Genomic DNA, 71,645 nt, shown 5'->3' with positions numbered 1-71,645 from the left:
AAAATTAGTAATTACAGAACTATAGTCCTAATTAATACAGGTGAAAAAAATCCTTAACAAAATATAGAGCAAATTAAATCTAGAAAAAAGTAAAAATAATAGAATATGGGGCTTCCCTGGTAGTGCAGTTGTTGAGAGTCCGCCTGCCGATGCGGGGGACGTGGGTTCGTACTCCGGTCCGGGAAGATCCCACATGCCACGGAGCGGCTGGGCCTGTGGACCATGACCACTGGGCCTGCGCGTCCGGAGCCTGTGCTCCACAGCAGGAGAAACCACAGCAGTGAGAGGCCCACATATGGAAAAAAAAAGATAATAATAAAAAAATATGTATCATTAGATCTTGTCAGAGGAAAATACAGCTGACTGAATACTAGGGAAACAATCACCCCCACAGTGTGTTCTGTAGCCAGAGAGAGCTTGTTATGACCTGAATCAGGGCACCTCCATCAGCTCTAAACCGTCCGTGGCTCCCACCACCCTCAGAAGGCCCAGCTCCTCATTTGCCATTTCACAGCTGATTCCTGCCCACCTGCTCTCTCGTCCCAAAAGACATAGTGTAGACTTGTGGTTTCTAGAACATTCCCAGGTCAGTGCCACAACGAAGCATATGCACATGCTAGTTCTTGTGCCTGGCAACCCTTACCTCATCCTATTTGGTTCCAGAAATTAGAAGTGCGTCACACAATCCCCGTTTTCGATTAAGGACCATAGGCCAAGAATAACTCACCTCTGAGTACCTCTAAAGCCATGCACCGCAATGAAGAGTAGCCCCTGCTCGCCACAGCTAGAGAAAGCCCACGCGCAGCAACAAATACCCAGCACAGCCAAAAATAAATAATAAAGAGCTAAATAAATAAATAACAAAAAAAAAAAAACCAAAGAGAGACCCCGTTCCTCAGCCTGCCATTCCAGACCTGAATTCTCTCTCGCCACTCTGTCCCCAACAGGCAAAATGGAGATTCGCAATTCCACCCAGCTCAGCCTCACCTCCCTGCATTTTCACCTAATGGTTCAAGTGCCTGGGATACCCCTGCACAGATCATCAATTAACTGAGTTGGGAACTCTTCCATATAAATCCTGGCCTGGATTCAGGGCACTAGGCTGGGACTGACTGACCGGCCTCCACGGCCCCCAGACTCAAAGACAGAGTAAGGGGAAGTGAAGAGACCCAGGAAAATTTCGCTCTATATGGGGGCGCCGGGATGATGTGTCTGGAGGTCCAAAGGGCCTGAGGGGCCATCCACTCACCAGTGTCGGGTCCGTCTGTGCCTCTGCCGCTGCCATGAGACCCTTTCCAGGGACCTGGGCCTTGCAACACGGAGACCAGGGAGGGTCCCAACGGTTCAGCTGACGTCCCTAACCTGCCCCGCCCACCCTCAGCCCTGCCTCCATGCAGGGAGGGGAAGAAGCTTCTTCCCGAGACTTTCTGCTCCCGGCCCTCGAGCCCGCTTATGGCTCGGGAGCTGCGTGCGATCCCGAGGACAGACGCAGGCGCAGTCAATACGACCGTCACGAGAATTCCGCCGGAAGTCTCGCCCAACGTGGGATCCCAGTCCTGCACAGTCATTGGCCCGGAGCTACCGCCTCTTGCCGCAGAGCCTCCTGGGTAATATTGCTTCCGCAGCACCACCTGGTACCTCGAAGGGCGCCCTTCCGGGAATCTCTGCGAAGGATCAGAGGTGCCCGCGTGAGGGCTTCTGGGAAACGAAGTCGTCGGGCTCTAGAGGCGGAGCGAGGCGTCTTTGCTTCTTAAATAGCCACCACCCCATTTACGGGTCGTGTCTTCTGCAGCTAAGGAAAATGATTGGACGTGTTATTTCATACATGCCCAAGAGCTAAAATCCCCAAGGGACACACCAGACCATGATATCATGCCGATAGAAAGTGACTCCATTCAAAGATTCGACCTATGGCTTCCCTGGTGGCGCAGTGGTTGAGAGTCCACCTGCCGATGCAGGGGACACGGGTTCGTGCCCCGGTCTGGGAAGATCCCACATGCCGCGAAGCGACTAGGCCCGTGAGCTATGGCCGCTGAGCCTGCGCGTCCGGAGCCTGTGCTCCGTAACGGGAGAGGCCACAGCAGTGAAAGGCCCGCGTACAGCAAAAAAAAAAAAAAAAAAAAAAAGATTCGAGCTAATGTTATCTTGCTGCTCTTCAATTTCAGGGAGACTGAAGCTTGAGAGTCATTCTGTGAGCTCCAATACTGGTGAGGGACTAGAGGGAAAAGACTCCATAGAGGAGAAAAATGCAGCGATATTAGGCAGCCTTGAATAACGTGGGCAAGGTGTTGTCTGCTTTTCCGTCAGAAAACACCTCTGCCTCTATACTCACTGATTGAATTTGTATCCAACCCAGCTGTTATATCAAGATAGTATTTCTTACACCATTTTCCAAGGCATGTTCATTTCTTTTAGCAGTGTGACACCTAAGATGTATTTGAAAAGGAGAGATATCACCAAATTTCATTTCCTGCTACGACATTTCCTGCAGTGGTGGAATTGTGTAGAAAATGACCACCTAAACTCTGAGATAAACGTTCTGGTTTTCTGGATTTCGATCTGTTTGCTCTAATGGCAATAACATCTGCCAAAGGATTTGAAAGTATCTCTGAAAAACATTTGTGAAAGGCAAGTGACTCCCCACCAGTTTCAGTCTACTAGCAAGATTATACACAATTACTTCATTCTATACATTAAACTTTATCCAATAAAAATTCACTAAGAAGATGCCACGTGTTTTCATTATATAGTATCTTTATTACTGAGGATATGCACATGATTGTGGTTACACAGCTCCAAGTCCTCAGATCAGAACATGGCTTCACCTCCTAATCAGCCTCACACTACAGTAATCAAGATGACTCAAGGTTTTTGTCCAAGCCGGAAGGATGGATTTGTCATTAACTGAGATAGAAAGGGTAGTGGTGGTATTCATGGAGGAGGTTAGGAGGAAATATTAGAGTCTCACTTCTGAACGTATTTTGTTTTAGAGTCAGTCAAACAGCCAAGTGAAACAGACTTTAGGCATTTCAATGTAGGACTCTGATTTATTTATTTATTGTAAAACAAGTGAGAAGTTTTATTCTTTGATGGACTTTTTAATTTTATTGTATTTAAAAAATAAATTTATTTATTTATTTTTGGCTGCATTGGGTCTTTGCTGCTGCGCATGGGTCTTCTCTAGTTGTGGTGAGCAGGGGCTACTTTTCATTGCAGTGCACGGGCTTCTCATTGTGGTGGCTTCTCTTGTTGTGGAGCACAGGCTCTATGCACATGGGCTTCAGTAGTTGTGGCATGTGGGCTCAGTAGTTGTGGCTTGCAGGCTCTAGAGCACAGGCTCAGTAGTTGTGGTACCTGGGCTTAGTTGCTCCACGGCATGTGGGATCTTCCCGAACCAGGGATCAAACCCTTGTCGCCTGCATTGGCAGGTGGATTCTTAACCACTGCACTACCAGGGAAGCCCTTTGATGGACTTTTTTAGAATGATCATAGTTACGCAATCTAGACTCTGCAACAGAAGAAGAAATTCATGTTCAGAAATAACACCAAGTGGGACTTCCCTGGTGGCATAGTGGTTAAGCATCTGCCTCCCAATGCAGGGGACACGGGTTAGAGCCCTGATCTGGGAAGATCCCACATGCCATGGAGCAACTAAGCCTGTGTACCACAATTACCGAGCCTGCGTTCTAGAGCCCATGAGCCACAACTACTGAAGCACACATGCCACAACTACTGAAGCACATGTGCCTAGAGCCTGTGCTCCACAACAAGCGAAGCCACCGCAATGAGATGCCTGCACACTGCAATGAAGAGTAGCCCCCACTCGCTGCAACTAGAGAAAGCCCGTGCACAGCAACGAAGACCCAACACAGCCAAAATAAATAATAAGAAAGAAAGAAAGAACACCAAATAAAATGCCTCATATATGAATTCCTGCAGTTACAGGTAAGTCCAATGTTTTAGAAAAAGTAAACAAAGAAAGCAGTCTCTCTGGGAAATATTTAAGGACTGTCTGACCTGGAGTTACAAAAAGATACTCCCTTGTCTCAAGGTGGGACAAATATGTGGTACCATTTACATTCCAGATCTCCAAAAGGGATCAGGCTGAGGGAGATTCCAGTTGAGCCCACACCCTTACTTAGCTCTTTTCCTTGCCTTGTACTCTATCATTAAACTTCTCCTGTTAATTTCCCCTAAATAAGTCATATGTCATTGAACCCTATGTCAGGTTCTGCTTTTGCAAAACCCAACTTTAGGCAGAACACATTTGGTCAAAACCTAAAATATTAATCATGTTAAGTATGTCAGTGATATTAAGTTTCTTTTCCATGAGAATATGAGCAAAGGCCAGGTAACCTGCCTTAAATGTGTAACTGCAGAATCAGACTAAAACTGGCCCTATCCTGTTTGTAACAAGATACTCAGTTGTTTCGCAAAGACAACAGAATCAAACCACAAGTTACGTGGCCAAACCATGCACTAAGATTTCAACCACAAACAACACTCAGAACCATAGTTTCTCCCCCTGTCCCTGCATGTAATTCTCTTCTTTTAGAGTGACTTTGTCTGGTTTTGGTATCAGGGCAATTGTAGAATAAATTTGGGAGTGTTCCATCCTCTTCAATTTTTTGGAATAGTTTGAAAAGGACTTGTATTAGCTCTTCTTTATATGTTTGGTAGAATTCCCTTGTGAAGCCATCCAGTCCTGAAGTTTTATTTCCTGGGATTTTTTTAAATTAAAAAAAAAACAGAATATACATACTTTTCAAGTGCACATGGAACATTCTCTAGGATAGACCACATATTAGGACACATAACAAGCCTTAACAAACTTAAGAAGATAGAAATTATTTAAAGTGTCTTTTTTTTTTTACCACAATGGTATAAAGTTAGAAATCAACCACACAAAGAAAAATGAGGAAAAAAATGATTACACGGAGACTAAACAACAATGCTACTAAAAAAGCAGTGGGTCAACGATGAAATCAAACAGGAAATCAGAAAATACATTGAAACAAATGACAATGAAAACACAGCCTTACAAAATCTGAGATGTAGCAAAAGCAGTCCTAAGAGGGAAGTTCATAGTGATACAGGCCTTCCTCAACAAGCAAACAAACAAAATCTCAAAAGAAAACCCCAACTTAACCTACCACCTAAAAAAATTAGAAAAAGTAGAACAAGCAAAACCCAAAGTCAGCAGAAGGAGCGAAATTATAAATGTAAGAGAGGAAATAGAGATTAAAAAAAAACAAGAGAAAAGATCCATAAGACCATGAGATGGTTTTTTGAAAGGATAAACAAAATTGAAAACCTCTAGTCAGACTCACCAAGAAGAAAAGAGAGACGACCCAAATAAACAAAAGAAGAAATCAAAGAGAAGAAATAACCACTGATACCACAGAAAAACAAAAAAAGTAAGAAAATACTATGATATGTCAACAAATTGGAAAACTTAGAATAAATGCACAAGTTTCTAGAAAGACAGAGCCTGCCAAAATTAACAAGAAGAAAGATAATTTGAACAGACCAATCACTAGAAGTGAAATATAATCTGTAGTTAAAAAAAAAAAAATTCCCTGCAAACAGAAGTACAGGACCAGATGGCTTCACTGGGGAATTCTACCAAACATACACAGAAGAACCTATACTGATCGTTCTCAAACTCTTCTGAAAGAGTGAAGAGGGAGCCCTCCCAAAGTTACAAACACCCTGATACCAAAATCAGACAGACAATACCAAAAAAGAAAATCTCCCAGGGTAAAACCAATAATAGTCTGGAGTGAAAGAGACTTGCAATCTATGGCTCTACCATGGTCCCTCCACTTACAAGCAATATGAGCTGTGTGTCACCCCATCTACCTGGGCCCCATGTTCTCATCTACAAAATGCTCATTCATTTGCCCTGCCTACCTGGGAAGGTTTATTTTTAAATTAATTATTTAATTAATTATTTAATTTTGGCTGTGTTTGGTCTTTGTTGCTGCACGTGGGCTTTCTCTAGTTGCAGCGAGCAGGAGCAACTCTTTGTTGTGGTGCACAGGCTCCTCATTGCAGTGCTTTCTCATTGCAGAGCACAGGCTCTAGGCATGCAGATTTCAGTAGTTGTGGTGCATGGGCTTCAGTAGTTGTGGCTTGCAGACTCTACACCGCAGGCTCAGGAGTTGTGGCACAGAGGCTTAGTTGCTCCATGGCACATGGGATCTTCACGGACCAGGGATCAAACCCCTGGGAAGGTTTTTAAGTGTGATGATGTAAAAGCATTTTGCAAACTTCTAAGCATTCTACCAATTTAAATGACTTTGAAAAAGAAGAAAAAAGAATGAAAATCACAGGCCAATATATTTGATGAATATAGATACAAAAATTCTCAACAAAATGTTAGCAACAAAATCCAACAACACATAAAAAAGATCATACACCACGACCTAGTTGGATTCATCCCAGAGTCACAAGGACAGTTCAACATATACAAATCAACCAATGTGATACACCACATCAAAAAAAGAAAAGACAAAAACCACAGATCATCTCAATAGATGCAAAAAAAGCATTTGATAAAATTCAATGTCCATTCATGATAAAAAAAAAACTCTCACCAAACTGCGTATAGATGGAACATATCTCAACATAATAAAAACCATTTATGACAAACCCACAGTCAATATAATACTCAATGGTGAAAAGCTGAAAGCCTTCCCACTAAATTCTGGAACAAGAAAAGGATCCCACACTCACCACTTCTATCAACATTGTATTGGAAATCCTAGCTACAGCAATCAGACAAGAAAAAGGTAAAGAGGTAAAATGGTCATTATATGCAGATGACATGATACTCTATATAGAAAACCCTAAAGATTCCACACAAAAACGATTAGGACTAATTAATTAATTCAGCAAGGTAGCAGGATACAAGAGTAATATACAGAAACCTGTTGCATTTCTTTAAAATAACAATGAAGTATCAGAAAGTAAAAAAACAAAATCCTATTTAAAATCACATCAAAAATAAAATAAAATAAAATACCTAGGAATAAACCTGACCAAGGAGGTGAAAGACACTGATACTATAAAACATTAATAAAGGAAACTGAAGATGATTCAAAGAAATGGAAAGATATTCCATGCTCTTGGATTGGAAGAATTAATAGTGTTAAAATTGCCATACTAGCCAAAGCAGTCTACAGATTTAATGTGATCCCTATCAAATTACCCATGACATTTTTCACATAATTAGAACAAATAATCCTAAAATTTATATGGATCCACAAAAGACCCAGAATTGCAAAAGCAATCCTGAGTAAAAAGAACAAAGCTGGAGGCATAACCCACTGGACTTCAGACAATACTATAAAGCTACAGTAATCAACATAGTGTGGTACTGACACAAAAACAGACACATAGATCAATGCAACAGAAAAGAGAGCCCAGAAATAAACCCACACACCCACAGTCAATTAATCTTCAACAAAAGAGGTAAGAATGTATAATGGGAAGCAGACAAGCTCTTCAGCAAACGATGTTGGGAAAGGTGGACAGCTGCATGTAAATCAATGAAGTTACAACACACCCTTACATCATACACAAAAATAAACTCAAAATGGCTTAAAGGCTGGGACTTCCCTGGCAGCCCAGTGGTTAAGCCTCTGTGCCTCCACTACAGGAGACACGGATTTGATCCCTGTTTGGGGAACTAAGATCCTGCATGCTTTGTGGTGCAGGAAAAAAAAAAAAGGCTTAAAGACTTAAGCATATGATACCATAAAACTCCTATAAGAGAACATAGGCAAAACATTCTCTGACATAAATCATATTAATGTTTCCTTAGTTCATTCTCCCAAGGCAAAAGAAATAAAAGCAAAAATAAACAAATGGGACCTAATCAAACTTATAAGCCTTTGCACAGCAAAGGAAACCATAAACAAAAAGAAAAGACAATCTACAACTGGGAGAAAATATTTGCAAATGATGCAACTGACAAGGGGTTAATTTCCAAAATATACAAACAGCTCAAAAAACTCAATATAAAAAAACAAACAGGGGCTTCCCTGGTGGCGCAGTGGTTGAGCGTCCGCCTGCAGATGCTAGGGACACGGGTTCGTGCCCCGGTCCGGGAAGATCCCACATGCCACGGAGCAGCTGGGCCCGTGAGCCATGGCCGCTGAGCCTGCGCGTCCGGAGCCTGTGCTCCGCAACGGGAGAGGCCGCAACAGTGAGAGGCCCGCGTACCGCAAAAACAAACAAACAAACAAACAAACAAATAAACAACACAATAAAAAGTGTGCAGAAGACCAAAACAGACATTTCTCCAAGAAGACATAAAGATGACAAACAGGCACATGAAAAAATGCTCAACACTGCTAATTATTAGAGAAATGCAAATCAAAACTATAATAAGGTATCACCTCACACCAGTCAAAATGGCTATCATTAAAAAGTCTACAAATAAACACTAGAGAGGGTGTAGAGAAAAGGGAACCCTCCTTCACTGTTGGTGGGAATGTCAACTGGTGCAGCCACTATGGAAAGCAGTATGGAGGTTCCTTAAAAAAACTAAAAACAGAGTTACCATATGATCCAAAAATCCCGCTCCTGGGCATATATCAAGAAAAGATGAAAACTCTAATTCAAAAGGATACATGCACCTGAATGTTCATAGCAGCACTATTCATAATAGCCAAGACATGGAAGCAACCCAAGTGTCCATCAACAGATGAATGGATAAAAAAGTTGTGGTATATATACACAATGGAATATTACCCAGCCATAAAAGAAGAATGAAATATTGCCATTTGAAGCAACATGGATGGACCTAGAGATTATCATACTGAGTGAAGTAAGTCAGACAGAGAAATAAAAATATTTAGGATATCACTTATATGTGGAATCTAAAGAAAAATATAAATGAATTTATTTACAAAACAGAAACAGACTCACAGACATAGAAAACAAACTTATGATTATCAAAGGGGGTGTGGGGAGAGGGAGAAATTAGGAGTATTGGATTAACAGATACACACTAATATAGATAAACAACAAAGATTTATTGTATAGCAGAGGGAACTATATTCAGTATCTTGTAATAAACTATAATAGAAAAGAATCTGAAAAAATTATACATATGTAACTGAATCACTTTGCTGTATACCTGAAACTAACACAATATTGTAAATCAACTATATTTCAATTAAAAAAAAAAGAGCTTCCCTGGTGGTGCAGTGGTTAAGAATCCACCTGCCAATGCAGGGGACATGGGTTCGAGCCCTGGTCTGGGAAGATCCCACATGCCGCAGAGCAACTAAGCCCGTGAGCCACAACTGCTGAAGCCCACACACTTAGAGCCCATTCTCTGCAACAAGAGAATCCACTGTAGTGAGAAGCCTGCACACCACAGCAAAGAATAGGCCCACTCGTCACAACTAGAGAAAGTCTGCGCGCAGCAACAAAGACCCAACACAGCCATAAATAAATAAATAAAATAAATCAACTTAAAAAAAGAAAAAAGTCTCTCTAGATTTTGGTAACTTGAAACTTTTGAGTTTTGCTAAGTTAAGTTAAATGATGGAAGTTTATTGAATATCTAGATCATTCCCAAATAAGACACTGGGAAATTAATTACTGAACATAGGCTTCCTTCTACAGGGAAATTAAAGATATTTAGGACTGTTAATAAATGTTTGGCCAGGGACTTTCCTGGTGGTGCAATTGTTAAGAATCCTCCTTCCAATGCAGGGGACACAGGTTCGATCTCTGGTCTGGGAAGATCCCACATGCCACGGAGCAACTAAACCTGTGCACAACAACTACTGAAGCCCATGCATCCCAGGGCCCGCGTGCCACAACTACTGAGCCCGCGTGCTGCAACTACTGAAGCTCACGCACCTTGAGCCTGTGCTCTGCAACAAGAAGCCACCGCAATGAGAAGCCCGCGTACCCCAGCAAAAAGTAGCCCCTGCTCGCCACAAGTAGAGAAAGCCCACACGCAGCAATGAAGACCCAATACAGCCAAAAATAAATTTTAAAAAATATATATGTTTGGTGCCACAGGAGACATTTTCTATAAGAAAGCACTTTTTAAAAGAAATTATAAATAGTATTTATACGTTTGCCAACTTACAGAATGCTAATGTAAAAGATAGTTCAAAATTGCTTGCTTCTTAGTTTTCACTTTAAATTAAGGTTTTAAAGATGAATAATTCTAATTAATATATGTAATGAAAAACACTAAAAATTACTAAGGAGAACATCTTTGTATGCAAGAAAAAAGAAGGTACAAGGAAAGGAAATACACTTAGTTAAGAGAAAGTAATTTTGACCTAAAGAGAGGTTAAAAAGAGAGAGAGATAAAGAGAAGGAATAGGAAAAAATCTGAAGGTAAAAAAGGAAGTTATAGAAGGTTTGTGGAACAGAAACCCTGGGGGAAGGGGGGAGGGGTTTGTGTGTGGTCAGGAGTAAGAATAGAATAAATTTAATTGAGTAAATGAATTTTAAGGGTAAGATGGTGCTAAAACCTAAATTTGGTTTCGTCTCTGTTGAGGACAGTGTTTTCTTAGAATACTGTTCAGCTATTGGGACTTCCCTCACAGTCCAGTGGTTAAAACTCTGCCTTCCAAAGCAGAGGGTGAGGGTTCAATCCCTGGTTGGGGAGCTAAGATCCTACATGCCTCATGGCCAAAAAACAAAAACATAAAAAAAAGAAGCAATATTGTAACAAATTCAATAAAGACAAATATATATATATATCAGCTATTGATAGCAGATTGTAAAGCTTATCTTTTAAGTAATCTATTATAACTTCCTGTATTTGCCTTTGAAATCTTTTATTGTCACTTTGGTAAAGTGCATAATTAAACATGTTTGACAGTGACTTATGATACTTCTTAGTCAACTGTTTTAAAACCTTTTTGATATTTTTGACAAAATTCCCAAGGATCAAATTCTAATTCAGTTTCTTCTGACCTCTAGTGGGCCCCTGAAGAATCTCAGAGCCAGAGATATTAAGCTAATTAGGATTATTTGCTATGTGAAATTACATGGGAAGCATTGCCAAATGAGTGGTGATAAACCCTCCCAGGTTATAATGTATGGGTAAATGTCTTTGATATAAATATTCTAGATATTATATGAAATTTCCAAAATTTGACTATGTTCTGTTAGTCATAATTCTTAAAGTAAAAAAAATTCCACAAGTATAATGAAAATAGGTTACAGAATTAGAAAATTAAGTAGAATAAGAAAATTGACAAGGGAAGTAACCAGGAATACTGAGAGGAACCACAAGGTGAAGTTAAATAACAAAAACATATGTCAACAGAATTTATCGTGGGAATTTGGAAGTTTGCATAAACCTGAGAGTCTGACAACCATGACATTGTTGAGGTCATGGGTCAATCTACTCGTAATGACCTCCAGTGAGTCACAGACAATAATGATTGATAACTTCCCCTATCATAGAGGTTCTGTGAAGACACAGGAAGGGTCTAATTTAAATGCCCTGTTCTCACTGAGTGTAGGATGATTCAATTCTTCTAAGAGGGTGTATGGTCCAATTTTTTTCTCTCTAAAAAAATTATAAATGGGGACTTCCCTGGCGGCAGAGTGGTTAAGACTTCACTTTCCAATGCAGTGGGTGAGGGTTCAATCCCTGGTCAGGGAGCTAAGATCCCACATGCCTTGTGCCAAAAAACCAAAACAAAAACAGAAGCAATATTGTAACAAATTCAATAAAGACTTTAAAAATGGTCCACATTAAACCAAGAAAATCTTTAAAAAAAATTATGTCTTTGAGATGAAATCACAATAAAGTAAAGAGGATATAGAGGTAGACGATAGATAGATGACAGAAGAATGGATCCATTTTTATAGGTGAGGAATGGAAGCCAAGGCCCTAGGAGGGTAGAGAGTGGCGATTACTGATAAAGAGGACATCTAAGTACTTGAGATGTAATGAACAGCCTTCTGCCAAGGATAAAAATTTAGAGACACATCATTAAAGTCTCCATGACACAACATGCCCCTCATCAGCAGATACCACACAGACACTAGGCCTCTACTCAGAGTAGGAACTCCTCTTCTTCATCTTATTACTCACAACCTACCTTATCTTGAAGCCTCTACAGTGAACCCTGTTTATGGTCAGTGTGTTTAGTGAGAAGCCAGTGAGACAAGTTTCAAAACAATGCAACTGAGGAGAAGGGCGAAGTGTCAGGCACTCCTGATGTACGTTGATGAGGGGCAACATTCCTCTGGTTTCCTCAGCAAATGCCTTTCCTGATTTTATGGCTTTGTTCTTATCTGTCTATATCTATGTATCTATATATATAATCTTCTTAAGGTGGTTCCTTTTTTACTGTCCTGACCTCAGGAAGTGAAATTTATTTTAAGAATAGTTATTGTTGGGTTTCCTGACATAAATGTTTTCTAAGAATCAGATACCTGAAGAGATACTTACCAAATGTGTATTTGCTCCCGTAACAAGGACTGCCGTGGCAGAAACTGAGAGTCTGCAATGGGGACACAAAAGCCCGAGATAAATGTTTAGAACCCAACGATGTCATCTGCTCTTGGAGGTGATTACCACATCACCTGTAAGTGCACTGACAGTGTCTGCAGACAGAGAGGAGACAAACTCTGAAAAACATTTGGGACTGTGTAACTACCAAGAGCTATTAAAAGTGCTTAATGAGATAGATATCAGGATTTCCCTGGTGATCCAGGGGTGAAAACTCCGCGTTTCCACTGCAAGGAGAGTGGGTTCAATCCCTGGTTGGGGAAATAATATCCTGCATGTCGCACAGCCAAAAAAAAAAAAAAAAAAAAGATAGATATGCATCGGGAGTGGCAGAAATTGATGGCGGAAAACCTGTTTTTGAAATAAACAATCAAACTCCCAATGGAATGTGAGAAAAAAAAACCCTCTGAGATCTAATAAGAGAAGGAAGCCAATAAAATAACTATTGGGACTTTTTAGTTGATTTAAAGGCTTTTTGCAAAATATGATTTGTCCCATAACTCAGAGCATTTTGAGGGTAGCGAAACTGAAGGAAAAGGCAGGGTGAGGAGAAAGGCAGGGTAAGGAGAGTTAGAAAGTATACCCACAGTTGTGCAATTGAATGTTAAATGAGCGTTGTCATTTTGTTATGTATTTCAAGACATCAATATGTACCATAGGTGTTTCAGACATGTTTCTAGGAATATGAAATATATCAGTGTACAACATGTAAATACATATTCCCCTACTGGAACTTAGTCTGTATTTGATAGAAATATACAATAAGCAGTTCATCTATGATATTAAGTTGCATAGTGTAATAGAAGGTAATGGGTTCTAAGGAAGTAAGAAGGGCAGCAAATAGGTGACGAAAAAATTAGGAGTTTATGATGGGTCCAGACACTAAACTGAGTGTCCATATTTGGACTCATAGTGAAGATGAAAACTGTGGACATATTTTAGGTGGTTTATTTCTTCCTTTCCAATTGCTAAATATTCATTATTTTGCCGTATATTTTTGTTGTTGTATTGAATGAAATTGGAACTCCAGGATGATACTGAATAAGAGAACAAAGAGCAGCTGTCCTCCTTTTATTCTAATGGGAATACTTTAATAATGGTTCAAAGGGATAGTATTTCTAATAGCTCTTTGTAGATGTTATTTATAAGATTAAGAAGGATCACTACTAGGGAGTTCCGTGGTGGCCTAGTGGTTAGGATTCTGGTCTTTTGCTGCCATGGCCCAGGTTCAATTCCTGGCCAGGGAACTGAGGTCCCACACGTTGCCCCCCCCCCCCAAAAAAAAGAAAGATCACTTCTGTCCTTAGTTTTATATCTAAGTGTAATAGGTATGAACAATTCATAAATTGAAGATTTTTTTAAATTCCCTTTCACAATAAGATGTAGAAAATACCTGAAGATGTGTAAGACCTACAAACAGAAAACTAAAAAAGACTGCTAATAAAAATTAAGCAAGATCTAAATAAAAGGAGATCTATCAAGTTTATAGATTGGGACACTCAGTATTTCTTTCTAAATTGAAGATTAAATGCAATCCCAGTCAAAATTCTAGTAGGATTTTTTTGTGATGCACAAATTGAAAAGTGGATTCTGAGCTTCATACTGAGGAATTCCCTGGAGATCCAGTGATTAGGACTCTGTGCTTCCCCGGCAGGGGGCACAGGTTCAATCCCTGGTTGGGGAAGTAAGATCCTGCATGCCACAGCATGTCCAAAACCAACCCCCCCCCCCCCAAAATAAAGTCTTTCTCTGGAAAAGTGACTAAAATGAGAAGAACAAGTCTGGAAGAATATTGGTAAATATTTCCATTAGAGGACCTTAATCAATAATCCATGAAGAAACATCAAAACTCAGTAATTAAGATGACAAAATTATATGAACAGAAATTTCAAAAAGAAATATGGCTGTCTGATTCACTTTGCTGTACACCTGAAACACAGCATTGTAAATTAACTATACTCCAATAAAAACTAAAAAGAAAAAAAGAAATATGGTTGGAAATTAACACATGGAAAACCACTCACATTGTGTCAATAGGGAAATGTTAGTTAAAATCACTAGATACACCTATGACATCACTGAAATTAGAAAGCCTGAACATACCAAGTGTTGGTAAAAATGTAAAAAACAGGAACTCATGTTCTGCTGCTTCTCGTGAGACTATAAAAAGGTACTCCCATTTTAGAAAAGTTTGACTGGCCACATATAAGGTATACATTCACCTACTCTACTACATAGGAGTTGTGCTGCTAGATATTAACTCAAGTGAAGGAAAGCATAAGTCCAGAAGGCATTGCCCCAGTGTGAACTTTGTTTTTTGTGAGCTTGGAGCTGCTTACAAAGAACTACATTCATAAGGCTTTTCTCTAGTGTGGATTCTCTGATGGACAACAAGACTTCTTCTGTAGACAAAGACTTCCCCACATTCACTGCACATATAAGGCCTTTCTCCAGTGTGGATTCTCTGGTGGACAACAAGACTTGTTTTGTAAGTGAAGGGCTTCCCACATTCACTGCATTTAAAAGGCTTTACTCCAGTGTGGACTTTTTGGTGCTGAACAAGTGTATACTTGCGCATGAAGGCTTTCTCACATTCATTACACTTATAGGGTCTTTCTCCAGTATGGATTCTCTGGTGCTCAGCAAGTTTAACTTTGCCGTTGAGAGCTTTCCCACATTCGCTGCACTCATAACACCTTTGTGCAGTGTGAACATTCTCATGTCTATTGAGGGCAAAACTGCTTGTAAAGAATTTCCCACATTTGTTACACCCATAAGCCTTCTCTAAAGTGTGAATTCTCTTATGCACAATAAGACTTCCTTTGTAGACATAGGCTTTCCCACATTCACTGCACATGTAAGGCCTTTCTCCAGTGTGGATTCGCTGGTGATAAAGAAGCCTTTTTTTGAAGACAAAGGACTTTCCACATTTGCTACACCCATAAGGCCTTTCTCCACTGTGGATCCTCTGGTGCACAAGAAGGTTATTTTTGTACAGGAAGCACTTTCCACATTCACCGCACTTATGAGGATTTTCTCCAGTGTGGATTTTTTGGTGCTGAACAAGTGAATCCTTGCGAAGGAAGGCTTTCCCACATTCATTACACTCATATGGTCTTTTTCCAGTGTGGATTCTCTGGTGCTCAAAAAGTTTATATTTGTGGGCAAAGACTTTCCCACAATTACAGCATTCATAAGGCCTTTCTCCTGTGTGAACTTTCCGATGATGAATAAGACTGGAGCTGTGTCTAAAGAACTTCCCGCAGTCACTGCACTCATAAGGTTTTTCTCCAGTGTGAACTCTCAGGTGCTCCATGAATTTAAACTTTTTACTGAAGGCTTTACCACATTCGCTGCACTTGTGATGCCCTTGCCCAGGGTGAGAGACCTCCCTGCTCTGCCTGCTTCTATGTGGATGCTCTCCATCATGGGAGGGCTGGTGCTGGGGAAAGCCCAAGCTGCCTAGGAAAGCCTTCTCAACCTCTCCGCACGTGAACATATTATCAGCCAAGTACAAAACATCTTTCTCCACCAGGACACTCGTAACAGAAGTAAGAGTCTTCAGGATAGATGGCTCCAGCTTTGGATTCCTGTTTTCCGTCACCTGTTCTACAGAAACACATTGTTCAGAAACGGCCTCCTCAGCTTCTACTCCATGCCAACAACCTGAAAGGAAAACAAAAAAAAAAACCTGATAAAGTGCATGGAGACTTTTGTGGGACAGGAGCCCATTATAGCTTTTGTATGACACATCAGAGAAGAAGTCCATTGTGCAGGATTCAAACAAGGGAGGCAGACAGATAGAAGAAGGGGCTACTGTGAGTACTAGACCTCTGATGGTCACAGAATAGGGAGAGATCTTATAAACAGCAAGAACACAGGACACCAGGATATGGCACTGTGCTAGGAGTAGAGGCCTGGAACAACCCACTCCTCGGCCAACGGTGTTCAGCAGAATTTTTTGGTGGTGACAAGTGTATTGGGTAGAATGTGTGTCCCACTCCAGGAAAAGGCATTCACACCTGACTACCAAGAGTTCAAGGACTATATAAGTACTTTCACCTCCCAAGATACATTAAGAAGAGACTATTAGACAACATTGCAGAGTGAGAGGAAAAGGAGAAATGTGGATGACACTGAGATAGAAAGAGCCAGGAGAAAGAACCCACAGTAGATACATAAAAGGGGCAAAGTGTCAAAATGGGGAAGAACGATAGAATGAGGTACAGCCATGATGAGTTTAAGACTAAAACAGTCGTGGAGAAAGGACATTTCCCTGTAGGATTAGAACTCATCAATGTATCACGCCTTCCTACAGCTCCTACTCACCAGGCCCAGGATGCAATTAACACTCCTCCTATGACTAGAGAGGGCCCTACCTTGCCAGGCACCCAGGGTTGCCTCCATCCCTCAGCTCAGGCTGGGTGACTATGAACACTACCAGATCAAAGTCCTCAGAGGAAAATAGGGCCATTAGGAGAAAGACACTGGCCCAGAGTGAACCAACCAATGACAGATTTCAGGGAAAAAAATGTATCACTAGAAGAACCTTAAGGAGTCTTGCAAACATAATCTAGGGTTGACCACAAGTGGTGACCATGTAAGTGTCTGTAATTTCTGACACAGGCAGTGCACAAAAAAAGGTTAGAACATGTGACACGGATCTTGCACACATCTGAACAGTCAACACAACAACTGGTGGCAAAGCTAAGTGGTATCAGTCAGGCAGGCTTCAAGCCTCTGAGACCAAAGCCTTCTGTGAAAGGCTTCAACATCTATGGTATAGGGCTGAACAACACACAGGGTGGGGGAACACAGATCAAGTGACAGGAAATCAGGGAAGTAAGCAGTGTCCAAGGTCCAGGCTCGGAAGGATGGAGTGAGCCATGCAAAAAGAAGGGCAGAGTCCCGTATGGGGCGATGGTGTGGGAACAGGGGTCCTTACCCAGGGAGACTATAAGTGACAGGTTCTCCAGCATCACGTCACAGTACAGGAGTCTCTGAGCATTGTTAAGGAGACCCCACTCCTCCTGGGAGAAGGACACAGCCACATCCTCAAAGATCACATGGCCCTGTCATGAGGGGGACAAGTGAGTTCACAGCAGTCTCTGCAACCAGGACGCCCAGGTCATGGTTGTCCACCCCAGTAACCCAGCTCAGAGGACACACCAGGTCCTGATGCCACAGGAAATTGCTAGCATTACATCATTCAGTTAAAACAGAGAGGGAGATAGGCAGTCTCACAGACGCTCTGTGGTTGCCACACAGACCCCCAGCCACTCTCCTCAGAGTCAACTCTCCTGAAATCACACAGATCACATCACATACAATGACACTTGTGCTCAGACCCCTGGAGTAAAGCCTGGGGACAAGGGCTCTGAGTCCATGCTCACACTACCTCCCTCTCCACTGCCCAGCCCTGCAGGGCCACAGCTCCCTCACGTGCCTGACCATGACCCCAACCCCACCCCATGCCACCACCTCAGCCCCAGGACTTCAGCACCTCACCGTGTTCCCCACATGCCACCCAGCACGCGGTGTTTCCCCAGGCCTCTGTGGGACCTCCCACAAGACACCCCAGCAATATCTCAGACTCAGCATGGGAACATGGAACTCTGGACAGTCCTTCTGTCCATTACTCCTACTTCTGACTTCCCGTCTCAGACATGGCATCCCCACCGTCACCTAGAGGCAAACATCCTGGGGTCATGTCAGACTACTCTCTCTCATCCTGTACAGCAGAAAATCAGCTCTACCACAAACGAGATTCAGAGACTCACCTCCTCTCCTGCTACAGAGCCATTGCCAGGATCCAGTCACAATCGACATTCAACAGGACTGTGCCCTCCACTTGGCCCCCGGCTCCACTCTCACCCCCAGTCTTCCTCTCGGCAGGCAGAACAGCCTCTTCAGACCCAGTGTCAGATCACTTCCCTCCTCTGTGGCCAACGTGTCATGGACCCGCCCCCTCAGGAGAGGCCCAGCTCCTCAGGCTGCCATCACAGAAATGACTAATGACCTCAGTCTTTATCAGCCCATGTCATGGGTTTGGCAGTTCCCTGAAGACTCCCCTCTCAGTCTCATCTCCAGGCTGTGCCCAAGGACATGTTACCACTTGACCTTCTCCATTGGACACATGGGAACACCTCCATACAACTGCTGGCTTTGATTAATGATCCTGTGCCTGAGATGGTGCCAGGGCCCAGACCTAAGGGCCCACAATCCCAGGACAACACTGTCTCCTATATCTGTGTGTCAGGACTAGGGGTAGGGATGACGTGTGGGTAGGTACTGGGGTTTCTTCCACTTACCTGTCCAGGGGCCATAAATGCTGCTGCTACCATGGGAACCTGTGAAAAGAGGGAGGATCTGAGATAAAGGTGATCATGGTGTGGATGTAAAGGCTGAACTGTTTCCTCCCTTCCTTTTCCTGGAGATGAGTCACCTGAGGTTGACCTCTGACCTCGGATCCTCAGTCTTCAGAGCTATAACTTGACAACTCTATGGCCCTGAACAAAAAGACTCAACGTCCCTGAGACTCAGTGTCTTTATGTGTATAATAGCAATATTTATGGTGCCTATCTCATGATGTTAGTGTAGACATCAAATGCATTAGTGCATATCTAATGCTAAGACTGAGCTATTACTGAACACAGGATTAACATTTCTGTAAATGTTTTTGAAAACTGGGTATTTCCTACATGTCTTTCAAGTCATTATATAAATGTGACTTTTAATCAATACCTTGAGGTTTCTGTGATTCCCTATCTGACACCAAATATATGATGTCTCTTCCACCACCAATGATCTGATTCTATGATACCAACTGGGTGACTGACATTTAATCATATTCTGACACTACCTGAGGTTAGGGACAGAATTTAAAGGTTTAAGGACACAGTCCCATAAGACTGCCCTCTTTAAAGAGGCCAGTTCCAATGTCTGGTTCCCAGGCTAACGGTACTTCTGTTCTACTTGGCTACAAATTCAAGATTTCCCATGAACCTTTCCTAAGTTATGATAATTTGCTAAAAGGACCCACAAAAGTTAGGAAAACAGTTTTCTTATTTCTCTGGTTTATTATAATGGATACAACTTAGGAACAGCCCAATGGAAGAGATATCTAGGTCTGGGGGGGTGGGGCGCTAGAGGGCACCATGGTGTTTCCAGGCCCTTTCAGTACATGCCACCCTCCCAGCACTTCCGCAATTTCAATGTGTTCACCAATCTGAAGGAACCTTGAATTTCATTCTTCAGCAGTTTTTATACCTAGTCTCTAGTTTCCTTCTGATCCTTGGGAGGCCCCAGTGTTGGGGGGTTGGGGGGGAGTATAAACTTCTAATTGCTTAGTTTTTCTGGTGACCAGTCCCCTCCTGAGTCTACCTAGGGGCCCTGCCCTAAGTCACCTCATCGTAATAAACTCCTGTGTGACAAAATGGGGTCGTTGTGAAAAAAAGTCCTAACCCCCAGGAAATTCCAAGGGGTTCAGAGGTCTATGTGAAGAGCCCAAGGCAAAAACTAAATTTTATATATATATGTATTTATTATTATTTTATACACAGATATATTAAGCAGTTATTATTTGCTTACACAAGATTAACTTATTAAATCTATACCTTTTTAACTTCGTAGTTTCCTGGGAGAGCTGAGGCACGTGTGCCCTTGACTGGGCCTGGGCTTCAATGACTGGTCAACATTGCCCACTTTTTGCTAGCTCAAACTCGAATGCACAGTCGGCTAAGTGTTCAGAGGAGTGAATCTACACAATCTAACACATCCTTCTCCAACTCCACTCCAGGCAAGACTCCTTACTCCTTATACCCTTACTTCCCCAGAAAGCTCTGGAACCACAGAACCCTCCCATCTTCAGGTAACCTCAGAAAGTCTCACCTGTTCTGCCCTGCCCGCCAGCCCCAGGTCTCTCTTCTTTCATCTCAGGTCCCTTTTCCCAGAAAAGTGACCAAACTTTCCCTCTTAAATTTGAGATTCAGAATTGGCCGGAGTCCAGGACTTAGTCTGTAACCACATGGACATCAGTGAGCCACAGACCTCCTCCTTCAATTCCAGACTACAGATTCCACCGGCCCCTATGTTACCTCAACTTTGGAATTTCAGAAGCAGCATGTCCCGAATCCAACTTTTAATCTCTCCCTGAAACTGACTTCTCACATCAGTTGCTGGTCTCAAGTCTTCCAGATGCTCAGCCAAAAGAAAATGCTTATTGTCCTTTACTCTGTCCTTAGGTCAGAGCCACATTCACTGCACCAGGAAATCCTGCTAATTATCTTTAAGAATTATTAAGAATCTTATTACTTATATTCCTTCGTAAAAAAATTAGTAAACAGAAACCTCAATTAGAGTTGGCACACCAGAAGAGGTCAGCCCTCACTGACCTGAAACAATAACGGAATCCAAAAGGATGAAGACTCCTTCTTTCCTGGAAAGGACTCAGCCAATGAAAAGCAAAGCCATGGACTCTTTAAAAAAAAAAACAAACAAAAAACCCATGGACTATTTGGTGGCTACAGCCCTTCTAACATCCTTTTTTAATCTCCATAAAAGTGATAGCCCACCATAGCTGCACACCCCAATTGCAATTCCCTAATGATGGTTGGGGGGGGAGGATGGGAAGGAGGAGAGGGGCGGAGGGGGGGAACCATATTTGCAATAGAAATAGCGGGCAGTCTATTTGTTTCAGGTCAACAACTTCCATAGGCACCACTCTGGTCCAGAAGCCACCTTACTCTCTGGAGTGGAATGCACTGGGCTCTCCCAGGTCTCCCTGCCTCCACCCTCAGAACCCAGTCTGTTCCAGTCTGTTCTCCCCTGAGCAGCCTTTGGAATACTTTAAAACTATAACTCAGACCGTGTTCCTGATTTATTCACAACCCTCCGCAGCACCCAGAATGCTGACAGTTGGCCCAGACTGTTGACTCCTCCCTAAATTCTCTGTTCCCTGCATAAATGACTGGAACCCCGGGTTTCCCGAATGCTCCCGGCTCTTGAGCACCTCCAAGTCTTTGCACGGGCCAAACCCACAGCCTTTCACACGCTCCACACTGCGTCACACAGCCTGTCAGAAATGGGACCACCACACACGCACACCTAAAGTTCTGGAAGCAGGGGACTGAACCCCAATGCCCTGAGCAGGAGACCCTCCCTGGGGGCTTGAGATTTGGGTCAGGATCTGGTGGGGGGGGCGGAACAGTCACCTGGGCCGGGTCCTGCACCGCGTTGGTTGACATAGGACCCTGTGGGCGCGGTGGTGCCAGGAGACGCGCAGGATAATGGCGGAGACCTAGGCCGAAAATCCCGGAAGTGGGTTCCGCAACCCGCTCACTCCTGGGCAGTGTGGACGGCGCCCCTCGGGTTCTTTCCAGTTTCTCTAAGCTCGGCTCCACCGAGTGATCCTGAGCCTCGGGTCCTGCAGACGGCAGCAAAAGCAGCCAAACGACCTCCTTCAGGAAGGAGCCGGAAGTCCCGCCCACTCCTAGTTCACAATCCCGGAAGAGCCCCTGTTCGGGTCCATCACTAGTGTGGAGAACAAGGCCGGTCCGCACACAATCTCCTGGGTAATGTAGTTCCCATCGGTCCACCGAGTCGGGGGCGGAGGAGACCCTCCCCCAAACTCCGGGACACTAATGGGCCAAGTCCGTGCGGGAAGAACAACACATCAAAGCAGACCCATCAAACCCTGTATGTTTAATCTTTTTAAAATTCTGATTTAACTCATTTCTCAACATAAAAGTTGATACAAGATTAGAAAAAAAGCATTCCAGTTGTGTAAAGACTGAGAGTAGCCAGAGTCCTTATTTGTTGTTTTTGTTTTTTATGAAAACCTTGGAAGTATTTTCAAATAAGAAAAACCAAGTTAATAAGATTTTGGAATAAAAAAGGGAATTATGTGCAATAAAGTATGTTGATCATTGGCTAAAATAAAATACATGAAATTAGAAAACATAACTGTATAGTGGATACTGTCAACCTAAATTAACCTGAGAGACAATAATCAAGCACAACGCGTTACCTTGGGACCAAAGAATTGCAATTCGGGGCACACATTTAAGTAGCAACAAAAAAGATGTCGGGCTAGGCCATCGGTCCCCAACCCTTTTGGCACAGGGTCCGGTTTCGTGGAAGACAATTTTTCACGGGGGTTGGGGGTTTGGGGATGGGTGGGGGTGGGGCGGGGGTGTGGGCTAGGGAATAAAAGTAAGGAGCTTTTAAAGACAAAGAGAGGTTTGCATTACAAAGGATTTTAATTGGAGTTGGAGGCAGAAGCTAGTCTCTGCAGAACAGGACTGAGTGCTAAGGCTATCACTACAGGGAAGTAATAGTCCATTAGTGTGACAAGTTGCAGGTGTTTTTGCAGAATCCTTGGAATATTTGCAGGTAGGCCCAGATCAAAAGTTCATGGTTTCACAAGATGGGGAAGTGCAGGAGGTCTACTAATTAATAGCCTCCCAGCTCCATGTTAAAAATCCCTTGACAGGGTACTTCCCTGGTGGTGCAGTGGTTAAGAATCCGCCTGCCAATGCAGGGGACGCGGGTTCGAGCCCTGGTCCGAGAAGATCCCACATGCCGCTGAGTAACTAAGCCCATGCGCCACAACTACTGAGCCTGCGCTCTAGAGCCCGCGAGCTACAACTACTGAAGCCCACGTGCCACAACTACTGAAGCCTGCGCACTTAGAGCCTGTGCTCCACAACAAGAGAAGCCACCACAATGAGAAGCCCGCGCACCACAACGAAGAGTAGCCCCCGCTCGCCGCAACTAGAGAAAGCCCGCGCGCAGCAAAGAAGACTCAATGCAGCCATAAATAAATAAATAAATAAATATATATATATATATAATTTTTAAAAAATCCCTTGACAGAAGTGACTCCTTTTTATTTCACATTTCACAACACTATTAATTTGGCATGCCTTACAGGACTTCTCAAAGCAAATATAAAAATTATCACAGCATGTACACAAACTATATGATAATAGCAGACTTCTTTAAAAAAACGTAAAAATTGAAATGACAAGAAAACACTTAGGAAGATATTAAGACATATATAAATTATTAAAGATTTAATATATAAATAATAAATAAATTCGATAATTACTACAAATGAAAGATTTAAAACCTGAGAAGGCAAAATTCTTCTATGTCACTTCAGATTAGAATTATGAAAGCAAACAACATTTTTAAAAAAGTAGTCTTATTTTCCATTAGGAAAATGAAAATGAAACGAATCAGATTGATGAGCCTAAGGAAGTCTGACATTACCAAATGTTGGTAAAACTAAAGAAATTAGTAAATATCACAAACTGCCATTGGGTATCTATTAAAATTACTTTGCAGAAGTGTTTAGCGTTATGCAGTTACTTTAAACCTCTGCCCCTTTGTGCAAAAAATACTTTCTATTGATACATGCACTACGTAAACCAGTGTATCAATAAGAAAACATGTCAGATATCTCTAAGTAGCACTGCTATACCTACCAAAAGCATGAAAAAAAAAAAGAAGCAGAGAAAGATTTCAAGATTTGAATGTAAAATTGAATTAAAAAAATTCAATGCCACGGAGCAACTAAGCCCATGCGCCACAACTACTGAGCCTGCGCTCTAGAGCCTGGGAGCCACAACTACTGAGCCCGTGTGCCACAATTACTGAAGCCCCCGTGCCTAGAGCCCGTGCTCCACAACAAGAGAAGCCACCACAATGAGAAGCCTGAGCACCATAACGAAGAGTAGCTCCTGCTCGCCGCAACTAGAGAAAAGCCCACTTGCAGCAATGAAGACCCAAAGCAGCCAAAAATAAATAAGTTTTAAAAATTCAGACCATGCAAACCTATACAATTATGAAAAAAAAGAAACTTAATACATCTTAAGAGAAAATTTCACAGACTTTAATTTTGGGATATAGTTTGCTTTTACGTAGTGACTCATGAACTGGAAAGCATCCAGTCTAGAAAATAGAGAGGAGCTCTGAAGAGCTATTCAGAATGCACAGATTACATAGACAAAAATACTTGAGAACAAGGAATTCATACTAGGCAATAGCTGATTCGTCATAGAAAGGTTAATTTTCTTTATGTGGGGCACAGGGAAGTTTTGGAACAAGGTTGTGAAAAACTAAAGCTTATCAGGCATATTCTGATTGGCTGGCCTTAGATTTCCGCTCCTGAAAGAGCCAGATATCTGCAAAAAATAGAAATTGAAGTAAGTTTCAGCATTCAGATTTGGGTCTTAGCATGAGCCACTCTGTCTTGGGACTAGTTTAGATATTTTAACACATGACGGGGGAAAAAAAAGTAAAATCACAAACGTTATATTGTTTTTTGGCTTTTACGAATAAAGCTGCTGTTACTGTGAATATTTCCACCGAAGTATTCCTAAGTCATAAGATTTAATTTTTCTTAAGGATATACCTACAATTGAGATTACCGTGTCGTATGATATGTGTATGTATAGCATTACAAGAGAGTACAACAGTATTTTCTAAAGTTATTTATCAATTTGTATTCCCTCAAGAAATATATGAGTTGTAGCTGTTTCATCTCTTCATTAACTTGAAATTGTCAGTGCTTGATTTTTAGTCATTCCAATGAGTGTGTAGTAGTCCCTCACTGTGGCTTTAAAATGTGTTTACAATGCTGAGTAATAAGGAGAAGCATATTTTCATTTTCTTATTTACCATTTATACTTCTTTGGTGACACATGCCTTCAGAAGTTTTGCGAATATTTTGAATTGTGTTATTTTTCGTTATTGTTATAAAGACCATTTACATATTGAGAATCACAGTCATTTTTCAGAGATAGTTCTTACAAATATCTTTCTCTAGGTTGTGACTTGAGTTCTTACTTTCTTAACTATCTCTTGAAAAGGAAAGTTTTAATTTTGATTAAGCTTCAATTAATTTATTTTCGTTGGTTGATGACCTTTGTGTTTTTATTTATTTATTTTTGTTTATTTTTATAAATTAATTTATTTTTGGTCGCATTGGGTCTTTGTTGCTGTGCGCAGGCTATTTCTAGCTGTGGAGAGCAGGGGCTACTCTTCCTTGAGGCGCGCGGGCTTCTCATTGCAGTGGCTTCTTTTGTTGCGGAGCACGGGCTGGAGGTGCGAGGGCTGAGTAATTGTGGCTCCCGGGCCTTAGAGTGCAGGCTCAGTAGTTGTGGCACACAGGCTTAGTTGCTACACGGCATGTAGGATCTTCCCGGGGATCGAACCTGTGTCCCCTGCATTGGCAGGTGGATTCTTAACCACTGTGCCACCAGGGAAGTCCCACCTTTTGGTTTTTAAATAATCCTTACCCTTAACCAAAAACAAGTCATAAGTCATCTTTTCTACTGCATTTTTTCCCTCTGACATAAAGAACTGTGGGGGGGGACTTAAATAAATATATAAATATGAAAATAAATAAATATGAAAACATAAAATAAAATGTTGATTGCTCAGACTGATGTACATGGATTACCTTTATCAAGATCTTTCTTTTGCAGACTTCCAAGAACAAATGTAGGATATTTGTAAAAGCTATTTTAACATCGTCTACTTATCCTTGTATGTTACTATTCAATTAGATTTTGTTTGTATGTTGGTTGTGGCCGCACCATGTGGTTTGGGGATCTTATCTCCCTGACCAGGGATCGAACCGGGCCCCCGGCAGTGGAGGCACGGTCAATTGGATTTTTTTTTCTTCCTGCTAACATGTATTATATTTCTGATTGTTTGCCTGGATTATAATTACCCTCTTCACATGCCATGATGGACACCCTGAGAAGACGAACGTTTTCCCTTTTTTCTGCCTTAAAGTTTTCGAAGGGAAGTCTCCATTCATGCTTTGTTATTGATACTTTTCTGACTGTGAATAATTTCCCTTTTTTATGAGAGAACAATTTTATACTCACAGGCTTCAGGAGGCAGCATGAGCTCCCTGGGACTTGATTTCATTATTTCAATTTCATTGTTGTGTTTTGAGGGCAAGTCTCCATTTGTAGCCAATCAAACTGGTTTTCCAATTTACCAGAGTAATGCATGTTTCCCTCCTGGAATAAATCTACTTAAGTTAAATAAAAAGTACATCCATTTAAATTGAAAGCACTGGTATCAATGGCTATCACTAATGTCCACTGACACTGACCACATGTCAGGCCTGTTCCAGGCACTGTCGATTACCACACGTTTAATTCTGGCACCCCTGTGCTCTCAAAGTCACGAAAATACAGCTAATGCATTAAGTCTCTCATTAAGCTCAACTTACATTAGAAGATGCCCCTCCATTGTGAGATGCTATCCTCTGCCTTCTTTCCAGGTAAAAGTCCTTTATTTTTTGAAATGTGGGTGTGAAATGTCCTTTTTTACCAAATCTGTGTGAGCTTTCTAGTCAAAAAAAATTTTTTAGTGATTCATGAAATGCTAACATCTGGGAATCACCAAATCACCGTCCCCCATAGGCTCCCTCTGTTATCCCATTAAATTCTCCCTATCCCACTGACCCCTCACCTCCACTTTCCCCTTCCTGCTGCATGTCCTTTCCTCCTTTGTGTAGCACCCAAGAGTCCAGTTCTGGAGGCCGACTGATGCGTCAAATTCCAGCTTCACTGCTTATGCCCTGTGTGACCCTGTGCTAGTCAATGAGCTGTTTGTGTGTCAATTTCCTCCTTGGTAAAATAGGATAATGTTGTAGCTGCTGCTCAGGGCTGTAGGAGGGTCTATTGGTTAATGTATGAAAAGTGCATAGGGCAGCACCTTGTGCTCCCTAATGAATGGGTCTGTTGATGGTTACAATCCCAGCTGCCATCATCAACGTCATTGTCATCACCATCCCCATCATCATCATGGTCACCATCGTGCCAGACCTTGGCCCATTCTGGAGCCATGTGGCATAGTTTTGTTGTTATACAGCACAAACCCCATGTACAGCCAAACTGTGTCTCTAGCTTGGTTCAGCTGCTCATCAGTTCCCTGCCTTTCAGCAAGTACATTTATCTCCCTGAGCCTCGATTTCCTTTTATGGAAAATGATGCCTTTCAGGCACCTGCTTCACGGGGAGGCTGTGAGGAAAACCCAAAATAGAATCCTTTAGTGCAAGGCCCACAGGAAGAGATGCCTAACGCTGTAAGATGAAGGTGCAAACCATGTTCCTGAATAAGGAGACCAAATTATGTGTACACAAGGACAGACATGAACTGACTAGATGGTATGTATAATTTTGTTATTCCTGGGCAATTAATTAAAAAGCCCAGGAAAAGTATCAATAAAAACCTTAATTAAAACTTATAAATGTATTTAACATTTCAAATAAAATACTTCTATTTCATAAAACTAGTACAGGCTAAATTTTTTTTTCCACTCTGCAGAACTTGTGGGATCTTAGTTCCCCGACCAGGGATTGAACCCAGGCCCTTGGCAGTGAGAGCACCCAGTCCTAACCACTGGACTGTCAGGGAATTCCCCAGTATGGGCTAAATTTAGATACCAATGAAAGAATAGGCAAAACAACTACATTGAAAAAAATCAGAAAGTGAATGACTCTCAGAGACTCACAGAATCAGGCAAGTGGGCATTTTTCGGCATCACAGAATTGTTCTATACCTAGACTGGGAAGTTTTTTCATGTATAAATGCATTTATCAGTCATCAAATTGTACAGTTGATGTTCGTGTATTCCCCTGAAATAAACTTTACATTGAAAAAGTTTAAAACACTTCCTGAACTTTAGTTAATGGCTTGTATCTTGCCATGGCATGGGTAGTGTTTGTGAACCTAAATGCAGTGTAGTCAAAGAAGGCCCGGAAGCGACGGTTCACCTATGTCCTTGAGCACATCCAAGACACAGTTCTTGATTTCTCAATACCTTTCTCTACCAAAAAGAAAATCTCCTTAGAGAAAAGACTGATTCCTGGCAGAGAAAGGAAATTTGCAGGATGAAACTGTAATATCTTTTGTATCAGAGCTAAGTGCACAAAATGTGATGGTGACATGAAAATGGGATAAACCAGCATAAAGGAACTCCCATGGACTCGAATCTGGGAAATTTTGAGATTCAAAACAAATGACGGGCTTCCCTGGTGGTGCAGTGGTTAAGAATCCGCCTGCCAGTGCAGGGGACACAGGTTTGACCCCTGGTCTGGGAAGATCCCACACGCCACGGAGCAGCTAAGCCTGTGTGCTACAACTACTGAGCCTGTGCTCTAGAGCCCACGAGCCACAACTACTGAGCCCATGTGCCACAATTAGAGAAAACCCACATGCAGCAACGAAGACCCAACGCAGCAAAAAAAAGGCTCTGAAGGGACCTTCCTGGTGGTCCAGTGGCTAAGAATCTGCCTTCCAATACAGGTTTGATCCCTGGTGGGGGAACTAAGAGCCCACATGCAGCGGGACAACTAAGTCCACACGCCACAACTAGAGAAGCCCGTGCACCACAATGAACACCCAGCGCAGCCAAAAAAAAAAAAAAAAAAAAAAAAAGGGCTCTGAAGAAGGCCCCGAGTGAGAAAAATGATCATTTTATATTTTTCTGTCTTCGTTGCTGCGTGTGGGCTTTCTCTAGTTGTGGCGAGCGGGGGCTACTCTTTGTTGCGGTGTGCAGGATTCTCATTGCGGTGGTTTCTCTTGTTGTGGAGCACAGGTTCTAGGGACACGGGCTCAGTAGTTGTGGCTCTCGGGCTCTACACCACAGGCTCAGTAGCTGTGGCACATGGGCTTAGTCACTCTGCAGCGTGTGGGATCCTCCTGGACCAGGGCTTAAACCCGTGTCCCCTGCATTGGCAGGCAGATTCTTAACCACTGAACCACCAGGGAAGCCCCTGTATGGCACATTTTTTCACATTATTTCAGTTAATACTGATTATCTTGTGTAGCTTGAAAACTAGCCTCAAAGGAAAAAAAATCTCAGGACAAATTTCAAGTACTCATATCCAATGCCAGCACAAGGGAGTAAGTCCATGGTGGCAACTGTGAAACCCATACAAACACGAGACCTGCATGTATACATCTAGACTCACCTGTTAAAATCCCTGGCACTTTACTCTGTAAAAACATAAAAAACAGCTTCACACAAACATTTATAAGATCGGACAAGGAGGATCCTTCTCCTTTACCATGAATTTAACTTGGATGTGTGTTTTATTTTACTGGTTTTACCTATAATTCAACCGCTAGAAAGCTGCAGAGGGGGACTTGGAAATGTCCAGTCCTTTCCACAGGGTTAGAGAGGCTGAAACAGTGGAAAGAGGAAAGAAATAGCACTCACCTCAGAAGGCCACAGCCACACAGGATGAGCACCTTGCTGTCAGAGACAATAAAGAAAACAAACCCTCCAACAAACCACTTTCAATACATCAGCCGGTGTGACCCTTTATAGACATGGCAGATCAAGCCATTCCTCTGCTTCAAATCCTCCAATGTCTCCCCATTTCATTCAGAGTCAAAGCCAAGACCCTAACAGTGTTATGCAGCGTTTGACTGCAGTTGGACTCCCAATTTCCTTTCTGAATTAATCTCCTACTATTCCCTCTCTTCATCACTGATTCAGCTCCATCACCTCCTTGATGTGCCTCGAATATTCCAGGTTATGTCCCAGCTGTAAAGCCCTTGAACTGGATGTTCCCTCTACATGGGGAGAACTTTCTCCAAATACCCACATAGTTAGCACCTTCTTCTCTTCCCAAGTCTTTGCATAAACGTCAGCTTTGAGAAGAGGCCCCACTTTAACCATTCTATTTAAAATTATGACGTGTTCTTATCCCCTCACAGATTGGTGTGTATCATTGAACTTACACTGCGCCATTTTTTCCCTTCAGTAACACTTATGACCTTCTAGTATTTTATACAATTTATTGTTTATTATGCTGCTTATGTAAACTCTGCAGGGCAAGATTGTTTCTTTTTTCAACCTGTTTTGTTCAGTGATGCCTTTCAAGTGCCCAGAACAGTGATTCTGGCATCCAATAAATATCGAAGTGAATGAATGAATGATTAAAAAAAAGAAAAAGAAAAAAACCCACATAGAATGGAATCAAGAGTGAGAATTGGGGGGGGAGGGATAAATTGGGAGATTGGGATTGACATATACACACTACTATATATAAAACAGATAACCAACAACTGCCTACGGTATAGAACAGGGAACTATACTCAATATTTTGTAATAACATATAAGGGAAAATAATCTGAAAAGGAATGAGTATATGTATAACTCATATACATGAGTATATGTATATATGTATAACTGAATCACTTTGCTGTACACCTTTGCTGTACAACATTATAAATCAACTATACTCCAATAATATTTTTAAAAATAGATAAATAAAGCCTCTAAGTGACATGGATCAAGTTATCTTCCACCTTGCTAAACATCTTTTCAAAGAACCTATTGAGCGTTTCCCTGATGGTGCAGTGGTTAAGAATCCACCTGCCAACTCAGGGGACATGGGTTTGAGCCCTAGTCCAGGAAGATCCCACATGCTGTGGAGCAACTAAGCCCGTGCGCCACAACTACTGAGCCCGCGTGCCTAGAGTCTGTGCTCCACAACAAGAAAAGCCACCACAATCAGGATCCTGCGCACCACAACGAAGAGTAGCCCCTGCTCACCACAACCAGAGAAAAGCCCACACACAGCAATGAAGACCCAACGTGGTCAAAGATAAAATAAAAAAAAAATTAAAAGAAAAAAAAAAGAACCTATTGAAGACTGAAAAAGCAGCCAGTTAATAGACTCAAGGAATTACCTGTCTGCCATTAAACAAATACAACATGTTTTCACTGAGGTTTGTTGAATTTGACTGAATTTCCCTAAATACTCTAAATGTTTCTATTCTGCAAACTGTGTGCATATACTAATAAACGTACTTCTTTTTAAACTAAAAAAAAAGAAGAAGAAGAAGAAGAAGAAAGAGTGAGAGATAGTATCAGGCATTTAAAACCAGATGAACAGGAGTTTACCTATTAAAAAAAAATTCAACGTCTTTAGGGGTGCACATTTTAATGTCGCGATCCCTATGTGGACCATTCTCTCCTTAGATATAAAATACAAGTATTGTGTGATGCTATTTTCGGTATTCTAATTTCTTACAAGTTCAAGTAGCTCATGACTCAAGCCCTCATATTTCTCACAAAGAATTATGCCAATGGCTAGAGATGTTCGGAACCAAGCCTTCCAACAAATGTTGGTGGAGCTGCCCTCAACGTCCAAGTTTCATGATACAAGACAGCAGTGAACACATAAAAACAAAGGGCTGGGGTCCTTTGCTCCCTCAAACATTGCCCCACCAAAAAACAGAACTGATAAAAAACTGCAACAGGCTTGGCAGGAAAGTCTGAAAGAGCTTACAAAAGCATTTGGTTTTTTCCGTTTATAGTCTTTGTCTCTATCCCCTCCACCTCTTTGTTATTTTTCTTTTTTCTTTATTGGTCACACCGTGGGGCTTGCAGGATCTTAGTTCCCCGACAGGGATCAAAGCCAGGTCCTCCGACAGTGAAAGCGCGGAGTCCTAGCCACTGGGACTCTGCAGGGAATTCCCTTGTTAGTTTTCTTTTTAACATAATGCTGAGATGGCTTAAGTGCAAACCAAGGGGGAGCCCTGTGGCTGAATGTTGTTATAAGTGCATAACGAACCCTGAGTCTGTCTCCTCTGCGCTTCCTCACAGGGAAAGCCCAAGCTCCGTCAAGTTCCAATATGACTCTACGTGAGTAGTGGTGACATGTCACAGGAGGCTTTCTCATGGCAATAATTAAGTGGTTCCTCTTCATTACACATTCTCAGGTGGCGAGGATGAGTCTTCTTTTGGCTGAGGAGTGTCCTTCTGGTTACATTCAGAACGTCTTTCCCCGGTATGTTCTCTGATGTTGACAGAGGTGGACGGACCCACGGGTGGCAGAGCTTCATGTGCTGAGTTTCTCCACAGAATGAATCCTCTGAACGATGAGCAGGGGCCGAAGGCTTTTGACATTTCCACTGCATTCGCAAGGCGTCTTCTCCCACATGACCACTTATGCATTTGAAAAGCAGACAAAAAAACCCTCCCAGAATTCTTTACACTCAAAGGGTTCTTCCCTCCAGCATGGATCCCCTCATGAAAGACAAAAAAGGAGCAGCGGTGAAGACCTTTTTCTCAAGTATGAACCCGCTGGTGCTGCAGGAGATGTGATCTGCGTTTGAAGGCCTTCCCACACTCGGCGCACTTGTATGGCGTCTCCCCGGTGTGGATGACAGAGTGCTGGATGAGGTACGTGCTCCGGTGAAAGGCCTTCCCACACTGGGCACACTCGTAGGGCTTCTCCCCCGTGTGAATCCGCTGGTGCTGTAGGAGTTCTGAGCTGCACCTGAAGGCCTTCCCACACTCTGTGCAATCGTAGGGCTTCTCTCCAGTGTGGATGATGTAGTGCTGGATGAGGTGTGCTCTGTTGCTAAATGATTTCTCACATTCTTTGCATTCAAAGGGTTTTTCTCCAGTGTGGGTCCTATTGTGGCGAATAAAAGTAGAGCGGTGGGTGAAGGCCTTTCGACATTGGCCGCACTCATAGGGCTTCTCCCCAGTGTGGATCGGCTGGTGCTGCAGGAGGTATGACCTGCGTTTGAAGGCCTTCCCACACTCGGCACATTTGTATGGCGTCTCCCCGGTGTGGATGACGTAGTGCCGGGTCAGGGTTGAGCTCTGGCTGAAAGCTTTCCCACACGCATTGCATTCATAGGGCTTCATTCCAGTGTGAATCCGCTGATGTCGAACAAGGTACCACTTCCTGTTAAAACTCTTCCCGCACTGCTTGCACTTGTAGAGGTTATGAATCAGGGGGCCTTTTCCTGGTCCCTGTGGGTCACGCTCACAGAGAACATCTCCCTGAGAGACTCTCTCCTGGAACGCCCTGGAGTGCACACCATCATGCGCCTCCAAACCATCATCTTCAAGGCTCGTTTTCCCAGGATGGGTTTCCTTGTGGGCGTCTGTCTCTGGCCTCAGCTGACCTTTCTGCACTTCCAAAAGCCCTTCTGGATCCATGACTTGCCTCGACCTGCAGTCCCTTGAAGATCCCAGAGTCAGGCTTCTGTGGAGCAAGACTCCTTCAGACAAAACCAGCTCTCTGGTCTGATGTTTTGCTCTGTCATCTGGAAAGAATCCAATACACAAAGGGGGACTTTCGGTGATGCAACACAGAAGAAACAGAAGCAACACTTCAGTGAACAAATGAGGATGAAATCAGCACCTCTGATATCTGCTATGTTTTAACGTCAGTGTATCCTAGATTTCCAGTTACTTTCTATGACCCTTGTACCCTAACACCATTAAAGGGAAAATCTGGCAGGAGGCCGGACCGGGAGACAGAGGATCTGGAGTAGGGGAGGGAGGACAGTTTCAATAATACTGTCTGGAGAGCATCTGCCTCAAGGATTGATGTCTTGGTTCTGTGAGAGTGTAGGGAAGTGGCACCTAGCAAGACTGGGAAGAAAAGGTCATCTTCCCTGGGAGGTGTCCCATGAGCTGGGTCCTAATGCAGACATCAGAGTTGCCAGAAAGAAAGAAGGATGGGGTACTGGGTAGAAACGGAAGGAATAAGCGTGGGTAGATCCACCTTTGGAGAGTGCTTAAGAGTTATAAGAAGAAAAGGTACTATCAATCAGCCATAAACAAGAAGGAAATCATGCCATTTGCAGCAACCTGGATGGACCTGGAGATTATCATACTAAGTGAAGTGAGTCAGAGAAAGACAAATATCATAGGATATCACTTATATATGGAATCTAAAAACAATGATACAAATGAACTTATTTACAAAACAGAAACAGGCTCACAGACATAGAAAACAAACTCATGGTTACTAAAGGGGAAAGGTTGGGGGGAGGGAAAGATAAATTAGGAGTTTGGGTTTAGCAGATACACACTACTATATATAAACAACAAGCACCTACTGTATAACACAAGGAACTATACTCAATACCTTGTAATAACCTATAAGGCAAAAGGATCTGAAAATGAATGGATATATGTATATGTATAACTGAATCACTTTACTATACACCTGAAACACAACATTGTAAATCAACTATATTTCAATTAAAAAAGGAAAAATTGCCTAGAAAATGGCCTGGGATGTAATAAGTGCTATATAAGTGGCTGATAAATAAAACACTGAAAATACTGTTTGAATTAAAAAAAAAACAAAGAGGTACTTCACTGGTGGTCCAGTGGTTAGGACTCCATGCTTCCACTACAGGGGTCCTGGGTTTGATCCCTGGTCAGGGAACTAAGATCCCACAAGCCACACAGTGCAGCAAAAAAAGAGAGTTACAAGAAGAAAGTGGCACCAGAATCCTGGGGAAGGCAAGCCTGAAGGGGCAGTTACAGGAAGAAGAGAATAAAAATCTCAGAAGAAAAGGGGTAGTGGGACACACAAACTCAAACGGTATGAAAGACGAGTTTCTGCTCTGTTGAGAAACATTAGAGTGGTGTTAGCAGGGAGAGCTCTGGAGGCACAATGCCTCAGTTTGAGGAGCGGTTTGTGGGATCTTAGTTCCCTGATGAGGGATCAAACGTGTGCCCCCTGAAGTGGAGGGGCACAGCCCTAACCACTAGACCGTCAGGGAAGTCCCTCCTTTCTTCTTTTATTTTCCTTTAAATTTATGTATTTTATTTATTTATTTTTGCTTGCATTGGGTCTTCGTTGCTGTACGTGGTCTTTCTCTAGTTGCGGCAAGCGGGGGTTATTCTTCGTTGTGGTGTGTGGGCTTCTCATTGGGGTGGCTTCTCTTGTTGTGGAGCATGGGCTCTAGGCGTGTGGGCTTCAGTAGTTGTGGCATGCAGGCTCTAGAGCACAGGCTCAGTAGTTGCTCTGCAGCATGTGGGATCTTCCCGGACCAGGGCTCAAACCCGTGTCCCCTGCATTGGCAGACAGATTCTTAACCACTGAGCCACCAGGGAAACCCCCTCCTTTCTTCTTTATGTCATAATTTCCTCACCTAAGAGACTAGAGGACTCTCAGTTTCTCCAGGTGTCATGAGGGTTAAATGAGAAAATGCCTGTAAAGCTCTCAGCACATTTCTTGACGCAGTGCGAGTATGTATGGTGGTTAATTTTATATGTCAACTTGGCTTGGCTACTGTGCTGAGCTCTTTGGTCAAACACCATTCTGGAGGTTGCTGTGAGGTACTTTTTAGATATGACTGACACTGGAATCATCAAACTTTGAGAAAGGCAAGTTACTCTTCTTAATGTGGGTGGGCCTCATCCGATCAATCAATGTCCTTGGGGCTTCCCTGGTGGCGCAGGGGTTAAGAATCCACCTGCCAATTCAAGGAATACAGGTCCGAGCCCTGGTCTGGGAGGATACCACAAGCTGCGGTGCAACTAAGCCTGTGCGCCACAACTACTGAGCCTGGGTTCTAGAGCCCGTGAGCCACAACTACTGAGCCCACGTGATGCAACTACTGAAGCCCGTGCACCTAGAGCCCGTGCTGCACAACAAGAGAAGCCACCAAAATGAGAATCCCATGCACTGCAATGAAGAGTAGCCCCCGCTCACCACAACTAGAGAAAGCCCACATGGAGCAACGAAGACCCAACGCAGCCAGAAAAATAAATAAATAAATAAACTTAAAAAAAAAAAAACAATGTCCTTAAGGGAAAAGGCTGAGATGCCCTGGGAGGGAAAGGATTCTGCCTCCAGACCCAGGACTGCAAGCATCTACTCTTCCAGCTTACTGGACTGCCCCGAAGATTTTGAAATCACTTAACCCTCACAATCACATGAAGCCTAATCAATAGAATAAAACTCTGATATATCTCCTTTTGGGTCTGATTCTCTGAAGAAGTCTAATGTTATTATTCTCATTGTTGTACTGGGCAGTTAGGATGACAGCAATGCCATTAGCAAGAACAAGCCATCTTATTCTACAGGCCAAAGAGAGTGGCCTCAGTAGAAACCAAACCTACGGACACCCAGCATCTAGAACTAAGACAATAAATTTCTGTTGTTTGAGGCACGCCCCCTCACCCAAAAGGAAAAGAAAAAGAAAACCTATCCACAGTAATAGAGTGTAAACACTGGGTAACACTGTAGGACAAGCTATTGACAAGGATGAAGCACCAGGAACCTGCAACAGAACTGGAAATAGTCTAAATTTTGGGTGAGGTGGAGGATACCTCAGTTTATACATATGTGAAAAGTAAAGATGATTTCCCACTCTTGGGCATATATCCAGACAAAACTCTAATTCAAAAAGCTATATGCACCCCTATGTTCACAGCAGCACTATTTACAATAGCCAAGACATGGAAATACCCTAAATGTCCATTGACAGAGGAATGGATAAAGAAGATGTGGTACATACATACAATGGAATGTTACTCAGCCATGAAAAAGAATGAAATAATGCCATTTGCAGCAACGTGGATGGATCTAGAGATTGTCATGCTAAGCAAAGTAACTCAGAGAAAGACAAATACCATATAATATCACTTATATGTGGAATCTAAAAAAAAATGACACAATGACACAAATGAACTTACCTACAAAAGAGAAACAGACTCACAGGTATAGAGAGCAGTCTTGTGGTTGCCAAGGGGGTTGGTGGAGAGAGATGGATTGGGAGTTTGGGATTAGCAGATGCAAACAATTACATATAGGATGGATAAACAAGGTCCCATTTTATAGCACAGGGAACTATATTCAATATCCTGTGATACACCATAATGGAAAAGAATGTATACATATGTATAACTGAATCACTTTGCTGTACAGCAGAAATTAACACAACATTCTAAATCAACTATACTGCAATAAAAATTTTTTAAAAATTGAAAAAAGAAAAAGTGAAGCTGAACCTGAAGGATTGATATGTATCACTGTATAATTCCGATATAAAAAAATTAAGTAGATTTTAAAAACAAAAGGTATGGAAGTCAAATATATAGAGTCAATCCTTGAATAACACGGGTCTAAAACCCATAGGTCCACTTATACACGATTTTAGCCCTTTGTATCTGTGAGTTCTGCATCCATGAAATCAACCGACCATGGATCAAAATACTACATAATCTGCAGTTGACTGAATCTGAAGATATGGAACTGTGCATATGGAGGGGGACGGTCCACCATAAGGGACCTTAGCATCCACGGATGTTGGTATCTGCGGGAGCACTGGAACCCATCCCCCACATACACCACAGGACAACTGTCCATCATTTCCAAAATGAGACAACTCTTTCAAGAGTTGTGGGCTTCCCTGGTGGCGCAGTGGTTAAGAATCCGCCTGCCAATGCAGAGGACACGGGTTCGATCCGTGGTCTGGGAAGATCCCACATGCCGCGGAGCAACTAACCCCATGCGCCACAACTACTGAGCCTGTGCTGTAGAGCCCGTGAGCCGCAACTACTGAGCCTGCGTGCCTCAACTACTGAATCCCATGAGCCTAGAACCTGTGCTCCACGAGAGAAGCCACCGCAATGAGAAGCCCACGCACTGCAACGAAGAGTAGCCCCCGCTTGCCACAACTAGAAAAAGCTCACGTGCAGCAATGAAGACCCAACAGATCCAAAAATAAATAAATAAATAAAATAAGTAAATTTATTAAAAAAAAAAAAAGATGACGAGAGGGACTTCCCTGGTGATGCAGTGGTTAAGAATCCGCCTGCCAAAGCAGGGGAAATGGGTTCGATCCCTGGTCACGGAAAATCCCACATGCCGCAGAGCAAGTAAGCCCGTGTGCCACAACTACTGAGTCTGCACTCTAGAGCCCACGAGCGCATGTGCTGCAACTACTGAAGATCGTGCACCTAGAGCCCGTGCTCCGCCACAGCAAATGAGAAGCCCACACACCGCAACAAAGAGTAGCCCCCGCTCGCTGCAACTAGAGAAAGCCTGCGCGCAGCAGTGAAGACCCAATACAGTCAAAAATAAATAAAATAAAATAAATAAATTTATATATATATAAAAAGATGACGAGAGCTTGAATTAGGGTGCTGGTGATGGACTCAGGACACACGGATAATCTCAAATGGGCAGGCCTGGGGATGGACGGATGTTGGTTTGATGGAGAGAGAGGCTGGCTGAGGTGTTGCTAATCTTCTAATCAGCTTAGATGGCAGGACGTTCTCAGAACAAGGCACGGGATAGGAGTGGGCAGGATCCCAGGGGTCTTCTAAGGCATGACAAGCTTGAGAGGTCTCTGAGACACGAAAGTGGAGATCTGGGAATAAGGAAATGGGGGCGGGGTGGCGTGTGGAACAGAGCATCGGTAGTGGAGTTGGCCAAAGACACTTACAGGCGGGCTGAGAAGACTGAAGGACCGATAGAGAGTAGAGACCGTGACTCACTGTGGATTATTCAAGCTACAGTCAGCAGCAGAGATGTGGGGCTGAAAACCCCAAACATCCGCTTGGTGTTCTTAAGGGCAAGAGGGGCAGGAAGGTACAGTGCAAGGGGCTGCTTCTGAGTGTCTTGTGGACAAACAGGAGGATGGATAAATGGATGGAGAAGGTGGGAAAGAGTTCCATAGAGAGTATAGCATAGATCATAACTTCAAGGGGAAGAAAGGCCCCTTTTCCTCTGAGTCTAGAAGTCCAGGAAAAATGCGTGATACCACCATTCACTTTGATTAATACAATTACATGGATACGGTAAGAACTGACCTTAGTCGACCCTCTCTATAGACCAGGCACTGTACTAAGCAGTTTTCTGCATTATCTCATTATACCTTCAAACAACCCACTCACATACACACTAGCCTCACTCTGACTTCCTGAGAGCAGGGTGAGTAGAGTAGACAGAGGTCATACAAACCAAGCCCACTGGCTCTTCTCCTTCGGCCCAGAGCAAAACCACACTCTCCAGTCCTGAGCATCCAGCTGTGGCCAAATGCCTAGTCCTTGCCTGTGAGATACAGGGGAGTAAATTATGTGTGCATCTGGGTGTGACCTGGCCCCTATCCCTTGCTGTTTCCCCTCCACCAGCTGGATTATGCTGGACCAACCTTAGAGCTATACGTTGACGTCAGAAGGTGCCTGGATCTCTAGATGCAACTAGAGATTATCATACTAAGTGAAGTAAGTCAGAAAGAGAAAGACAAATACCATATGATGTCACTTATATGTGGAATCTAAAATATGACACAAATGAACCTACTTATGAAAGAGAAACAGACTCACAGACATAGAGAACAGACTTGCGTTTGTCAAGGAGGAGGGTGGGTGGGGAGGGAAGGAGTGGGAGTTTTGGATTAGCAAATGCAAACTATTATATATAGGATGAATAAACAACAAGGTCCTACTGTATAGTGCAGGGAACTATATTCAATATCCTGTTATAAACCATAATGGAAAAGGATATAAAAAAGGAATTATATATGTGTATAACTGAGTCATTTTGCTGTATGGCAGAAATTAGCACGACAGTGTAAGTCAACTGTACTTCAATAAAAAAAAAAAAAGAGAGAAAATAAAAATTAAAAAAAAAAAAAAAAAAGAAGGTGCCTGGGTCTCTAAATAATGGTGTGGTCCCAAGCTGGCCAGTTGATGCACACTATACTTTGATGTGAGAGAAACCACCAGACCCCACAAAGGGGGTTTCACATAGCAGCTCAGAGGCACTGGTCCCCATGCATTCTCAAGGTTGCTGTGAACCCACTTGACCAACAGCTATTGGCTCCTACCTGGGCACATGCTATGTGGGAGGCCTCTCCTTCCCATCCACAGCTCCTGCCCATGTTCCAGCAAGTGGATCAACTCTGGTTTGGGAACTGGATGCCCTGTGGATGGAGAAAAAAACAGGACGCAGGTGTTTTGATGAGAAGAATGAAACCCTTCCAGCCTATCTGGGACTTCATGGCAGGAACAAGACCATGAATGTAGCGGCTCCCAAAGTAAAGAAAATGTTGATCTGTGACTGGGAATCCAATGGCACAAACATCACTCCTGGGCTGCAACTGCTATAGAGGGTGGTGCTGTCTGTCTACACAACACCACTTCCCTTAAACTTCATCAGTGGAAGCCAGCCCCATGCAGGGTCATGCCACTTTCACACACAGCCACGGGACCCTGGGAATACTCCAATAAAAAACAAAAAATCCCACAACGCTGAAGTCAAAATAATGGCATTAAGGTCCTAGCAAGTTCGCGTAGAAGGCTCAGGGCTGTGAGCTAGAGGCTGGTCCCTCTGTTGAAGAGAAAAATTAACCACAAAGGGGGCCATGGAATACTCACTCACACTGATCTGAGACTTTCTCTTGACAACAATCAGCGTGCCAGACAGAGAAGGTAAAAGGACTGGCTTTTGCAGGGTGTCCACCTGTGGCATTCCATGACATTCCTGTGCACCTTCTAAAATGATCTCCTGCCCAGGGGAGGATCACGGCCCAGGCCTCAGAAAGCATGTGATGATGATGTAGACATGAGGGGCCTTTGAACCAAGATTGTGCTGTTTAGGAAGATCCCTGGGTGGCACTGATGACAAATGCCATGTAGGGGTCTCCCTCACTCACCCACTCATCTGAGAACAGCCCTGCTAACTGGCTGTGGTGATACCTGACATCACCAGGCTGGGTCAGTCAGCTTCCCTCCTGTGGAATCTGCAACAAGGACCTCAAACTGAGGCCCGAGGGTGCTGGGCACTGGGATGGGGCTGGTGTTCATAAGGACATTGTTTCTATCCCACTGATCACTGCTACAGACACAGGGAGACCAGGCAGGAGGAGAAGCGACCAGAAAAATGCAGGGCCTGTGGGGAGGAGGAAAGGTGACTCCTGTGACTTTGATCAGCCTGGAAACAAGGCGGGGGGGGGGGGTTCCCCACATGTGTGAGAGCTAAGCACTTACCCAGTGAGACCAGGAGCCCACAGATCTCCAGCATCACCTCTTGGTACAGGGTCCTCTGATCCAGGTCAAGTTGTCCCCACTCCTCCCGGGTAAAGGTCACGGCCACATCCTTGAAGGTCACCAACACCTGGACAGTCAAATAGGTAGTGGTGTTGGGCTTTTGCACTTGGATAGGATCAACCCTGTCACTCTGTTGCCGGTGAAGATGCAGAGAGACGCAGGCCTGAACCACTGAGGCCTGCTGGTCGCCGAGTTCTGTGTTGGGCTCAAGGGGGAGGTGGAAGCAGTCTCTGGATATAAAGCAACTGTGGCTGAGAGAAAAGCCTCCTGTGAAGGAAGCCACTAGAGATGACAAAGACAATGGTTTTCCATGAGGACTGGGGGCAGATGGTACGTGCTCTGGGAAAATGTTCATGATGATAATTCCAACAATGGTAACAGCAAAGTGACAGGTGCTGAGCCTCCCTGGTCCTCACGGTGCACCTGCCCCAGGCTGCGGTCTTCACACGCTGCGGTAAAGTGACTAGAGATCCCTCGCTCTGGAGCCAGATTTCTGGGGTTTGAATGAAGACTCTTAAATCTGACACTCGGGACTTCCCTGGTGGTGCACTGGTTAAGAATCTGCCTGCCAATGCAGGAGACACAGGTTTGAGCCCTGGTCAGGTAACATCCCACATGCCACGGAGCAACTAAGCCCGAGTGCCACAACTACTGAGCCTGTGCTCTAGAGCCCGTGAGCCACAATTACTGAGCCCGCATGCCACAACAACTGAAGCCCATGTGCTCTAGGGTCCGTGCTCCGCAACAAAGAGAAGCCACCGCAATGAGAAGCCCACGCACCGCAATGAAGAGTAGCTCCTGCTTGCCACAACTAGAGAAAGCCCGCGCGCAACAACAAAGACCCAACACAGCCACAAATAAATAAATAAATTTATATATATAAAAAAAATCTGACACTTGCTGGCAGTGTGATCATGGGGAGGACGACATCCCATCATTTCTCCAAGCATCAATTTCCACATCAATACAACAATCACTCCCACTATGCCAATTCTTAGAACTAAAGAGAAAATGTTCCCACACCAGATGCTGTGGAGTGCCTGGCCCAGTTAAGTGTTCAGTGTATTTTGTGACTTTTACTAATCCACAGCCCACAAGGTAAATGCCATCGTCACCACCATGTCACAGCCAGAGGCCTGAGGCTCAGGCAGCTCTAGAAAATCAACCACAACCTCAAATTTAAGGAAAAGTGGGGGAGTTCCCTGGTGGTTCAGTGGTTAGGATTCCACGCTTTCACTGCTGAGGCCCTAAGCTCAATAGTTGGTCAGGGAACTAAAATCCTACAAGCGATGTTGCGTGTCAAAAAAAAAAAAAAAAAAAAAGGGTGGGGGCGGTGGCGAAGCGGTGCGGAGGTAGCAGCTGCACGAGGGGCTGCGGCGTCAGAGGCGAACCAGCAACCCAAACACCTGGGTTAACCACGTCTCGTCCACAACCCTCCTAGGTGAGAATTATGAAGATGACGACCTAGTAAACTCTGATGAGGTTATGAAGAAACCATTTCCAGTACAGATTGTTCTTGCACATGAAGATGACCATAATTTTGAGCTTGATGAAGAAGTTTTGGAGCAGATATTGCTACAGGAGCACATAAGAGATCTTCACATAGTAGTGGTATCCGTGACAGGAGCTTTTCGTAAAGGGAAATCATTTTTACTGGACTTCATGCTTAGATGTATGTATAACAAGGATTCTCAAAGTTGGATTGGTGGAAACAATGAAGCACTGACTGGCTTTACATGGCGAGTTTGTTGCAAAAGAGAAAAAACAGGCGTATGTCTGGAATGAACAAAAGTGGCTGTGCTGCTAATGGATACCCAAGGTGCCTTTGATAGCCAGTCAACTATCAGAGATTGTGCAACAGTGTTTGCTCTGAGCACTATGACTGGCTCTCTCCAGGTATATAATTTGTCTCAAAATATTCAAGAAGATGATCTTCAACACTTGCAATTATTTACAGAATATGGCAGACTTGCAATGAAAGAAATCTAACAGAAATCATTTCAGACATTAATGTTTTTGATTCGAAACTGGAGTTATCCTTATGAACATTCATATGGTTTGGAAAGTGGAAAACAATTCCTTGAAAAGAGATTGCAGGTAAAACAAAATCAACCTGAAGAGCTACAGAATGTAAGGAAGCACATTCACAATTGTTTCTCAAATCTTGGTTGCTTCCTTTTGCCACATCCTAGTCTTAAAGTTGCAACTAATCCTAGTTTTTTTGTGGTCTCTCCCGTTGAGGAGCACGGGTTCCGGACGCGCAGGCTCAGCGGCCATGGTTCACGGGCCTAGCCACTCCGCAGCATGTGGGATCTTCCTGGACAGGGACACGAACCCATGTCCCCTGCATCAGCAGGCGGACTCTCAACCACTGCACCACCAGGGAAGCCCATCCTAGTTTTGATGGGAGATTGAAAGATATTGATGAAGAGTTTAAACGAGAGCTTTGAAATCTGGTTCCAGTGCTACTTGCCCCAGAAAATTTGGTAGCAAAAGAGATAAGAGATGAAAGTCATTTGTAGAGATCTTGTAGAATACTTTAAGGCTTATATTAAAATTTATGTAAAAAGTCCATGCTTCAGGCAACAGCTGAAGCTAATAATTTTGCTGCAGTAGCAGGAGCAAGAGAGAAAGTATGGAGCAGGTAGGCGGTGGGGACAAGCCTTACATTGCACCTTCAGATCTGGAAACGAAAACACCTGGATCTCAAGGAAGTGGCGATTAAACAGTTTCGTTCAGTAAAAAAAAATGGGTGGAGGTGAATTCTACCGTCATTATCAGGACCAGCTTGAGACTGAAATAGAAGAAACCTATGCAAATTTTATAAAGAAACCTATGCAAATTTTATAAAGCACAATGATGGCAAAAATATCTTCTATGCTGCTCATATGCCTGCCACACTGTTTGCAGTCATGTTTGCTATGTATATAATCTCAGGACTGACTGGTTTCGTTGGCCTAAACTCTATAGCCGTCTGTGTAACCTTGTCATGGGGTTAGCACTGAGGCCTCTTTGTACTTGGGCATATGTTACATACTCTGGGGAGTTCACAGAAATTTGAACAATGATTGATCAGATTGCTGAAACACTATGGGAACAGGTATTGAAGCCCCTGGGTGATAATTCGACAGAGGAAAACATAAGGCAGTCTGTAACAAACTCTATCAAAGCAAGCCTGACTGTCCAGCTGTCTCATCATGCCAGATTAAAGACTGACAGTTCATCTCCTCATGGACTCCACTCTTTCTTCTTTTCATGCTAGCTGTACAATGAGAACCCAAATAAAAATAAACCAAAGTTTACAATCAACTGTAGCAGTAGTTTAGTATAACTGGCTTCACAGATGGCTGCCACAGAGTTGAAGTTGTTGGTTTTAAGCATTCTATTTATGGCTCCTAAGACATGAAGACTAACTGTGCATTAGTTTTCATGCACACTTGTGCCATGTTTAATTCTTTTTTTTTCCCTTTTTACTTAATCTAATGTTAGTGAAATCTGTCTTATGTAAAGGATATTTCAGGGAAATATTTTAAGAAATCTATTTAGAGTCTCTTTAACACAGTGTCCCATTGAAATTTTAATTTTTAGAGGTTATGAATCACTGTATCAAGAATCAGATTGCAATGACAATGAAGCCTTTATTGAGCCACGACATTAAAAGTACATATTGCTTTACTGCCTTCAATACCAGTATTACATAAATGCATATATCAGGAACTTCACAGAAATTACATGATAACTCTTGTAGCTAAGAAAATGACTCTGAGGTGTACATTTGTCTTGCCTTTGAAAATTTATAAACCTGTCCAAAAAGGAGATGCATATCTGGGAAACTGAACTGTCTTTATGCAGTTTAGCCTTCGTGTACATAAAATATGCCATTAATTTTATTGGGGGAGAAATTCCAACCAAAAATGTTGCCTACAGCTCTGAGTTAAGAGTATCTATACAGTGTGCAGCTTTTATTTTCTAAAATCGCAGATAGGGCATGTATATGAATTATAAATATATAAACACGATTTTGTATTAAAAGTTTTGTAGATTATGACAAAATCTAGTTCTGTGGTAGGCTAATGAGTACAGTCACTGTGAAGGAATGTTTGTGGCTCATGTCAGTGTGTGAATGCAGACACAATTTGAAGTTTTTGATATATTTGTGATATTTATCTTCTTGAGCACTGCAATCTCACCCCCCCACCCCCCAAGGGAATTCAATGGGAATGTTTATCGTGACTTTGTCCTATGTAGCATTTTAAAGTTCTTTCCTGTAATTTATTTTCAGTACATAATTAAAATTTTGTTATATATATATATATAAAGGAACAGAAGTGGGAATTGAACATCTAGCCAGAAAAAGATGGCACAGAGTTGCCAGAAGATGGGCAGGTGGGAGCAAGTTGTACCTTAGCTAGAATTAAAACAGCTAGGAAAAGACTGTCCTAAGAGGTGACAGTGATGCACAGGAAGTGTGGGGAGAGATAGCCCTGCAGAGATCTGGGAACAGGGCCCCAGATGAAGGAAAATGCAAGGGGAAAAGCTGCAAATTGAGCAGGAATTTTGCAAGCTGAGGACCTCCTGGCTGACTGCGGTGAGTAAGAGAAGAAGGGGAGAGGAAGAAGCATGGAGGAAGTCATGGGGCAGATCCAGTACAGGCCTGTGGGCCACAGTGCAGGAGGTTGTACTTATTATAAGTGTGATGGGAACACCTGAGTGGCAGACCCATTCATTCATTTAACCATTTATTGAGTGCCCTTTACAAGCCCAGGCTGTTCTAGGTCTTGGCAGAGAGCAGCAACAGGCGCTCATGGTCCAGGGCTGGAAAGAGATGCTAAACAAGTAACGATATAAATGAGCAAGACAATGTCAGAGGGGCGCAAAGATTCCAAAGTCAAGAAAATAGAGTTTCCCTGGTGGTTCAGTGGTTAAGAATCCGCCTGCCAATGCAGGGGACAGGGGTTTGAGCCCTGGTCCGGGAAGATCCCAAGTGCCGCGCGGAGCAACTAAGCCCATGCACCACAACTACTGAGCCTGCACTCTAGAGGCCGTGTGCCACAACTACTGAGTCTGTGAGCCACAACTACTGAAACCCGCACACCTACAGCCTGTGCTCCACAACAAGAGAAGCCACCGTAATGAGAAGCCAGCACAACCCAAGGAAGAGTAGCCTCCGCTGGCCACAACTAGAGAGACTGCATGCAGCAACAAAGACCCAACACAGTTAAAAATAAAACAAATAAATTGTAAAAAGAAAGAAAAAAAGAAAGAAAGTAGAGTGAGAAGACAAGAGGTCACGGTCTGCTTTCGACAGGGCACCAGGGAAAGCCTGTTGCAGGACAGCACACTGGAGTGAGTCTGAAATAAAGTGAGGAAGGAGCCAAGTGAATGGGAAGTTAACAAATAAGACAAGTCCTGACAGCGATCAGGACTATGATGAGGGTACTCAGGGTCACGGCTATGGAATTACCCAGGACCTCTTGTGTTTTCATGTCCAAAGGGACACCACACTCCTGCACACTATCACCACTTACCATATGTAACTGAGCCTCAAATAGGAAAACAGATTCAGTGGGAAGCCAGTTCCATTGGCTGTAAACTTAAAGACAAATTCCTTGGCCTTCTGGGCGCCCTGCCTGTCCTGACACCCTTTCTGTCCTAGCAGGGCTGCAATCTCCAAGCTGCTGCAGGCTACTCCTGCCTCTTCCTCACCCCAGCCCTTATCTTTGTAGAGGTTACACAGCTGGGAACCCAAGGGTCAGATTCCCCCAGGGATGAGCCTCTAAGATCAACAAAGGCAAAAGAGACACCTCCGTGGAAAGAGATCCAGAGTGATGCTCCCTGCACCGTGCTGTACTCGGGGGGATACACGTCACCTATGTGGTTTTTCTAGTTCCCTCAACCTAGTTGGAGGAACGTTATCATAAAAGCCAAGGACAGGGACGTCCCTGGCGGTCCAGTGGTTAAGACTCCGCGCTCCCAGTGCAGGGAGCACGGGTTCCATCCCTGGTCGGGGAACTAGGATCCCGCTTGCCTCACCACGCAGCCAAGAAAAACAAAACAAAACATAACCAAGAACAGCAGGGAAAGCTGCTCAAAGTCCTAGACTCGGGAAGAGGCGGGGCCGCAACACACAGAAAGGTCTCCGGACTGCGCGGCCTGCGCTCCTCCCTGCGGGTCCTTCCACGCCACCGGTATGGGGTCAGGGGGATTCGAGAAGCTACATCTCTCCCTACCACACAACGTCCCACTCACTGACTGACAGAAATGGGACCCTCCGTGTGAAGCCCCTAACCTGGATTCCCACCCGAAGCACAAGCGACCCCATCCCGAGGCTCCGACAAACAATGCCCTGGGGAGGACAAGGTGACGACTCACAGGACACCACCATCCTGCACAGCAGCGCGCCTCGGCCACGTGGGTGGGGTCCGAGCGGGCGTGGCCTGGCGCGCCGTCCACTCACCTGCGCCGGGGTCACCAGCGCCGCCATCGCACCGCGGGGAGCGTAGGACCACGTGAGGGCGCCGGAGACCGGCGGGTCCAGCGGACTTAGCTGACCCTCCCCCAGGTCGTACAAAGGCGCAGGTGGGCCCTCCAGGCTGTCCTCCCCGCTCCGTCCCGACGACCCGGGTAGAAGTCACCTAAGATAGAGACACAACTGCCCCATCACGAACAAACGGCCTCCCTGGCGACACAGGAAGTCCCGCCCCTGACAACACGAGCCACTAACGCCCGTTTTCTGTGACGTCATCAGAGCGGCGCTCACAGCCATTCCGCGGAGCATAGTCTTCAGGGTAATGTAGTTCTTGTCCAGCATCCGCTCGGGAATGGGAGTCTGCTCCTTGGAGCCAGTGTCCCAGAGGCGGGAGACTGGAGCTGGCAAAGGGCCTACAGAGGCTCCAACGAAGGAGGCGAGGCATTGGATGTTTCTAAAGGGGACACACCCAGTTTCCCTGTTGTGTTTCCTTTATCTTGTCATTTAAGATGCACCTAACTGAGCAAGTGGACATACTATATGGTAAACTTTTTAAACTTCGTATTCTGCTGCCTCCCATCGTCACAGTCTGTGAGCACCCCGCCCAGATGACTGAGTACACCAGAGTGATGAGGCTGTGGCACCTGACACAAGCTCCCCTTGTCCTCCCTTGTGACCTAGTGACATTACAAGGCACCAATGAAATTCCCTCATGACATCTGCCTGTGTACTCCCCGCCCCCCGCTGCCCGACCTTGTCTTGGGGGCCTCTCTCTCTCTGTCTGGGCTCTCCTCCTGATTGGTTGAGCCTGCTCCGAGGATATCATGATATCACGCAGATACAAAGTACCTACAGTCATAGATGTGAAGTAATAAACTTTATCTTGCTACTGTTCAAATACATGCAGACTGAAGTTTCACAGTTCTGTGCGTTTCAGCGTGTTTGCTCAGGGTCTAGAGAGAACCGACTTCACACATGGCCATTACTAGGATGTTGCAGAAGAAGAGGTTGGGTGTCCCTTAAACAGGTGGACAATAGAAAAACTTTGCTTTCTATAAATGTTTAAATAAATTCATGAAGATCTTCAAAAGTATGTTTGGGGAGGCTTCCCTGGTGGCGCAGTGGTTGAGAGTCCGCCTGCCGATGCAGGGGACACGGGTTCATGCCCCGGTCGGGGAAGATCCCACATGCCGCAGAGCGGCTAGGCCCGTAAGCTATGGCCGTTGAGCCTGCGCGTCCGGAGCCCATGCTCCGCAACGGGAGAGGCCACAACAGTGAGAGGCCCACGTACCGCAAAAAAAAAAAAAAAAAAAAAAGTATGTTTGGAACATATACAGAAGATTTATTTTACAAAAAGTGAAAGTGCTTTAACATAAATTATAAATTTAAGTGTATGTTATTATCCAAATATCTTCATATTTATTCTGTCCCTTCTATTTTTTGAAAACATAATCCCTTTAAGGGGAGACATTATATTGTAGACTCCATTCAGCAAGCAGGAGCCCAAAGAAAAACCTTGATGCACACACTGCAGTGTCACTAAGTCACAATATGCCTGCTTTCAATAGTTGGCAACCAAGATATATTATCTTATCACTCTCCAACTTCCTATAGATCAGAACTTCAGAGATAATTTTGTAGGCGTCAGTGTATGCATTCCAGGCGAGACAGGCTGGGACCTGGGACCTGGGACGCTTTGCTGTAGTGCTTGCACCTGGATGAACATCTCCTCAAGCAACAGATACAAAGAAACTACAAGGGACTAAATATAACTGTGTACATGTGCTTTAGGGCAAATTATGAACAGCAAAATACAAAAGACCAAAAACCCAACTGCCACTTCTGAGGTGTCGGAAGCAAAAGCAGGGTACTGTGCATGAGCCCTGCACAAAGCACCACCAAGGGCGTGGGCAGACCACCTAAGCCATACCTCCGTTCCAACCCTCAACCCTCCTCTTACCCTCATCCCATTTAAGGGACCAGCTCACCCCCATATCAGGGACCAAGCAAGGGAAACTTACTTGCTTTTTTGCTCCCTAGTGCTGCAGCATGAGACCCAGCAAAGTCTTGTCTGAATTTCTTGTCTGGCCTCTGATCAATTTTGATTAAGGAGGCCAAGAACCCTGGTCAGTAACAAAGGGATAAGAAAGAAAAGATTTCAGCAAGGATCATGACAGGGGAAATGGATGACAGCTGTAAGGAGGCCCATAAGGAAGTAGATGATGAGGCATTCTGCCTGCTTCCCACACAAAATAATTCATTCCTGCATGGGTACACCTCAGTGTTTGTGTTGAAATCCCAGCGAGCCCGGCTAATATATATATATATATTATATTATATATATATATATATATATTATATATATATATAATACATTTATTTATTTTATTTATTTATTTTTGGCTGTATTGGGTCTTCGTTGCTGCACGCGGGCTTTCTCTAGTTGTGGTGATCAGGGGTTACTCAGTTGCAGTGCGCAGGCTTCTCATTGCAGTGGCTTCTCTTGTTGCGGAGCATGGGCTCTAGGCGCACGGGCTTCAGTAGTTGAAGCACGCGGGCTCAGTAGTTGTGGCTCGCGGGATCTAGAGCGCAGGCTCAGTAGTTGTGACGCACAGTCTTAGCTGCTCTGCGGCATGTGGGATCTTCCCAGACCAGGGCTCGAACTCGTGTCCCCTGCATTGGCAGGCGGATTCTTAACCACTGCACCACCAGGGAAGCACACAGCTATATTAAAAAATATATATATTTTTTGGATGTGGACCATTTTTTAAAGTCTTTTATTGAATTCGTTACAATGTTTCTTAGTTTCTGTTTTTGTTTTTTTGGCCACACCACAGGGCATGTGGGATCTTTGTTCCCTGAGCAGAGATCAAACCCATGCCCCCTGTAGTGGAAGCTCTGTTGCTTAACCATTGGACAGCCAGGGAAGTCCCTCAATTTGTTACAATGCTGCTTCTGTTTTATGTTTTGCATTTTATAGTCCAGAGGCATGTGGGATCTTAGTTCCCTGTCCAAGGATAGAACCCGCACCCCCTGCATTGGAAGACAAAGTCTTAACCACTGGACAGCCATGGAAGTCCCTAGCCCTGCTATTTTCCCATTTATTTATTATTTTTAAATTTTATTTATTTATTTTTGGTGGCGTTGGGGCTTTGTTGCTGAGCACAGGCTTTCTCCAGTTGTGGCGAGCAGGGGTTTCTCTTGTTGCGGAGCTCAGGCTCTAGGCGCACAGGCTTCAGTAGTTGTGGCTCACGGGCTCTAGAGCATGGGCTCAGTAGTCGTGGCGCACTGGGTTAGTTGCTCCGAGGCATGTGGGATCTTCCCGGACCAGGGATCGAACCCGAGTCCCCTGCATTGGCAGGTGGATTCTTAACCACGCGCCATCAAGGAAGTCCCTATTTTTTCCATAAAATATTTCTAACTCAATTTCCTGAAATAGATACTGCTATGATCTCAACGTTTGTGTCTCCCTCAATTCATGTGTTCAAAACCTAATACCTAACGTGATGGTATTAGGAAATGAGGCACTTTGGGAAGTGGTTAGCTCATGAAGCCTCTACTCTTATGAATGGAATTAGCGTCCTTATAAGAGAGGCCCCAGATATTTCCCATCGCCTCCTGTCATGGAAGGATATAGCAAGAAGGAAGGCTGTCTATGGACTAGGAAATGGGCTTTCACCAGATCTGCCAGCACCTTGAGTTTGGATTTCCAGCTTCTAGAACTGTGGGAAATAAATGTCTGCTGTTTATAAGCCACCCAGTCTATGGTGGTTTCTTATAGCAGTTTCAAATGGACTGAGACAAATACAATTAATTTTAAAATATGAGACTTATCGGAAATGAAGAGCAACTTAACTAAATGCTATTTCTTACTAGGACACTGGCTGCCACAATCACAGTCTGAAAATGTGTGCAAAAGGGGCATCTTACCCCCGAGAGATAAACATTTGTTATTGTTTGAGGAGGATGATAATGCTCCAAATAATTATCCTGAAAATTGCTGGAGTGAACAGATCTAGCTCTTTCCTCCCTTTTCTGTACAAAATGTATTTTGAGGTAGCCAAATAGAAAATTATGGAAAAGTTTTCTTTATACAGGATTTCTAGCTAAGAAATGCAGAAATAGCAATAGAAGTAGGTACAAATGTTTCAATAGCTTATAAAATAATCAACTACCCAGAATCATCAGCGCATGAAGACAATGGATAAAAGATGCATGGCAAAATGATGCCTGTAGAGAAACACTCATAATATTGGAACCCCATTGCAAGAGAGAGACACCCAGACATCTGAACAGGCTTATGTGATGCAGTCACAATTTCTCAGCACTGTGTGTGGAGTATTATGACCAAAGGCTGAATCTGGATTTCAAACTTGTTTGGATGACAGGACTGTTCACTGAAATTGGGGGGAAAATTCTGTTATTCATGATGAGCTCAAGGTGGTTTGAGATAGTCAAGGGAACCTGGAAAAGGAGATGGGAGAGCATTATAACCGACTCATCTGGGACTTCCCTTGTGGTCCAGTGGTTAAGAATCCGCCTTCCAATACAGGGGACATGGGTTCGATCCCTGGTTGGGGAACTAAAATCCCACATGCCGCGGGGCAACTAAGCCTGCGTGCCACAACTGGAGAGCCACGTGCCACAACTGGAGAGCCGCGTGCTGCAACGAAAGATCCCGTGTGCCACAACTAAGACCCGATGCAACAAAAAGTTTTTTAAAAAAGAAAAGAAAAAAGAAAGAACAGACTTAGGATATGAGTTAGGGCTGGACAGGGACACTTACTGGCTGGCTGAACAGCATGAAGAAGGACTAAGAGGGGAGAGGCCACAACATGGTAGGGAAGCCAATCCACTCATTTTATGGATCCAGCTTCCTTCCTTTATAGTCAGATGTGAGAGAGACAAGGCCAAATATCATATTGGTATTTCTAGGGCACAAAGGCAAGGGAGACACAGTGCAAGGAAAAGCCTCTGATAGTCTGATGGACAAAGGGCGGGGGAATGAATAAAATGAATGAAGAATGTGGGAAAGGATGGCATGCGGAGTATAGTAGAGAAAGTAATTTCAAGGGGAAGAAATATTCCTTTTCTCCTGAGTTGGGAAGACAATCTACAAGAAAACGTACATCACTATTATTCATTATGATTCATATTATTACACGGATAATACAAATAATTTATTTTTGTTGATCCCCTTCCTATGAGGAAGGCACTGTTCTATGCACTTCTGTGCATTATGTCATTACATCCTCAAGCAACACAAAGCCACAGAAATGATTATCATTCTATTTGTCAAGAGCAAAGTGAGAATTTTTAAAAAGTAGCTATAGCACAGGGAACTATATTCAATATCCTGTAATCACCTATAATGGGAAAGAATCCAAAGATATATGTATATATGAATCAGTTTGCTGTACATCTGAAACTAATACAACATTGTAAATTAACTACACTTCGATTTAAAAAAATAGTAGTAGACTGATGAACAGAATATTTCAGATCCATTTAATTAGGTTAATTAGAAAATGACTCCAGCAAGGTGAGCTTCACGTTCTCAGCATCCCATGGGATTGTAAACCAAGCTCATTTTCTTATCTCCTCAGGAACACAGCAAACCACACGTCCCAGTCCTGGCACCCAGGTGTGGCCTCCTGTCAATGGCATGAGAGTGGAAGGGATGTCTGTGTGCAAGTGGTTATGACTTCTGCCCTCCTCTCTCATTTCTCCTATGCAAACAGGATGATGCCAGAGCAAACTTAAAGCCACATGGTGACAGGAGAAGGAACCTGGGTCCCTGAACAATTGTGCTCCCCAGAGCTCCATTCTGACCCACACTGGACCTTGATGTGAGCAAGAAACAGCCAGGCCCCCAACGAGGCCACACTGAGGAGCTTCCCACAGACATCCAGAGGCAGGAGTTCCCTGCCTCTGGATGTCTGTGGGAAGCTCCTCAGTGTGGCACACATCCAGTCAGCTCGTGGTTGTCCTTGTGTACGCATACTTTGGTCTCCTTTTCAGGAACATGGTTTGAATCTTCATCTGCAAGCTTTAGGCATCTCTTCCTGTGGGCCTGGCCCTAAATGCTTCTATTTTGGCTTTTCCTCACAGCCTCCCCATGAAGCAGGTGCCTCACAGGCATCATTTTCCATAGGATGAAATCAACTCTCAGGGAGATAAATGTACTTGCTGAAAGGCAGGGATCTGATGAGCAGCTGAACAAAGTTGTACACCAGGTTGGCTGCATCTGGTGTCTGTAATGTATAACCACAAAGCTATGCAGCACTGCTCCAGAATGGGCCAAGTCCTGGCACGATGGTGATCTCTATTTAAAAAGACAGAAATATCATCAACCAAAGAAAATAAATTGATTATTTGAAGCTTAATCAAAAATAAAACTTTGCTGTTCAAGAGACAGTTAAGAAAGTGAAAACTCAAGTCACAACCTGGGGAAATATATTTGCAAGAAATATATGTGATAAATGACTGATTCTCAATTTATAAATAGTCCTTATACCAATAATAAAAAAATAACACAATTTAAAGTATTTGCAAAAGTTTTGAAGGTATACATCACCAAAGAAATATAAATGGTAAAGAAGAAAATGAAAATATGCTCCTTGTCATTAATCACCATTGTAAACACAATTTAAAGCCATAGTGAGGTACTACTACACACTCATTTGAATGACTAGAATTCAAGAACAGATAATACCAAATTGATAAAGATGTGAAACAGTTACTACTCTCATATATTTCTTGAGTGAATAGAAATTGGGTGACTTCCCTGGCGGCCCAGTGGTTAAGACTCCACGCTTCCAGTGCAGGGGGTGAGGGTTCAATCCCTGGTCCAGGAACCTAGATACCACATGCCGTGCGGCCAATAATAGTAAAAATAATAGGGCTGTCCTGGTGGCGCAGTAGTTAATAATCTGCCTGACAATACAGGGGACACAGGTTCGAGCCCTGGTCCGGGAAGATCCCACATGCCGTGGAGCAACTAAGCCCATGTGCCACAACTACTAAACCTGCGCTCTAGAGCCTGTGAGCCACAACTGCTGAGCCCGTGTGCCACAACCACTGAAGCTGCGTGCCTAGAGCCCATGCTCCGGAACAAGAGAAGCCACCGCAATGAGAAACCCAGCCACTGCAACAAAGAGTAGCCCCCTCTCGCCGCAACTAGAGAAAGCCCGTGCACAGCAACGAAGACCGAATGCAGTCCCCCCAAAAATAAATAAATAAATAAAATAATAATAATAATAAATAGAAATCGGTAATTAACTTTAGAAAATACAACTGTACTCTTTTGAGATGGTATATATATACATATCATATGATATACACAGTAACTTCACTTGCAGATATATCCTTAAGAAAAATTAAATCATATAACTCAGAAACACTTCTGTGGAAATAGTCACAAAAATAGCAGCTTTATTCATAAAAGCCAAAACACAATATAATATTTGTGATTTTACTTTTATTTTTCCCCCATCATGTGCTAAAATATCTAAACTAATCCCAAGATAGAGTGGCTCATGCTACATCTCAAGTCCCCATGCTGGAACCTACCTCAATTTCTATTTTTTGTAAGTATTTGACTCTGTCAGAAGTGGAAACCTAAGGCCACCCAATCAGAATACGCCTGCTCAGGTTTAGTTTTTCACACCCTAGCTCCAAAACTTCCCTGTATCCCATATAAGAAAAGTTAACCCAGGTATGACCAATCAGCAATTGCCTAGTATGATTTCCTTGTCCTCAAGGACAGGAATTTTGTGTAAGTAATCTGTGCATTCTGAATGGCTCTTTGGAGCTCCTTCCTGTTTGCTACACTGGATGATTCCCAGTTTGTGAATAAGTACATAAAAGCCAACTGGATTCCAAGATTAATGACTCTGAAATTTTCCCTTAACACATATGTCAAGACTTTTTTCCTTTTTTAAAAAAGATAGATTTCTATGGTCCAAATATGTGGGGATTTTTTGTTTTGTTTTTTTTTTTGCGGTACGCAGGCCTCTCACTGTTGTGGCCTCTCCCGTTGCGGAGCACAGGCTCCGGACGCGCAGGTCCAGCGGCCATGACTCACGGGCCCAGCCGCTCTGCGGCATGTGGGATCTTCCTGGACCGGGGCACGAACCCGTATCCCCTGCATCGGCAGGCGGACTCTCAACCACTGCGTCACCAGGGAAACCCCAAATATTTTTAATTCAATTTTATATTCTACTCTTGAATTTTTAATTTCTTTGCTTCCTTTCTTCTTGTTTTTGACAGGTATAGCAATGCTACTTAGAGCTATCTGACATGTTCCCTGATTGATATACTGGTTTATGTAGTGCATATATCAATAGAAAGTAGTTTTTGCATGAAAGGACACAGGTTTTAAAGTAAATGTATAATACTAAACACTACTGCAAAATAATTTTAATAGATACCCAATGCTAGTTTATGATATTTACTAATATCTTCAGTGTTACCAACATTTACTTACTAACGTCAGACTTACTGAGTCTCATCAATCTGATTGGGTTCATTTGTATTTGCATTTTTTCCTGTTGGAAAATACGGTTCTTTTATTTTTAGAAAATTTAGTTTCTTTCTGGTAATTCTAATCTCAAGTGGCATACAAGAATTTTGCCTTCACGGGTTTTAAATATTTCTCTCATTAATTGTAGTATTTATTGAATTTACTTATTATTTACATATTAATGCTTAAAAAGTATAGGTGGCTCAATATGTTATGTGTTTTCTTCTTATTTCAATTTTTATGACTTTTTAAAATAAAAGAAACCTGCTATTATGATATAGTTTGTGTATATGCTGTGATCATTTTTACATATGGGTTGAGAAGTCCTGCAAGGCATGCCAAATTAATAGTGCTGTGAAATGTGAAATAAAAAGGAATCACTTATGTCAAGGGATTTTAACATGGAGCTGGGAGGCTATTAATTAGTGAACCTCCTGCACTTTCCCATCATGTGAAACCATGAAGTTTTTTTTTTTCTAACATCTTTATTGAAGTATAATTGCTTTACATTGTTGTGTTAGTTGCTGCTGTGTAACAAAGTGAATCAGCTATACATATACATATATCCCCCTGTCCCCTCCCTCTTGCGTCTCCCTCCCACCCTCCCTATTCCACCCCTCTAGGTGGTCACAAAGCACCAAGCTGATCTCCCTGTGCTATGTGGTTGCTTCCCACTAGCTATCTATTTTACCTTTGTTAGCGTATATATGTCCATGCCACTCTCTCACTTCGTCCCAGCTTACCCTACCCCCTCCCCGTGTCCTCAAGTCCATTCTCTACGTCTGTGTCCTTATTCCTGTCCTGCCCCTAGGTTCTTCAGAACCATTTTTTTTTCTTAGATCCCATACATATGTGTTAGCATACGGTATTTGTTTTTCTCTTTCTGACTTACTTCACCCTGTATGACAGACTCTAGGTCCATCCACCTCACTACAAATAACTCAGTTTCGTTTCTTTTCAGAAAGCATAAACTTTTGATCTGGGCCAATGTGCACCCCACTTTGCCTTTAAAATCTCTTGACTTTTATTCCCCAGCTGGACACCTTTTGGGTTGTCACTTGAATGTGTGTCCACAATTGCAAATCTTTGATCCCAAACAAATATGTCATGCTTGATTAATGCTGCTCAGATTTACTTAGGTCCACAGTATCAACGACAGACTTCATTATCTAATTTTATATACTTATTCTCTTAGCCAATGATGACGAACTCAGGGGTATTTAGTTGCATATAATTCCCATTTTAATTTTTTATTCCAAAATATTATTGACTTGATTTTTCTTACTTGAAAATTCTTCCAAGATTTTTATAAAAACAACAACAACAAGTAGTACTGTGGCTACTTTCAGCCTTTTCACAACTGGAATGCTTTTTTGCTAATCCTGTATCAACTTTTATGTTGAAAGGTTATACTTTGATGTGTTTTTAATTTGTACTTCCCTCAAGGACAAGGTGCATTAATGCCCTGGGGCTTTTCACATCACAAACCGGCAGCGAGGGGAACTACATTACCCAGAAGCTTGCGTGGACCGGCCTTGTTCTCCTCTCCAATGAAGGCACCAAATTAAGGCTCTTCCGGATTTTGAACTAACCATGGGCGGGACTTCCGGCGTCTTTCTGATGGCGGTCGTTTGGCGGCTTTTGCTGCCGTCTGCAGGACCCGAGGCTCTAGGTCACTCGGTGGAGCGGAGCTTAGAGAAACTGGAAGGAGCCTGAGGGGGCGCCGTCCACACTTCCCAGGAGTGAGCGGGTTGCGGAACCCGCTTCCGGGATTTTCGGCCTAGGTCTCCGCCATTATCCTGCGCGTCTCCTGGCACCACCGCGCCCACAGGGTCCTATGTCAACCAACGCGGTGCAGGACCCGGCCCAGGTGACTGTTCCGCCCCCTCCCGCGCGCCCCCCCTGATCCTGACCCAAATCCTCAAGCCCCCAGGGAGGGTCTCCTGCTCAGGGCACTGGGGTTCAGTCCCCTGCTTCCAGAACTTTAGGTGTGCGTGTGTGGTGGTCCCATTTCTGATAGGATGTGTGACACAGTGTGGAGCGTGTTAAACGCTGTGGGTTTGGCCCGTGCAAAGCATTGGAGGTGCTCAAGAGCCGGGAGCATTCGGGAGTCCAGGACTTAGGCTGTCACCATATGGACATCAGTCCGCCAGTGACCTCCTCCCCCAGGGTAGGAGGTTCTTTCTGCAGGGACAGGGCATTTAAGGAGGAGTCAACAGACTGCGTCAACTGAGCCAACAGTCATCATTCTGGGAACCATGGAGGGTTGTGAATAAATCAGGACGACCCTCTGAGTTTTAAAGTATTTCAAAGGCTGCTCAGGGGAGAACAGACTGGGGAGGGGGAGCTGAGGGTGAAGGCAGGGAGACCTGGGAGAGCCTAGTGCATTCCACTCCAAAGAGTAAGGTGGCTTCTGGATCAGAGTGGTGCCTATGGAAGTTGCTGACCTGAAACAAACAGCCTGCACGCTATTTCACTTGCAAAGATGGGGTTTTTTGTTTGTTTTTATTCCAGAATCATCAGGGAATTGCAATTGGGGTGTGCGACCAAGGTGAGCTAAGACTTTTATAGAGATTAAAGAAGGAAGTTAGAAGGGCTGTAGTCACCAAAGAGTCCATGGCTTTTCATTGTCCAAGTCCTTCCCAGGAAAGAAGAGAGTCTTTCTTCTGCCTTTTGGATACTGTTATTGTCTCAGGTCAGTGAGGGCTCCACCTTCCTGTGTGCCAACTTTAATTGAGGTTTCTGTTTATTAATTTTTTTACAAAGGAATTTAAGTAATAAGATTCCCAGTAAACCTTAAAGATAATTGGTAAGATTTCCTGGTGCTGTGAATGTGGCTCTGAGCTAAAGGACAGATTACAGTACAATAAAGGTTTTCTTTTGGCAGAGCATCTGGGAAGACTTGAGACCAGACTGATGTGAGAAGTCAGTTTTAGGGAGAGATTAAAAACTGGATTCGGGACATGCTGTTTCTGAGATCCCAAAGTTGAGGTAAAAATAGGAGCTGCTGGAATCTGTAATCTGGAATTGAGGGAGGAGGACACTGGCGGACTGATGTCCATGTGGTAACAGCCTAAGTCCTGGACTCTAGCCAAGACAGGATCTCAAATTTAGGAGGGAAAAGTTGTCACTTTTCTGTGCAAGGGGACCTCAGATGAAAGTAGAGAGACCTGGGGCTGGAGGGCAGGGCAGAGGGGGTGGGACTTTCTGAGGCTGCCTGAAGATGGGAGGGTCCTATGGTTCCAGGGCTTTCTGGGGAAGCAAGGGTATAAGGAGTAAGGAGCCTTACCTGGGATGGAGATGGAGAAGAAGGTGTGACGTGTAGCTTCACTGCTCTGAACACGCAGCTGACTGTCTATTCCTTGTGGAGCCAGAAAACAGTCAGCCAGGGTGGTGGAGCAGCTCAGGCCCAGTCAAGGGCACACGTGCCTCAGCTCTCCCAGGAAACTACAAGGTTAAAAATGTAGAGATTTGGGCTTCCCTGGTGGCACAGTGGTTGAGAGTCCGCCTGCCAATGCAGGGGACACGGGTTCGTGCCCCGGTCTGGGAAGATCCCACATGCCACAGAGCGGCTGGGCCCGTGAGCCATGGCAACGGGAGAGGCCACCACAACAGAGAGAGGCCCGCTTACCGCAAAAAAAAAAAAAAAAAAAAAACAGAAAAAGAAAAAGTATAGATTTAGCAAGTTAATCTTGTGTAAACAAGTAATAACTGCTTAAAATGAGAATATATATCTGTGCTATAATAATATGCATATGTTTAGGTTTTATTTTGGGCTCTTCACCTAGAGCTCTGAACCCCTTGGAATTTCCTGGATTTAAGATTGTTTTTTGTTATTCACAACTAGCCTCTTTAATCACAAAGGAGTTTGACTTAGGGTGGGTCCCCTAGATAACCTCAGGATTGGACTGGTCACCTGGAAAATAAGGTGAATAGAAGGTTAAACTTTCATCTCCACATGGGACCTCCCAAGGATCAGGGGGGAGCTGGAGATTAAGTGTAAAAGCTGCTGAACAATGAAATTCAAGGTTCCTTCAGATTGGTGAACACATTGAAATGGTGGAAGTGCTGGGAGGGTGGCATGTACTGAAAAGGCCTAGAAACCCCCTGCTGCCCTCCATCCTCCCCAACCCTGACCTAGACGTCGCTTCCATTTGACTGTTCCAAAGTTGTACATTACAGTAAACCAGAAAAAGTAAGAAAAGTGTTTTCCTAACTTCATGGGTCATTTCAGCAAATTATCAAAACAGAGAAGGGGTTCATGGGAAACCCTGAATTTGTAGCCAAGTGGGACAGAAGTCCTGGTAGCCTGGGAACCAGGGGTCGGAACTGGCTTCTCAAAAGAGGGCAGTTTATGGGTTTGATGCCTTAAACCTGTGGATTCTGTCACTAAGTTCAGGTAGTGTAATAATAGGAATGAATTTTAGGGCACCATGGTGGTGTCATAAAATTAGATAATTGGTGGCTGAAAAAAGATACTTTGTCTCAGAAAGCCTTGAAAGACATGTAAGAAAAACCTAATTTTCAAAAACATTTATAGAAATCTTAATCCTGTGTTCTGTAATAGCTGAATCTTACCATGGGAGAGGTAATAATGCATTTGGTATGTACACATTATGAGTTAGACATCCTAAGTGTTGCCATTTACTTGAAGACACTGAGACTCAAAGAGGGTGAGTGTTTTTTTTCTTGCCACACCACACGGCATGTGGGATCTTAGTTCCCCAACCAGGGATGGAACCCGGGCTCCCTGCAGTGGAAGCTTGAAGTCTTCTCCACTGGACCGCCAGGGAAGTCCCAAGGATGTTGAGTCTTTGTCTAAGGCTATCGAGTTGTCAAGCTATAGCTCTGAAGAGTGAGGATCTGAGGTCAGAGGTCAGCCTCAGATGACTCATGTCCAGGAAAAGGAAGGGAAGAAACAGCTCAGCCTTTACATCCTCACCATAATCACCTTTACCTCAGATACTCCCTCTTTTCACAGGTTCCCATGGTGGCAGCAGCATTTATGGTCCCTGGACAGGTAAGTGGAAGAAGCCCCAGTACCTACCCAGACATCATCGCTACCCCTAGTCCTGACACACAGATATAGGAGACAGTGTTGTCCTGGGATTATGGGCCCTTAGGTCTGGGCCCTGTCATCATCTCAGGCACAGGATCATTAATCAAAGCCAGAAGTTGTACAGAGGTGTTCCCATGTGTCCAGTGGAGAAGGTCAAGTGGTGACATGTCCTTGGGCACAGCCTGGAGATGAGACTGAGAGGGGAGTGTTCAGGGAACTGCAGGACCCATGACTTGGGCTGATAAAGACTGAAGTCATGAGTCATTCCTGGGATGGGAGCCTGAGGAGCTGGGCCTCTCCTGAAGGGGCGGGTCCATGCCATGTTGGCCGCAGAGGAGGGAAGTGATCTGACGCTGGGTCTGAAGAGGCTGTTCTGCCTGCCGAGAGGAAGAAGACTGGGGGTGAGGATGGAGCCAGGGGCCAAGTGGAGGGCACAGTCCTGTTGAATGTCGATTGTGACTGGATCCTGGCAATGGCTCTGTAGCAGGAGAGGAGGTGAGTCTCTGAATCTCGTTTGTGGTAGAGCTGATTTTCTGCTGTACAGGATGAGAGAGAGTAGTCTGACATGACCCCAGGATGTTTGCCTCTAGGTGATGGTGGGGATGCCATGTCTGAGACGGGAAGTCAGAAGTAGGAGTAATGGACAGAAGGACTGTCCAGAGTTCCTTGTCCCCATGCTGAGTCTGAGATATTGCCGGGGTGTCTCGGGGAGGTGTCAAGTGGGCCACTAGAAACACACACCTGGAGTTCAGGAAGGATGGGGTTCAAGATTGAAGATACCCCTGAGAGGTGGATGGCATGTGGACCAGGTCAGATTACAGGCCCTCAGGTCATGTGTGGGTGCCATGAAAGTTGTAGAGTGGGGAGGGACATGCCCTCCCTGGGCACGAGGACAGGGGTGGCTGTCATCACTAAGATGGATGAGGCAGTGCAGTGACCATGAGTGTGTGGGGGGTGGGAGTGGCCTCAGGGGAGGTCCTGGTTATGGTACAGAATTCGAAGGGGTGGATAAGGTATGGATTCAGAAGCTAAGCAGGAATGGAGGTCAGATGACAGGGAGGTAAGGCCTGGGGCATTGTTTCCCCTCCATAGGCTCAGAGTCTTGTGATGACTGCGGTTGGAGCCTGAAGTGAGTGAGACTGGACGACAGACCAACTGAGGGCAGATGAGCGCAGCTGGGACAGGGTCTTGGGCTGGGCTGGGGGGGTGTCTGGGGGGCTGGGCTTGGAATGAGAGGAGTAGAGAGAGGAAGGGGTGAGTGGTGCAGGGTCAGCACGTGGGACACTGTGGAGGACAAGGACTCGGGCATCTGACCCCGCAAGATGTCTGGGTGCTGATGTGGGAACAGGGATCAGGGCCATGTGGGGAAACAGAAAGTAGTACTGGGACCGCCTGTAGCAGTGGGTCCTGCAGAGGCCTGGGGAAGCACTGAGTGCTGGGTGGCACGAGGGGAACATGATGAGGTGCCGAAGGCCTGGGGCCGAGTTGGTGGCGTGGTGTGGCGTGTGGGTCACGGTCGGGCACGTGAGGGAGTTGTGACCCTGCAGGGCTGGGCAATGGAGAGGGAGGGAATGTGAGCATGGACTCAGGGCCCTTGTCCCCAGGCTTTACTCCAGGGGGCTGAGCACAAGTGTCATTGTGTGTGGTGTGATCTTAGGAGAGTCGACTCTGAGGAGAGTGGCTGGGGGTTTGTGTGGCAGCCTCAGAGCGTCTTGTGAGACTGCTTGTCTCCCTCTCTGTTTTAACTGAATGACATAACACTAGCAGGTTCCTGTGGCATCAGGGCCTGGTGTGTCCTCTGAGCTGGGTCACTGGGGTGGACGACCATGAACTGGGGATCCTGGTTGCAGAGGCTGCTGTGAACTCACTTGTCCCCCTCATGACAGGGCCATGTGATCTTTGAGGATGTGGCTGTGTCCTTCTCCCAGGAGGAGTGGGGTCTCCTTAACGATGCTCAGAGACTCCTGTACTGTGACGTGATGCTGGAGAACCTGTCACTTATAGCCTCCCTGGGTAAGGACCCCTGTTCCACACCGTTGCCCCGTATGGGACTCTGCCCTTCTTTTTGCATGGCTCACTCCATCCTTCCCAGCCTGGACCTTGGACATTGCTTACTTCCCTGATTTCCTGGCACTTGAGCTGCATTCCCCCACCCTGTGTGTGTTCAGCCCTGTACCATAGGCTCTGAAGCCTTTCACAGAAGCCTTTGGTCTCAGAGGCTTGAAGCCTGTCCAGCTGATGCCACTTAGCTTTGCCACTGCTAGGTGTGTTGACTGTTCAGATGTGTGCAAGATCCGTGTCACATGTTCTAACCCTTTTTTTTGCACTGTCTGTGTCAGGAATTACAGACACTTACATGGTCAGCATTTGTGGTCAACCCTAGATTATTTTTGCAAGACTCCTTAAGGTTCTTCTAGTGATACATTTTTTTCCCTGAAATCTGTCATTGGTTGGTTCACTCTGGGCCAGTGTCTTTCTCCTAATGGCCCTATTTTCCTCTGAGGAGTTTGATCTGGTAGGGCTCATAGTCACCCAGTCTGAGCTGAAAGCTGGAGGCAACCCTGGGTGCCTGACGAGGTAGGCCCCTGTCTAGTCATAGGATGAGGGTTAATTGCATCCTGAGCCTGGTGAGCAGGAGCTGTAGGAAGGCATGATATCATTGATGAGTTCTAATCCTACAGGGAAATGTCCTTTGATCTCTCCTCTTTCAGCGTCAAGACTCATCATGCTCATACTTAATTTCTTTCTTCCACTTCTCCCCATTTTGACACTTTGCCCACTTTTCATTTCTACTGTGATTTCTGACTCCTGTTTTCCACCTTAGTGTCCTCCAAAACTCTCCTTTCCCCCTGTCTGCACTGTTCTCCAATTTTATGTATTTTTTATATTGTATATGCATATCGTTAATGTATCATGAGAGATACATGTTTACTTACATTGTCTTTGAACACTGATAGTCAGGTGTAATTGCATTTTCCTGGATTGAGACACGCATTCTACAGAGCTGACCCTTGTCACCACCAGAAAGTCCTGCTGAAAGCCATCTGCCTAGGAGTGGATTGTTCTAGCCTCTCCTCCTGGCACGGCGCCACTACCTGGTATCCTGTGTTCTTGCTGGTTTGAGACATTTCCTGTTCTGCGACCATCAGAGACCTAGCATTGTAGAGTATCCCCTTCTACCACTTGACCCTTCCTCCCTTGTTTTAATAACAAACCCATGGGCTTATTCCTACATGTGTCATGCACAGATTTGTAGTGGACTCCTGTACCACCAACGTCTCCATACAGTTTATCAGCATTTTTGTGCTTTCAGGATGTTGGAGTGCATTAGGTACTGAGGAGACCACTTCTGAACAATGTGTTTCTGTAAAACAAGTGACACAAGACAGGAATCCAAATCCAGACCTATCTATCCTGAAGACTCTTACTTCAGATATGGGTGCCCTGGTAGAGAAATATGTTTTGTACCTGGCTGAGCACCAAGGAGTGCATCCTGGGCTGAAACCGTCCTCTTCTGGGGCTTGTGGGAAAATGTTCACTTCTCACCTACAACAGCACCAGAAGCAGCCCAGTGGAGAGAAACACCTCAGAAGGGAAGAGAATGGGGCCTTGCTTGTGACGAGCTGCAAAGTCTTTTTACCCGACAATATGTTCACATGCGGAGAGATTGAGAAGGCTTTCTTAGGCAGCTTGGGCTTTCCCCAGCACCAGCCCTCCCACGATGGACAGCATCCAGGAAGAAGCAGGGAGAGCAGGGAGGTCTCTCACCCTGGACAAGGGCATTACGAGTGCAGCGAATGTGGCAAAGCCTTCAGTAAAAAGTATAAATTCACGGAGCACCTGAGAGTTCACACTGGAGAAAAACCTTATGGGTGCAGCGAGTGCGGCAAATTCTTCAGACTCAGGGGAGGTCTTTCTCATCATCGTAGAGTTCACACAGGAGAAAAGCCTTTTGATTGTGGTAAATGTGGGAAAGTCTTCATCTACAAATGTAAACTTGTTCAGCACCAAAGAGTCCACACTGGAGAAAGACCCTATGAGTGTAATGAATGTGGGAAAGCCTATGCCCGCAAGGATTCACTTGTCCAGCACCAAAAGGTCCACACTGGAGAGAAACCTCATAAATGCAGTGAATGTGGGAAGCTCTTCCTTTACAGAAATAAACTTCTTGTGCACCAGAGGATCCATACTGGAGAAAAGCCTTTTAAGTGTACCGAATGTGGGAAGTCCTTCAGTTATAAAACCAGTCTTATTATCCACCAGAGAACCCACACTGGAGAAAGGCCTCATATGTGCAGTGAGTGTGGGAAAGCCTATGTCAACAAAAAAAGTCTTATTGTACACCAGAGAATTCACAATGGAGAAAAAGTTTATGGGTGTAAGAAATGTGGGAACTTCTTTATAAGCAGCTTTGCCCTCAATAAACACCAGAATGTTCACACTGCACAAAGGCGTTATGAGTGCAGTGAATGTGGGAAAGCTTTCAAGAGGAAAATCAGACTTGCTGAGCACCAGAGAATCCACACTGGAGAAAGACCCTATGAGTGTAATGAATGTGGGAAAGCCTTCAAGCTGAAGAATACACTTGTTAGCCACCGAAATGTCCACACTAGAGCAAAGCCTTTTCAGTGCAGTGAATGTGGGAAGCCCTACAGTAACAAAACAAGTCTTGTTGTCCACCAGAGAATCCACACTGGAGTAAAGCCTTTTCAGTGCAATGAATGTGGGAAGCCTTACAGTTACAGAACAAGTCTTATTGTCCACCAGAGAATCCACACTGGAGAAAGGCCTTATGAGTGTAGTTCTTTGTATGTAGCTCCAAGCTCATAAAAAAGAGGAAAGTTCACACTGGAGAAATGTCTTCTGGACTTATGTGTTCCTTCACTTGAGTTAATATCTAGCACCACAACTCCTGTGTTGTAGAGTAGGTGAACGTTTAACTTATGTGGGGTCAAACTTTTTTGTGTGTGTGTGGTACACGGCCCTCTCACTGTTGTGGCCTCTCCCGTTGTGGAGCACAGGCTCCGGATTCTCAGGCTCAGTGGCCATGGCTCACGGGCCCAGCCACTAAGCGGCATGTGGGATCCTCCTGTACAGGGGCACGAACCTGTGTCCCCTGCATCGGCAGGCGGACTCCCAACACTGCGCCACCAGGGAAGCCCCAGTCAAACTTTTTAAAGTGGTAGTATCCTTTTACAGTCTTGCCAGAAACACCAGAACCCAAGTTCCCATTCTTTCCATTCTTACCAACACTTGGTATGTGCAGGGTTTCTAATTTTTGTGACATCGTAGGTGTATAGTGGTATCAAGTGATTTTAATTTGCATTTCCCTAGTGACATGATGCTGAGTGGTCTTCCATGTGTTAATTTCCAGCCATATATTGTTATTGAAATTTCTATTCATTTGATTTGTTGTTCTAATTACTGAGTTTTGACATTTCTTCATGAATTATTGAATATGGTCCTCTAATGGAAATACTTAGCAATACTTTCTTCCAGAATTGGTCTTGTCTTTTCAATTACTTTTCCAGAGAAAAAGTTCTTAATTTTAGTGTAGTCTAATTTGTCCATTCTTATACTTTTTCCCGTTTCCTCCTGTAACTTTTATGGTTTAGGGTTTTTATTGATGCAAAGGAATCATTTTCAATTAATTGTGGGAGTTATTTTTTAAAATATAGACACCCAATTGCTGCAGTGATACTGATTTAAAAGATTATACCTTTTCCCCTGAATTGCTTTAGTATCTTCATTGAAGGTCAATCATTTATGTATATGTTTATTTCTGGAATTTCTATTCTGTTGCATTTATCTACTTTATTTATGCCAGTATTTTCATGTATTAACTAATTTGTTTTTATAGTATGTCTTGAAATCAAGGTTGTATACTCCTTTGACTTTCTTTTTTTCAGTCATTATAGCCTTTCTTGGTTCTTTGCTTTTCCATATGAAGTTTAGAATTCACTTTTCAGCTTATACAGCACAAAAAATCCTACTAGGAGTTTCACTGGGCTTGCATTTAGTCTTCAATTTATTTTTATTTTTATTTTTTGGCTGTTCCATGCAGCTTATGGGATCTTAGTTGCCTGATCAGCAATTGAACCCAGGCCAGGGCAGTGAAAGCACTGAGTCCTAACCACTGGACCTCCAGGGAATTCTCCTAATCTTTAATTTAGAAAGAAATACTGAGTGTCCCAATCCATAAACATGATACATCTCCTTTTATGTAGATCTTATTTAATTTTGGATGGAAATGTTTTTAGATTTCTTTTTATAGGTCTTGCATATGTATTTTCTAAATCTGATAATATTGTGAATGAGAATTAAAAAATTTTTCTTTGTGAAATGTTCAGTGCTAGTACACTAAGAGAGATATCAAACTACGGATAGAAGTGAGCCTTCTTAATCCTACAACATCTACAAAGAGTAATTAGAAATACTATACCTTTGAACCATTATTAAACTTGCCACTAGAATAAAAGGAGGGCAGCTGCTCATTGTTCTCTTATTCAGTATCATCCTGGAGTTCCAATTTCATTCAATACGAAAAAGAAAACCCGGCAAAATAATGAATATGTAGCAATTGGAAAGGAAGAAAACACCTAAAATATATCCTCAGTTTTCATCTTCACTATGAATCCAAATATGGACACTCATTTTAGTGCCTCAACCCATCATAAACTCATAATTGTTTCATCACCCATTCGCTGACCTTCTTACTTCCTTAGGACCCATCACCTTCTATTACGCTATGCAACTTAATATCATAGAAGAACTGCTTATTTTATTTTTCTATCAAATACAGAGTAAGTTCCAGTAGGAAAATATGTATTTACATGTTGTGCACTGATACATTCTGTATTCCTAGAAACATGTCTGAAACACATATGGTACTTTTTTATTTTTGGCCTTACTGCGTGGCATATGGGGTCTTAGTTCCTGGACCAGGGATCAAATCCTTGCCCCCTGAAATGGAAGTGCAGAGTCTTAACTCCTAGAACGCTGGGCAAGTCCCCCATGTGGTACCTACTGACATCTTAAAATATGGAACAAAATGATAATGCACATTTAACATTCATTTGCACAACTGTGGGTGTACTTTCTAACTCTCCTCACCCTGCTTTTTCCTTCAGTTTTACTACCATGAATGCTCTGAGTTATAGGAAGAAATTATGTTTTGTGAAAAGCCTTTAAATCTACTAAAAAATCCCCAGTAGACATTTTAGTGGTTTCCTTCTCTCACTTATTAGATGTCAGGTGTGTGTGTGTGTGTTTTTTTTCCTCACATTCCAGTGGGATTTTGATTATTTCAAAAACAAGTTTTCCACCATCAATTTCTGCCAGTCCTCATGGATATCTATCTCATTAAGCACTTTTATTATTTTATTTTTTTTTAGTTTATTTATTTCTTTTTGGCTGCTTTGGGTCTTCGTTGCTGTGCGTGAGCTTTCTCTAGTTATAGCTAGTGAGAGCTACTCTTCGTTGTAGTGTGCAGGCTTCTCTTTGGGATGGCTTCTCTTGTTGTGGAGCAAGGGCCCTAGGTGCGTGGGCTTCAGTAGTTGTAGCGTATGGGCTTAGTTGCTCCGTGGCATGTGGGATCTTCCCGGACCAGGGCTCAAACCCATGTCCCCTGCATTGGCAGGCCGATTCTTAACCACTGCGCCACCAGGGAAACCCTAAGTACTTTTAATAGCTCTGGATAGTTACACAGTCTGAAATGTTTTTCTGAGTTTGTCTCCTCTCCATATGCAGACACTGTCAGTGCACTTACAGGTGACGTAATCACTTCCAAGGAGCAGATGACATCGTGGGGTTCTAAACCTTTATCTCAGGCTTACGTGTCCCCATTGCACACTCAGATGCTGCCATGGCATCCTTGTTATGGGAGCAAATACACATTTGGTAAGTATCTCTTCAGGTATCTGATTCTTAGAAAACATTTTTGTCAGAAAACTGGAAATTAACTCTTTCTAAAATAAATTTCACTTCCTGAGGTCAGGACAATAAAAAAGGAACAATCTTATATAGGTTATAGATATAGACAGACATAAGAACAAAGCCATAAAAACAGGAAAGGCATTTGCTGAGGAAACCAGAGGCATGTTGCCCCTCATCAACGTGCATCAGGAGTGCCTGACAGTTCCCCTCTCTCCTCAGTTGCATTGTTTTGAAACTTGTTTCACTGGCTTCTCACTAAACACACTGATCATAAACAGGGTTCACTGTAGAGGCTTCATGATAAGGTAGGTTGTGAGTAATAAGATGAAGAAGATAAGCTCCTACTCTGAGTAGATGCCTAGTGTCTGTTGTATCTGCTGATGAGGGGCATGTTGTGTCATGGAGACTTGAATGATGTGTCTCTAAATTTTTATCCTTGGTGAAATGCTGTTCATTGCATCTCAAGTACTTGGATGTTCTCTTTATCATAGTAATCAACACTCTCTACCCTCCCAGGGCCTTGGCTTCCATTCCTCACCTATAAAAATGGATCCATTCTTCTGTCATCTGTATGTCTATCATCCACCTATATGTCTACCATCTATATATCTATCTCTATCATCTTTGCCTTATTGTGATTTCATCTCAATGACATGTCCCATTTATAAGATAATTTTCTTAAACAGAAAATAAAAATTTGGACCAGACATCCTCTTAGAAGAATGGAGTCACCCTGTGCTCAATGAGAACAGGGCATTTAATTTAGACCCTTCCTGTGTCTCTGCAGAACCTCTATGATCAGGGGAAGTTGTCAATCATTACTACCTGTGACTCACTGGAGGTCATTAAGAGTGGACTTATCCACAACCTAAGCAATGTCATGGTTGTTAGACTCAGATTTATGCACACTCCCAAATTCCCACGGGAAATTCTACTGGCATAAGTTTTTGTTATTTAACTTCATCTTGTGATTCTTATCAAGATTTCTGGTTCTTTCTTTTGTCCCTTATTTTGCTTCATTTTCTAGTTTTGTAACCTATTTTCATCACACTGGTGATATTTTTTACTTCAACCTTAAATAGTATTATAAAACTAATGTTTACTATGAATATTTTGAATGAACCCACTGGTGTATAAAGTTAAACTGAATAATGATATTGATACACTACACTCCTCCTCCCTTACAAAGTCCGCATCCCAGGGAAGCAACACTTCACAATTGGTGAGGATCTCTCCAGACAGAAGTGACAACTTCATAGAAATATTTGATAAGATCTCAGAGAACACCCCATAACCACTGGACCACCAGGGAATTCCCTCCCTTGGATTTTTTAATTGAAGTATTTATTGTGAAAATCAGTGATTCACATGCAAGGGTAAGAATGCAGAGAGGGAGTTCCCTGGTGGTCTAGTGGTTAGGATTTGGTGCTTTCACTGCCGTGACCCAGGTTCAATCCCGGGTTGGGGAACTGAGATCCTGCACACCTTGTGGCACAGAAAGGAGAGGACAAAGGAAGGGAAAGGGAAGGTAAGGAATCAGAGAGATCCTGTGTGTACTTTACCCAGTTTCCCCAATAGTAAGACTATATTATATCACAACAATTATATTGACGTTGATACTATCACCTGATCTTATTCAGATTCCTCTAGTTGTACTCAGGTTGTGGTTTTATCCCTCTTTTTTTTTAAGTTTTATTTTATATTGGGCTATAGTTGATATCCCTCTGTGTTAAGCCACTTTCTTTATCCTGGATATACCATCAAGGCAACACAAAATCTCTCTCAATTTTTCTTCCATTTTACTTTTTATGTTATGGATTTTAAAATTCCATTTTGATTGAGCATTGTTTGTTTAAACTTTATGGGAAATACTTAAATTTGTACAAACTCAAAACTACAACACAAGGAAATTTCATCACTTTTGTTCCTGTCCTTCCAATCTGTTAAATCTCTGTCCCTATATTTATACTCTTCTACTTGACTCAAAAAACATGGTATATGTTCACTGTTATACACTGTTCTGGACCATAGTTTTTCACTTAATAATACATCCTGGTAAGGGAACTCTTGACACTGTTGGTGAGAATGTAAATTGTTGCAGCCACTGTGGGAAATAGTATGATGGTTTCTCAAAAAAACTAAACATAGAACTACCATATGATCCAGCAATTCTTCTCCTGGGTATATATCTGAAAAAAACCAAAAACACTAATTCAGAAAGATACATGCACCCCAATATTCATAGCAGCATTATTTACAATTACCAAGATATGGAAGCCAT

General features: G+C 43.6%; 3 protein-coding genes and 1 pseudogene across 5 annotated transcripts; 2 read left to right on the top strand and 2 right to left on the bottom strand.

The window, feature by feature from the left end:
* Positions 1-13,926: 13,926 nt before the first annotated feature.
* LOC309836628 (uncharacterized protein) lies at positions 13,927-23,833 on the bottom strand (the record flags this gene model as incomplete). Its single annotated transcript, XM_082676737.1, has 6 exons — positions 13,927-16,177; positions 17,457-17,583; positions 18,823-18,861; positions 20,905-20,988; positions 21,724-22,149; positions 23,828-23,833. The coding sequence occupies 6 exons, from the start codon at positions 23,831-23,833 to the stop codon at positions 14,847-14,849; spliced, it is 2,013 nt and encodes a 670-aa protein (XP_082532863.1). The 3' UTR covers positions 13,927-14,846.
* Positions 23,834-24,441: 608 nt separating this feature from the next.
* On the bottom strand, positions 24,442-48,055 carry LOC309837110 (zinc finger protein 550-like). 2 transcript variants are annotated; one of them, XM_082677468.1, is made up of 5 exons: positions 47,835-48,055; positions 41,318-41,444; positions 40,156-40,251; positions 29,762-29,797; positions 24,442-24,699 (listed from the first exon to the last, which is right to left on the bottom strand). In XM_082677468.1, exons 1-4 carry the CDS (start codon positions 47,859-47,861, stop codon positions 29,763-29,765), a joined length of 285 nt encoding a protein of 94 aa, XP_082533594.1. In that variant the 5' UTR covers positions 47,862-48,055; the 3' UTR covers positions 24,442-24,699; position 29,762. The 2 variants fall into 2 exon arrangements, with proteins under 2 accessions (XP_082533594.1, XP_082533593.1); XM_082677467.1 differs by lacking the exon at positions 29,762-29,797.
* Positions 41,678-44,639, top strand: LOC309836219 (atlastin-2-like; annotated as a pseudogene). The gene is made up of 3 exons: positions 41,678-41,707; positions 42,701-43,592; positions 43,766-44,639. The product of its transcript is annotated as an atlastin-2-like (transcript).
* Positions 48,056-57,990: 9,935 nt separating the features above from the next.
* Positions 57,991-68,762, top strand: LOC309837248 (uncharacterized protein). The gene is made up of 4 exons (XM_082677676.1): positions 57,991-58,240; positions 61,352-61,390; positions 63,316-63,442; positions 64,743-68,762. Exons 1-4 carry the CDS (start codon positions 58,208-58,210, stop codon positions 66,257-66,259), a joined length of 1,716 nt encoding a protein of 571 aa, XP_082533802.1. The 5' UTR covers positions 57,991-58,207; the 3' UTR covers positions 66,260-68,762.
* The last annotated feature ends 2,883 nt before the right edge of the window (positions 68,763-71,645 follow it).

Source organism: Grampus griseus (genome assembly GCF_964374135.1).
Source record: "Grampus griseus genome assembly, chromosome: 19".
Lineage (NCBI taxonomy): Eukaryota > Metazoa > Chordata > Mammalia > Artiodactyla > Delphinidae > Grampus > Grampus griseus.
Note: the sequence above shows the minus strand (reverse complement) of the source record. Positions and strands in the feature narration are given on the sequence as shown.

What these genes read in the sequence shown, in the direction of transcription:
- LOC309837110 (XM_082677467.1), bottom strand. Translation starts at nt 47,861, where the DNA reads ATGGCGGCGCTGGTGACCCCGGCGCAG. An exon ending in CGCTGGTGACCCCGGCGCAG is followed by an intron (nt 41,445 to 47,834) that starts GTGAGTGGACGG and finishes TTGACTGTCCAG; the next exon opens with GTGTTGGTGACCTTCAAGGA. An exon ending in TGGGCTCCTGGTCTCACTGG is followed by an intron (nt 40,252 to 41,317) that starts GTAAGTGCTTAG and finishes CTCCATCCACAG; the next exon opens with GGCATCCAGTTCCCAAACCA.
- LOC309837248 (XM_082677676.1), top strand. Translation starts at nt 58,208, where the DNA reads ATGTCAACCAACGCGGTGCAGGACCCGGCCCAG. An exon ending in CGGTGCAGGACCCGGCCCAG is followed by an intron (nt 58,241 to 61,351) that starts GTGACTGTTCCG and finishes CTCTTTTCACAG; the next exon opens with GTTCCCATGGTGGCAGCAGC. An exon ending in CATTTATGGTCCCTGGACAG is followed by an intron (nt 61,391 to 63,315) that starts GTAAGTGGAAGA and finishes CCCTCATGACAG; the next exon opens with GGCCATGTGATCTTTGAGGA.